The sequence below is a fragment of the Hipposideros armiger genome, unplaced genomic scaffold, assembly GCF_001890085.2.
Source record: "Hipposideros armiger isolate ML-2016 unplaced genomic scaffold, ASM189008v1 scaffold_178, whole genome shotgun sequence".
NCBI classification, from domain to species: domain Eukaryota; kingdom Metazoa; phylum Chordata; class Mammalia; order Chiroptera; family Hipposideridae; genus Hipposideros; species Hipposideros armiger.
Window position 1 is genome coordinate 848,564 of NW_017731528.1, and position 71,906 is coordinate 920,469.

Sequence of the window (71,906 nt, forward strand, 5' to 3'; positions counted from 1 at the left end):
ATTATGAACATTTATTAATAAAATTTTTGAAAATGAATAAATTGAAAAACTGGACCCTTGTCCTTCAGTTATGGCAAGTAGAAATTTCTTTGTGCTATAATTATTTTATGTCTTCTCCTTCTACATGACTTTCCACTCATTCACATTTACAAAAAGTGACTTATGTAAAGCTATGCAGATTTATTATCTGAATATGAATTATAGGAATTGGCAGTCATGCCACTGGTACCTGTTAAATGAGTTCATGACAAAAGTCCCCTCACGGCATTTTCTTCCACAGTCTCTGATGCCTCAAAGACACACCCACATCCTTGGAAGATTTTCAGCTAAGTTTAGAGACTTGAGGTGAATTCATGTTTTCTCAATCCTGCAGAGAAGCAGAGATGGTGGTTGGGAGTGTTGGAGCTTCAGACACACAACTCAAACCTCCCAGGCAGTCGCCAGCATGTACCACACAAACGCTGGTCCCTGTGGCTGCTGCAAGGGTGGCATCTGTGAATGGTTACTGTGGTTCTGGGGGCTGTGTTCTCATCCCACCCACAGTCATTTGAATCACTGTCTCCCCGACTTCTTATTACCATACAGGAGCAGATGAGATGATACAAACTAGAAAGTGATCATGAATAAATTGAGGTCAAATATCTTTTAAGTTTGGCCCATAATGAACGAGCGTTTTCACTGCAAACAGGGAGAGGGCCCTAAACACCCTGGCTTTCTTGGCACCCCCATCCTCAAGGCATACATCTTGAGGGAGACCAGCTGCGTGGGGCCACTGAGGTGGCCCCCGGGGCTGCACCACCCCACCCGGACAGAGCACCTGACAGCGGACAGCGGACAGCGGGTGCAGCAGGGCGGATGTTTACTGCCTGCTCTGCATTCTCCGTGATGAGCTGAACATGGTTTCCTTCCATGATGAAAAGAAACGGAACTGGTGGTAAGTAGGCCCAAGTCCACATCAATTCACCAAAGGACAATAGTCCTTTGATTTCTAGATTCTCAAGGCCACCCTCACTTTTAAAAATAGTTGTCGTTTTAACTGTGGAATGTGGTGCTTCATAGTCTGAGTAATCTGCACAGCTCTGTCCAGTGGAACTTCCTGGGAGGATGGAAATGTCCTGTCCGAGATGGTAGCCACCAGCCACACATAGCACTTGCAATGTGGCTACTGTGACTGAGGAACTGTATTCTAAATGTTATTTAATTTAGTTAGTTAACATTTAAACATCAAATCAAAAGAATGCCTGCTCAGCTGAGGAAATACGACTGTTCCTGTAGCAGCTCGTAAAAGCTGGTTTTCTCCTCAGTGTTGATCAGAACCACAAGCTCAGGTGAGGGACAGGGGCTGGTGGCCTCCTGGTTTCCCCCTAAATGACATGTGTGTCCTGCCATCCTCTGGAAATGTTGCTGATTCAAAGCTTTTCTGAGTGAAACAGTTACTCAAGACATTTGGAAAAACATAAAACAGGAAAAAGATCCACATTAAATACTACGTCATGGCTATATTTCTCAACCACTAAATGGAATCACACACCCTCCTAAAGAGGCCTGTTGGAGTGTTTACACATACCGTATTTGCCGGCGTATAAGACTACTGGGCGTATAAGACGACCCCCTAACATTTCCACTCAAAATACAGAGTTTGTTATATGGGCAGTCTATCTGAAGTGTACCTGGCGTATAAGACGACCCCCCACTTGGAGGCATATTTTTCAGGGCCAAAAAATCGTCTTATACGCCGGCAAATACGGTAAGCCATGAGAATGCCACAAATAGGCGAATCCAGAGCTGGGTGTCTCACCGGAAAGACTGTATCACAGAATGGTTACAATGTGGGCTTACGGTGGTATCTAAGTAACCCCTTATGTGTAAGTAAATAGGTGGTATACAACTGTTATTTTTTGCCACCCCTCCGTAAAGTGAGGACTGACGGCTGTGTAGACAGGCTCAGAGGTGCTCTCCATGTACTGATCTGATCGTACGCTGCTATTCTTAGGTTAGACACCTGGACACGGGTGAACCAGCCTTATTGAGACCTCTGATTGTCCATTCCCAGTGTTTTACCCATACCCTGTGTGCTCTGGGAGAGACCTTGCATAGTTAAGGGGTGGCCTGTCATTCAGGATGTCACTTGGACGCCGTCACAGAGCGTAAGGAGTAAATTAATAGTAAAGCATGAATGTTGTGCTAAATACCATGGCCTTTTAGGACCTGTCAGTCTTTACCTTATAAAAAATAGAGTACGTGCTATATATTCTGTTTCTAGGATATCAAGAGCTACACTTTACTCCACTGCAATACTAAATCCCAAACTTGTTTTTAAGGACTAGTCCAAGCTTACCCTCAGTATTTCCTATTGGAACTGTTGTGTAATGATTATGTTTAGAAGACATAGTCTGATGATGAAAGTGAGTTAAACATATTTTGGGATAGACTGCTGAACATTTGTATTTCACGGGAAAAACCTTCCCTACTTGGCAATTTGAAGGTGTGCATGCAAACCTTCACACATGCGTGTTTGCCTTGCCTGCCTTTTCGGAATGTTGTAGGTGGGGAATGAAGGGGAGTAGCAAGTAAAGCTGTATCCAGTGTTGAAACCTGTATGGACATTTAAATCGAATTTGTATTAGAGCCATTAGTTCTTAGCAATTTCTTGCTCTGCACATAAAACCTTCTTCTGAAAGGGCCCATGGTGCCTTCCATGAGTGAGTTACATGAGCACCCTTCCTGACCCTCTTGCAGTAAACAATGGAAAACATCGAAATAGGTTTTTAAACGTTGTTTCATACTAGTTTTTAGCCTTGGGATAGAAGAGTTGGGAAAAGGAACACTGCTTTTCAATTAAGTAAAATGAAAACATTTTGCCATCTTCCACTTGGAACTGCATTTTTAGGGCAACTGAGTGGTTCCCCTTGGTGGCCCCTTTCCAACAGCAGTTACAACAACCACCCTGTGCTGCTGACTGGTGGGTGGAAGCTGGAAAGGCCCACTCAGGGCCAGTGGGAGCTCATATCTGGAAACCCCCAGAACAAATGCCCTAGCAAGCACCCAGACCCCTTCTCCCCTCTCTGCCTCTTTTCTTTCCTCCACCATTTACCGATCACACACTAGATGGAGGGTAAAATGATGGTTAAGAGCAGACCCTGCCCTTCAGGAAATGGTGGTCTAATGAGGGAAGGAGGTAAGCAGGACTCCCACACCTCACCAGCTGTTGTGCAAAAGATGAGCCTGGGGAGGTGGCCGGGGCCCCTGTGCTCCCTGCTAGTCACATCTCGACTCCTCTTCCCACAGATGCTGTCAACACTGCCACACAGTCTTCCCGGATAGTCAGAGGACACCCTGTTACCACGGGTGCTCACTCATTTTTAACAGATTCCTTGGCTACAGAGCTGTAGACCACATGACCTTGCCCCCAAACAGCCCACTGTTTAGTGGAAAGCAGGTGATCGTAAGCCACCAGTAAGCACGGAAGCAGGTCAAGGGCAAAGTATTCTCAAAGCAAAGAGGTGAGTGGCTGAACTACATGCAGTGAGCTTGCTGGGGACACAGCACGTTGGAATACCTCATCAGACCCCTGAAAATTAAAGTAGGTAAAAGGGGGTCCCCAAAAAGTTCATTTCAATTTGAACCCTCTTTCAAAAAGAGAAACATCACCAACAGCAAAGAATCATCAGATAAAGGCTGTATTTATAAAACGATGTTTTTAATAGAATTTAGTGATGACCATAAGCATCTTGCTTCTTAGTAGTAACCATAGGAAAGTCATGGATTTGTGAGTTTTGTTTTGCTTTTTGGCTTTGTTTTGGAGGGATAGATAGGTTTTGCTTGTTTATTTATTTTTATTTTTTAAGAATAATCCATAACAGTTGACAACAGAAAATGTCAGTACTACTGTGCCACAGCAGTCAAGCTCTCAAATAACCTTCAGAAGTCCTCAAAAACTGAACACAAAAAGTACCTTCATTGGGGAAAAGAAGAGGGGAACAAAAAAAAAGAGCAACCACCAAGCCTCCACAGTTTTGCAAAAATCCAGCATTCAGGAGAGGCTTACTTGCCTGGCCTACATCTGCTGGTGGGTAATTTGTAATTCAGGTTAAAAACAAAACAGAAGTGGGCATTGTTTTGATACTTGCCCTGATAACATCCCAAGAAAACTCTAGAGCTGACAAGAGAGAAAAGCAGATAATGGTTCATGCTGTCATTTGAGTTTTAAAAGCACTGTGAGTTTTCTCTTAAAGGAACATCTTCAGTTTCCAAGCACACGGTTTCTAACTGCAGCTCAAAATTTTCCACTGGGCTTCCTCCCGAGAACAAACACTGCTCAATGGAGAGTGTGCAAGGCCACCACACTTGCCCACTGCCCCAGGGACACTACAGAACCACTGTCAGCTGCACCCTACATGGCAAACGCAGACCTCAGTTAGCAGAGGTTGGCTTTATCCGTTGCACTGCCACTTCCCTATAAGAATTATTTTCTGTTTCTCTTTTGCCTGTAAAATTAGGATGAATTCCTCAGACTGGCAGTCCAGATCTTTTATAATCACAACTTGCCCTTATAGGCTGATAATTTTTTTTTTAAAGATTTTATTGGGGAATTGGGGGAGGGGAACAGCGTTGGGGAATTGGGGAAGGAAAACAGACAAGTTGCTGTCTTTTTGTTCTTCAGTCTAGCTGTGGAGGACGCCGCTTCACTGGCCCATGTTGGTATTATCATTGTGCTCTTCCCAGGTGAGGCAGATCGGTCACCGGCCACTGGACAGCCATTCATGATGGCTCTTGGCAGCTCACGCCAGCTGCCAGCCACTTGCGGTAGCTTTATGGCAGCCCACTGCAGCCTCGCTGCAGCCTATGCCTTTGCCGACGACTCTCAGCAGCCTAGCTCCAGGTCGAGCTGTTGTTCACCAACTTAGCTGTAGAAGGCACAGTGTCACTGGCCCTAATGTGGGATCCGAACTGAGGTCCTGCTGCTCAGAGCTGGCGTCCCAAGCCAGCTCTTAACCAACACGCCACTCTACCAGCCCTAGGCTGATAATAATATTTTATTAAGTGCTTTAAAGATAACAAAATGCATATTCATCTAACATTATTTAATCCTCCAAATGGCGCTTTGAAGAAGTTATTGTCATCCCTGTGTTACAAGTGAAGCCCATTCTTGGAGAAATCGCTTGCCTAAGGTCATGTGGGTATGAGGAGCGGATCTTTGTACAGCCGGCCCCCACTCTAACCCTTCCTCGGTTCACCTGTAGCCAACATAAGGCCCTTCATCTGCTGCTTCTCCATATTGCCTGCACCTTCCCTAGCTCCCATTACTCACCCTACCTGGAGTTACACTTCCCACTCATCTCTGCCATCTTGCCCATTCTGAGCCTCTTCCTCCAAGCCTATTCTAGTCACCTGGCAGCCATGGTACCTTCTAGCACTGGCCCATATGTGGCGATGTGTGGCTTTGTCTCTTGGGTTTTGGTTATCGTGTGGTAGGGAGGGAAGGGAGCAGTCTTTGATTCAGACTGGGTTTCAAATCTTAGTCCTTCCCATTATGAACTGTGTGGGCTTGGGAAAGTTACTTAATTTTTCTGATTTTCGGTTTCATCATCTCTCAGAGTGTGGTCCCACCATTCTTACAGGGCACGTGAGCGCAGAGTTGGGCTTAGGCTGCACACCCTGCCATCCCTTGCACACTCAATAAAACTGTAGGATCAAGATAATAAGTTCATAAGATACATGTGCACACATTGAGACTTCTGGTTGATCGAGCCTAAACGTGTATATATCGCCACTCCCATCTTAAATGTCAATTCAATGACAGTGAAGAAAAAAGGTATAAACTCATAAGAACAAAGAACATGGGGAAGGAAAGGAGAAGACTGTGGAGGATGGCAAGACAGAACAAGTTTGGTGTCATATGAAGACTTTGTTGATACACAAGGACACAAAAATGTGTTCCCCCACCCCATGTTCCCTTTCTTAAAGGGACCTACTGGGAGATGTGCTTCAGCAAAATGAGGGTATAAACCAAGAAATAAGAAGACATGGAATCCAGAAAAGAGAAACAGTGACCAGAGTAAGACAAAGGATGCTCAGGGTGACAGCTGGCAGCCAGGCTATAGGACCCTGTCCAGGCTAGAGCAGCGGGAAGTGGGGAGATGCCAAGAATGAAATGGAACAGATAGTGTTCAGAACTAGGTCTGGGAGTTTAAAAAAAATTACTCCTGGGCATGTGACAGATTTGTTGGAAGAGTAGGAAAAAATTTGAACAATAGAGACATAGAAAACTAAGCAAATAGAAAGCACAGTCATTGTTTACTCCACGGGTGAGAGAAAGTTGTGAGAGAAAGAGACATAGAACACAGCTTGGTCTAGATGTGATTGTGTACATAGTTAGAATAATGTAAATAACCAATATTTATTTAACCCAAATATAAGCTATGATTAGATGTGTGGGTTGGGTAGGAGCAATAAGGATTAGATGAGAACTAAACCTTAAAATATCACAATAAAAAAGTCAACAAGTCTAAAGTCTGTAAAGAGCATAATAAGCACATTATTTAGAAATATGGAAGCAAACATCAGAAGAGTTATTAGAAATGAAAGGCGCTGGGTGTCTCTAGGGCAAAGGACTGGAATATTTAGAGGGGATGGGCAGAGGGCTGCAGTATTTCCTTAAAAGCCTTTGGTTCTACTTGAATGTTTAAACTGTGTCCAATTATTATTTTGATAAAAATTTTAAAATAGTCAATGTTTTAGTTAATATTTAGTTAAATCATGTGAAATACAATTAGATTGGGCAGCTTGGGGAACGTGCCTTCTGAGTAATGCAAAGCACAGGAGCTGGGAGAGGTGGTTTTCACCGGAACAATCAACTGAGACCCTCGGGAGGGAGGAGTGGCCAGTAGATTGGCTGGCAGCCCCACGGTAGCTCATCCCAAGATGGAGCAAAGACTTGGATCCTTACCGGTGCTGATTGTTTCTTCCCTGTGCCATCACTTCCTGTCACCCTGCCACTGATCTGTTGTGCAATTAGAAGAGAGACTGTCTACGTTAAAGTGGAGCCATGGTCAAGGCCACTAAAAACACTGTCATTGAACTAACCGCTGACTCTCAAACCTGCTGGCCTTCCTTTACTCCCCTGCCCCTGGCATTTCCAACGCTTGGTGGCATCCAATTGTCTGAAGTTGTCATTCCTGGTCATGGCTCCTAACACAGGCATAAAGAAAAGCAAACAGCTACTGTCCACGATATTTCTCCATCATCAGAAAACTCTGAGAAGCCCCAAGATGTCAGGCGATCGTTCCCCACCATTTCAGAACACAAAGCACTAAGTGTGGTGGGACTGCTTCTATCTTGTCACCACTGTAACTCAGTGATTGGGATGCAAGAAGAGCCTGACCAGTCTGTGTTATTGGTCCATGAACTTACTAAAAAATTCTCCTGAGTAGGCCACACACAGAAGCTGTCTAATCCCACACCAACCTCTATGCTGTGAAAAATGCATGGAACATGGTGAGGATGTGTTTTCAGATAACTCAAGAGTGAGAGGCTGAAATCAGCCACATGAAGGCATCGCTGTCACAAAATGATGGTGCAACCACGTGCAGGAAGTGAGGAGGAGAACACTGAGCAGGACATGGGCTGAAAACACCTCCATCTCCTGGAAGAAGCAGGCGCAGAGGTCACAGGGACCTGGGTCACACCGAGGGACATGACTTGCTTCCACTGCGGCGATGACAGAGGGTGGTTAGAGGAGCCGGGGACCAGGGGCAAGGGAGAAAGAAAGGAAAAACTGGAGATGTTCCTTTAAGGAGAACAAGATAAACGCCTTTCCTTTCAAAGCTTCCCCTTTCCCAGTATTTCCTTCAGTGGAGCTGGAAAAGCAAAATGACTGCAAACCAGCACAGTGTTTTGCACAGATCTAGCTGACAGATCTGGCTGGCCAGCTCCTCCAACCCAGAAGCCACCAGCAAACCTCCAGGCCCAGCACATTCAGAAGGGTGACATGCCCCCAGGACCACACTGGTGTCCCGTGTACACTCAGGACTCATTTGTGAGTCAGGCAAGAAAAGAAGTAACTGGGATCCTCTCACACTGGGCTGAATGGTGTTTACCCAGCTCAGCACTCCTGTGAGAGTCACCTTCTGACTTTCCAAACTCCAACCGCCTCCCGCTGGGCAAGGCTGGTCCCAGAGCAGGCAGCATAAGGAGCCCGGGGGCAGGAAAAGGTCCAGCCCCTCTCCCACAGCCCTTTCCTGCTTGGAGGTGTGGACTTCTCAGGGTGAGACTATAATTGCCCTGTGGGTCATGTTACATACTCGTGTGAATGAGCAATAACACCTGCTCATTAGGCAACGCCAGTGGACTAAGGATGGAGGCCCTGTCCCCTCAGCTTGACCGAGGACCGCCCTGGTGACTCGCTCAGATTCATAGAATGTGACAGAACTGATGGTGGGGCAGCTCTGGGCTTCCCCAGGGACCAGCTGGCATGTGAGAAACTTGGGCTACACTGCCAAGTGCAGAGAGGACAAGAAGGAAAGGAGGCCATCTTGAACGGTCTGGCCCAGCCCAGCTCCCAAAGGAAGGAAGCCACACAGGAGACCCCACCAACCCACAGAATCATGAAAAACAGTCAATCTTTGTTTTTTTTTTCAAGTCACTCAGTTTGGGAGCACTTTGCTACACAGTAACAGACAATGTAAATGATAACTCCAAAAGAAAAGTTGCAAAACAGTTTCCATTATTGACCAAATGCTGAAGGAGGCAGTTGGTGGTCCAGTGCCTAAGTGTTCCTTTGGGTTTATATTAATTAACAAGTCAGCCTTTTCTTAAAGAAGAAAAGAGAGAAAGAAAGGGCACTAGTGACCAATGAATGATTGGGCCCCAGGGGTTACTCAGATCTACTAACTTAACTGTGTCCCCACCCTCCCCCGGAGGTCCACAGACATTGACTTCCTATAAATACGAACTCAGATATTTACTCTTTTCTGTTTCTCCCATCTCAGTTCATCTTGCCCATTCAAATAGTCACACAACATAGTACAAAACAGGAGAGAGAAGGGCCCTGGAGATCCAAACTAAGCCTGTGTTAACCCCAAAGAAGCCAGTAAATTGTGTGTCCAGGGGCCATGTCCCCTTCCTCTGCCCGGGCTGCTGTCACACCCTCCTGTGGTACCACCTGGCTTAGAAAGGGTGAGCTCCTCCGACTTGCTCTGAACGTGTCACTCTTCTGCAGTTGGCCGTCCACCTCATGTGTCCTCCCATCTTAGGTCATCAGGTCCTCAATGTCATCTGCCTGAGAATGTTGGCAAAACGCTAGGAAGGGACAACTGTGTCGTAAAATGTAGGGTGCTTCTCTGGTTCTTGATGCTCAGTCAGGGGCAAGACAGAGCTGGTTCACTGAACAGTGCAGGGTGGCTACGAATGACAGATGCCTCAAAGAGACAGAGCTCAGAGATGGCTGCGTGTTTATGGTGCACGGTATGTTGCAGGAAGTATCATAAAGTGTCAGCTTTCCAAACAGGGGGACTACGATTTCCAAGTATAATAATACTCCAAAGGTCCAGCTTTTCATCCTTATTCTCGAACTTTGTGGTCCCATCACCTGTTTCTGGGTACATTCTGTATCAGGTGACAGAGAAGGCAGAAGAACCATAATTAGAAACATTTTATAATCAGCATCATAGAAGTCAATTGCTGGGGCAGAATTAGTCACATCTAAATGGAACCTGACACTGCATTTCAGAGACACCAAAAAGGTCAGAAAATGAAATCAGAAAGAGCTGGTCTTCTCCAGGAGTCTGTGCCGGGAGACACCATAGAAGTGAGTGGTAGTGGTGTGAGTGTCATTACACCTGCTCATCTGGGAAGCCAGGGGTCGCTTAGAGAACAGAGTTAATGTCACTGACACTTTCCCTAGGAAAATGCAGATGAGCACACATATACAAATTTTGAATACCATTTCTTGGAGCCCATGAATCAGGGGTCTACCCTTGTACCTTTGCTGGCAGACTATGGGTTCCAGATGAAGAACGCTTTGCACGGTGACAGGAGCCCAAGTCCTAGCTAACTGTCATGAGCCAGCTATGTATCTCAGGCACTTTAGTCATGCTCACCTGTAGAATGGGGACCACAGTACTTACATTCCAAGGAGAGCTGGGAAGCTTAAGATCAAGTTGAAAAGATACACTTGATAGCACAGGATTTGCACATCAAGAAATGCAAAAATAATGGCTGAATATGTGTGAAATTTTCCTGCAAGTCCTAAGAAAACGTTGACAGCAGCTAAAGGCATGTACAAGATATTTCTAACAGTCACTATTAACAATCGGCCATCACATCTATATTATAAATCTTTATCAATCAAACTGAGACAAATGTCATACTGGAAAGAACCAGGGTCCAGGGGACCACCCCAGCAGCTCACCCAGCTCTGTGGTGATGGTTGTGAAGGACAAAAAGGAAAGGTGGGTAAGTGGGCTTGTCATCCTTTCAGAAACACTCCTGGACTTGAGAGTGACATGGAATAATATCTTTGGTAACCTGATGTGAAAAACTGGAAAAAGGGCTAAGTCCATAGAACTGGGGTGTTTCATAGTGGCTTTTGCACAGGGGCAGTCAGACACATATTCAGTAGCCCTGTTCTTTTCCCGTCCCTTGTGAATGCCCTCCTCACTTCCAATTTGGTCCATCTCATTTTTTTAAGATTTTTAAAAATTGAAATACAGCTAACATACAATATTATATTAGTTTCAGATGTACATCATAGTTATTCCACAGTACCCATCTAGCTCTATACAGTGTTATTACCACATTATTGATTTTATTCCCTATTCTAAAGAAGTGATTACCATAAGTCCAGTAACCATCTGACACTGTACCACACTATTACAATATTATTGAGCTTCTCCCCCTTTATAAATTTTCAATTAGAGTTGACATTCAGTATTATTTTATATTAGTTCCAACTGTATAGCATAGTGGTTAGACATTTTTATAATTTTTATAATTTATAGACATAATGACCCCCCTGACTAGTACCACCTGGCACTATACATAGTTATTACCATGTTATTGATTATATCCCCTATACTTAATATCCCATGACTATTTTATAACTGCCAATTTGTATTTCTTAATCCCTTTACCTTCTTCACCCTGCCCCCAACCCCATTCCCACCTATCACCCTGAGAGATCTAATACCTATCTGGCACCATACCTAGTTATTACAATAGTATTGACTGTACTCCTTATGCTATAGCCTAGAGCCTTATGACCAATGTGTAACAACCAATTTGTACTTCTTAATCCCTTCCCCTTTTCACCTATTCCCAACCCCTGGAGCATCTTAAAGAAGTCCCTCTAAGAGTCCTTTGTAATATTGGTTTGGTGGTGATAAACTCCTTTAGTTTTTTCTTGTCTGGGAAGATTTTTATCTGTCCTTCGATTCTAAATGATAGCTTTGCTGGGTAGAGTAATCTTGGTTGTGGTCCTTGTTTTTCATCACTTTGAATATTTCTTGCCAATCCCTTCTGGCCTGCAAAGTTTCTCTTGGGAAATCAGCTAACAGTCATATGGGGGTTCCCTTGTAGCTAACTAACTGCTTTTCTCTTGCTGTCTTTAAGATTCTCTCTTTGTCTTTAACCTTTGGCATTTTAATTATGTGTCTTGGTGTGGGCCTTTTTGGGTTCATCTTGTTTGGGATTTTCTGTGTTTTCTGGGCTTGTATATCTATTTTCTTTGCCAGGTTAGGGAAGTTTTCTGTCATTATTTGTTCAAATAGGTTTTCAATTCCTTGCTCTCTCTCTTCTCCTTCTGGTACCCCTATAATGCAAATGTTGGTACACTTGATGTTGTCACAGAGGCCCTTTAACTCTCCTCAGTTTTTTGGAATCTTTTTTCTTTTTGCTGTCTGGTTGGGTGTTTTCTGCTACCTTATTTTCTGCATTGCTGGTTCAGTTCTCTGCTTCATCTAATCTACTATTGATTCCCTGTAATATATTCTTCATTTCCATTATTGTATCCTTTATTTCTGACTGGTTTTTTTTCATGTTTTCTATCTCCATTTTTACGTTTCCTACCTCTTTGTTAAAGTTCTCCCTGATATCAGTGAGCATCCTTGTAACCAGTGTTTGGGACTCTGCGTCTGGTAGATTGCTTATCTCCATTTTGTTTAGTTCTTTTTCTGGAGCTTTGTTCTGTTGTTTTATTTGGGACATGTTTCTTTGCCTCCCCATTTTGGCTGCCTTTCTGTGTTTGTTTCTATGTATCAGGTAGGGGTGCTATATCTTCTGGCCTTAGTAGAATGGCCTTATGTAGTAGGTGTGCTGTGGGATTCAGTGGCACAGTCTTTCTGGTCACTTGAGCCACACACTCCATGTGTGTACCTTGTGTGGGTTGTGTGTGCGTGCCTTTTGTAGTTGAGCCTTGGTTGATAATTGCACATCAATGGGAGGGACTGACCCTCAGGCTCACTGGTTGTGAGGACTGGCCTTGACTATAGTGGAAGAGTTTTTGTGCAGGGGCTGACCTTACAAAGCAGGATCTGCCTCAGCAGGACTCTGGCATCTCCCCAATTCGCCCCTTGGGTGTGTTGTTTTTGAAGGCAGTTGGGTGATGCCCCAGATGGTTTTGAAGCTGGCCACTGGGAGCGCCAGCCCCAGGACCACATTGGAAGGGATCTGCTGTAGGTCAAGTTCAGCCACAACCTATGCCCTACCCAGGGCCACCCGGCAGGAACCAGAAAGAAATCGTAGATGGCTGCTGCTTGTGCTCTGCTTGGAAGCACCTTGAGAGGCCAAGCCAAGAACGAAGGCCAGCTGACACTAGTGCTGAGCTTAGGGCTGCTCAGCCAGAGGTACAGGACACGCTCAAGCCAGATGCTGCTTGTCTGGGTTCTGCAAACCTTTGAGAGACCCGAGGAAAGTCTGTACCTTGAGTTAAGGAAGGCAGTTTGTACAAAAATGCCACTGGAAGCAGCTTGGGTGTGCCCAAAAGTTGGGCGGGGCGGGGTCTCTAACTGCCAGGGTGTGGAGAACAAATGTCAGAGACTCAGATATGGTGGTCACTGGGAAGGGGGAGGGTTCAACAAAGAAACAATGGCCTTCTACAGCTCCTCTGTCCAGGAGAAAGCTGCTTCTCCAGCCCCCATCCCAATACAGACAACTCAGTTCCCCACCATATGTTCCTGCCAACTTTCTAGCTGCTGCCCCGGCACTGGAGCTCAACGCAAGTGATTCCATTGGTGGATATGTCTGTGCATGGTCTCTTTAAGAGAAGTACCTGGGAGTGAAGCCACCCTTGGTCTCACTCAATCACAATCTCTGCTGGTTTTCACAACCAGAAATTATGGGGACTTCTCTCCCCGACAGTGTAACACTGGGCTGAGGTGGGGCTGGGACCCCTTGCTCCTCTTGGGGGTGGGGAACCTCCACAGCCGAAATATCCCTCCCGATCTCTAATGGTCCCACTTGGGTGTAGTACCAGCCTGTACCGCGTCTCTGCCCCTCCTATCAGTCTTGAGGTCGCTTCTTCTGCACGTCTCTAGTTGTAGGACTTCAGTTCAGCAAGATTTTAGGCAATTCTCAATAATGGTTGTTTTATAGTTTAATTGCAATTTTTATGTGGTCACGAGAGAAAGTAAGCACAGCATTTACTTACTGCAACATCTTGGTGTCTCCCCTGGTTCATCTCATTTTTGCTTTGTTTCACATTTTGTCTCCTCCTGGAAGACATTTCTCACTATTTAGTCCATATCCTCCTATAACATGAGGCCATCGTCATCCATCTAATGACTGTTTATGTTTGATCTCTTTGGCTTCCCAAATGACAATGTAATGGTCTTGAGGGTGGAAACTGTGTCTGATGTTTAACACACACCCCCAAGCCCTGTGTCCAGTGGCAGAGGCAGATCATCTCTGTGCACAACTGGTACTCATGGGATTTTATCTCCAAATGTCATAGTTATGTAGGAAACCACTTTGGTACAACTGGCTGTCCCACCTCAAGGAGCTTAAAACCCTGAATCACACTTACACCATAAGATCCTAGCCCCAGAATAAACTAGCTCATGGGCCATAAAGAGCTCAAAGCCACAATATACTCACTTGTCTGTTCAAAACTGATCATGAAAAGCTAAAGAAGAAACTAAGTTGGTAGAACTGTGACATGAGGAGGTGCCTCATCAGCCTCTGACTCTGGGCTCACTCAGACTATCTCCGTGTCCACAGAACTGCCCTGTGACTGGATTGCCTCACAGCTGTCCTCACTCCTTGCTGCTTCCTGGTTTACCCATCCTTAAGCCTGATTGAAAATGGTGTGTTCTTCACATCCTCTGCCACTTTTTAAAACCCTGCAGTCTTTTGTCTGTCTCCCTTTCGACCTTCTTTGTTGTCTGCATCATATAATCATGGGCTTTCTCATCTATTCACCCCTTTCTCCCCAACAATAATTCACAGCATTTGTTTAGCTGCATTGACTGCCCAGTAACCTCATGGTCCATTCTCCCCATTGACCCCGGTAGAGACTTGAGTTACGTTCAGTCATTGTAAGAGATGTACCTGACCAGAGTGACCCCAGTCAGGGCTTACCATCCCTGCCTAAGCTCTGGGTTTGAGTGAGAATGGGTAAGAAGCACCTCTCCCAGGTTAGCTTTGGGCGAGGGCCTGTTCCTGGGTGTGCCCCGCTGACACAGTACACTGTCACCACACTGAGTGGCCATCTGCATTGTCTTCTGACTGTTGAGCTCCCTGTGTGCTCTCACAAGACAGGTGCTCAGGCCACTGCAGCAGGATGATGGACAGCTCTGATGGCAGCCAGCTCTGTATCATTGAGCACCGCCACTTATATCACTCTAAAGAAAACAGGGTTTACCTCTCAAAACCGGGAACATGGGAGATATACCCTAACTCTAACTTAAGTAAGAATCGGGGGGGAGGGGAGTGTATGCAAAATCATAGCATTAACCGAAGTTTTCCTTTTAAACAGTTCAAATGCCTTCATGTGTCCATGTGACATTGCTGAGGTCTGATAAAAGGGGAAATGTTAATATCCAGGTCTTGATGGGGGCAGGGGCAAAGGATTAACAGAATCTCTCCCTATAAGAGTTTAGACTGTGATTAAATTCTGGGTTCTAATTCCCCCAGAAACAGATCAAGATGGAACATGTAACTATGTCATTAGGTAGCATCGCTGATGGTTGATACAACCTAACTGATAACTGTATCATAAGCACGTGAACACCTGACAGGAAGACACATCCTTGGCCTTAGAGCGTGACCCTGTGGGGACCCTGGAAGCTACATCGATGGCTCCTGTGGGGAAAAAGTCTCCTGAGTCAGGGAATCCCCTACACCCGCCAGTGAAGCTCATCTCTGCACCTGAGTTATTACCTGGGGCACACAGGCTGGCTCCTGGGGCCCGTGGGCAGACCTGTGGACCCCTGCCAAGAGGGAAGCTGCCACTGCCTGGCCCTACCCTGTACCCTTCTGACCAGGCTGACACCTTACGAGGCTGAGTGTTTATCCGGCTCCACGAAGACACCCTGGTGGTGCTGTGTGGTGAAATGTCTTGTAGCAAGGCATCAAACTTTCCAGTTTATGTCAAACAGGATCTCATGTACAACTCTCGGCTATTAACCCAGTGGGCCACCCAATAAAAAAAAAAGCAATTGTCCAGTAAACACAGACCAAATACGTCTAAGCAACTAAGCTCTCAAGGAGCTCAAACAGGTGTCTGGGCCTGGACACATGAAGAAATCCAACTCAGAAACATTCCGGGGCTCATGCTGAAGACTCGGTGTGTACTGGGAGCTTCAGAGAACGCGAGAGGCATTCAGAAGAGGCCTTTTATTTGATCTAGGTGGAGAGGGGAGGCATGATCTCGACCCCAGATATGTCATCTCTAATACCTAAAATTGACAGTTACTCCACCCACTCCCCACATTTCATTTCCACTGGCATTTATTGCAGTCACATGGGGTAGTGGAAAGAGCATGGGTGAGCAGTCAGAAGACTGGGTTCAAATATTAGTACATGCCTGGGCTTGTGCCTTACTTCCTGTGTCGGCCCAGCCACAGACAATAAATACTTGTTAAATGAAGAAATGAATGAACCTTGTGAACCCTTTGCGTCCTCCTCTGCAAAGTGAAAACATCTACCTCATCTACTTTTGAGAATTGTTTTCAGGTGAGATATGTGTGAAATATGTGTGAAAGCTCTTCACAAACTGTAGAGCACAGAACAATTAGTAGTATAGGGACATTGTCAGCTGCCTCGTCTTTGCGTTCCTGAGTAATATAACAAAGGTGCATCTGGAGACAGGTCTCACGACTAGAAGTCCGCATGTTTCTCCAGAAGGAAGGAGTTGGAGCTCACTGTCCATTACAACCACAGTGAGACCTGGGCTCAGGAAAACGCATTCTCTGCCTCAGTGTCACTTTTGCTTACTGAGTACATGAAGCTTATGTGGTTCACTTTTCAACTCCATCGTCCCAATTATGTCTGCATCATCAGGGCTTAACCTTGTTTACTCAGCACAAGTTTAGAAAACATTTCGGTGTCACCCCTTACACCACTAAATTACATGGACTTAGATGCTAGCTATTATAGGACATTAATTTTTAATTACATGCAAGAAAATTAGAGCAATATCACACCCATAGAGCTGTAATTTTGCAGAGATGATTTCTTAATAAAGGAAGAGTCTTCTTTAATTGGGCTAGGGAAGTGAGTGTTCATTCAGCTAAACAAAAATTCACTTATAACCTGCTGTGTATAAGGCAATTTTTGGGATGCTAGGTGCTGGTGGTAAGTACTGGGTGCTGGTGTTATGGTATTGAGTGCTGGTGTTATGGTGTTGAGTGCTGGTGCTAGGCACCGGGTGTGGGTACTGGGTGCTGAGTACTGGGTACTGGGTGCTGGGTGCTGGAAGAGGCAATGATGACGTTTTTATTTTCAAGGGTATTTTACCCTAAAGAATGCAAATAAACTCTCAGTATAATAACATATGTTGGAATGGTCTTGGTACAAAGTAATTGTATGAAGAACACATAGAACAGTCAGGGGAAAATTACTAATATTAATGAGAATCAAGAAAAGCAACCTCTAAGCTGAGCCCTGAAGAACAAGTATGAATTTTTAAGATGGAGAAAGCAAAATCCAAACCCAAGGAACGGCACGCAGAAAGACTCGGGGATGAAAAATGATGCGCCAAAGGTGCCATGTGTGACCGGGGCAGAGCTCCGATCAGGATGTGTGGGAGGTGACGGTGGAGAGTGAGTACACTGTCCAAGTCACACACCATGAGGTGTGGGGCTGTCCCCCTAACAGAGGCGCTCTGGTGTCAGGGGTGAGGGGCTGGCCAGGCTGCTTTTGAGAAATCCCTTCACCATCCAAAGCCCTCCCTATTAGGTCTCAAATGTCACAGTCTCCGGAAGTGCTCCTTGAACGCCACAGCCCAGTTCACTTGCTTCCAGCCCTTTTGTAACACTCAGCACACTTGTGTTCAACATCGCCCTTCTCTGCAAGGGTCCCACAACAGGTCCTGTGACAGAGGAACTACATCTGTCGGGCACACTTGTGTTTCCAGGGCTTTGCACACCGGTAGATGCTCAACCAACATTTGTTGACTGAATGAAAGAATCATCCAATGAGAAGGTGACAAGGGCCTGAATAAAGTCATCAAAAAGAGAGAGAGATACGAGGGCAATCAGAAGAAAGAATGTATGCTGGCAGCTGCCTGGGGATGGGGAAGGCAGCTAAGGACGATGAGGTTTGGAGCCAGTGACAGGGAGACTGACAGAGAACTCAAAAGGAAAGGTGGCTGTGGGGAAATTCTCAAACAACTTCTCTTACAGTCTTTACTCATCAGCATGCTTTTCCTTTCTCCTGTCCCTGCTTTACTTGCTCTAAAACAAAATGCAGCATTATAAATAATCATAAAACTTAAAAGTCTTTATTTCCCTGCTTTCCCATATCCTAGCTCTATTGGAAAATGAATACACAAGAGAAGAACAAAATCCAAGTTCTCACTGCCCATTGGTCACAGGATATTATTCAGCCTGTCCACGCAGGCAGTGATGGCTTCCAAGTTTATAATGACCTGTGAGAAAGGGCACTCCAGTTGGGTGCAACCCAGACACAAGGACATTAGCTGTGGAATGAGTGGTGCCAAACTGCTTTTCTGACACCAGCTGGGACAGAAACAGTTCAAGGACATAATCCATGTCATCAACGTCAGGACTAAGATGACATTGGCCCTTCCTGTTGCTGAGGTAAGATTATGTGGTGGACTGTTGAAGCTGTGCAATGCTTTTTGTTAAAGATTAAAAAGGAGGAAAGGACGCAATCTTGCTTCGTCAGTTAAGATAGAGAATTCCATCTGCCTGTGTTATTTGAACTATGGAGCTTTGATGCAGGAGCCTAACAGGACAACATAGCTTAGATGTTGGGTCAAAGTCTCATGGTTGGACCCAGACAGGCCAGACTACTGAACCAAAGGCTGAAGTTGGGTCAGATTCTGCAGATCTCCTGCCTTGGCTCTCAGATCTTTCCTTGAGTGAGGCTGTAACTGTTTAATGAATAAATGACTGTGCCCAAATCCTCCTTCCTCCTCAAAAAGCAATGCTTTGACAAACCCAGACCTGTGAATGGGGAGTATGACAACTGACAGAAAAGTTCTAAAATGCGCGATCTTGGGCTCTGCTTGCTTCCCCTTCTTTGTTGATTTGCTATACAAATCTAAAGCCCCTAAATCTTCTAACCCGTCATGACATAGAAATTGTCAATGAATAACCCTGTTTGTGGAGGCCAGAGCGGCCTTTGACAGAAAGATAAACGTGAGAGGAGGTAGAGCAGAGAAAAAGGCTGCTGAACGTCAAATGTACTGTAGCTCAATGCTTTCCAGCAGCACCCGTCTCATTCACGCAGTCACTCACTCACTCATTCATTCAATACAGGCCCTGCACTGTGTTAGGTCTGGAATACAGTGAGTGTTCAACTACTTGTGAAATAAATGAAAAGTAACTACAGGAAGCAATGTAACACAGACCACATTTATTAAGACAACAAACTGTTTAAACATTTTAAAGTTTTCTTTGTAAGTAAAAGCTGTTAGGTGGAGAGTTCTCTTCTGTTAATGCAAGACTTTAAGCCAAAGAGTCCAGGGCTTTTCTTTCTTTATTTTAATTAATAGACTTCATTTTTTAGAGGAGTTTTAGGTTTGCAGAAAAATTGAGCAGAAAGTCGAGATTTCTCATATATCATCTCCCTGCCACACACATTATGACCATCTTGTGTGAATGGGGGACATTTGTTACAGTTGATGAACCTACACTGACACATCATCATCACCCCAAGTTCACCTCCCACACATCCTGATCGGAGCTCTGCCCCGGTCACACATGGCACCTTTGGCGCATCATTTTTCATCCCCGAGTCTTTCTGCGTGCCATTCCTTGGGTTTGGATTTTGCTTTCTCCATCTTAAAAATTCATACTTGTTCTTCAGGGCTCAGCTTAGGGTTCACTCTTGATGTCGTACATTCTGTGGGTTTGCACAAATGTATAATGACATGTGTCCACCATTACAGTGTCACACAGACTAGTGTCACTGCCCTGAAAATCCTGTGCTCTACCTGTTCTTCCTTTCCTCCTCCTCAGATTCTGGGCAACCACTGATCTTTTTGCTGTCTCCATAGTTTTGCCTTTTCCAGAATGTCTAGAGTTCAAATCAGACAGTATGTAGCCCTTTCAGATTGGCTTCTTCCACTTAGTCATATGCATGTTAAGGTTACTCCATGTCTTTTCATGGCTGACAGCTCATTTCTTTTTAGCACTGAATAATACTCCACTGTCTGGATGGACCACAGTTTGTTTATCTATCACCTACTGAAGGACATCTGGTTGCTTCCAAGTTTTGACAGTAATGAAGAAAGCTGCTATAAACATCCATGTGCAGGTTTTTGTATAGACCTCAGTTTTCAACTCCTTTGGGTAAATACCAAGGAGTGTGATCACTGGACCATATGGTAAGACTATGTTTATCCTTATAAGAAAACACCAAACTGTCTTCCTATGTGGCTGCACCTCTTTGCATCCCCACCAGTAACAAGTGAAAGCTCCTGTTGCTCCATGTCCTGGGCTTTTCATTGTTTTGGATTTTGGCCATTTTAATAGGTGTGTAGTGGGGTCTCATTATTGTTTTAATTTGCATTTTCCTGAGGACATGTGATGTGGAGCATCTTTTCATGTGCTCACTTGCCATCTATATATCTTCTTTCATGAGGAGTCTTGTTCAGATCTTTTGCTCATTTTTTCAATTGGGTTGTTTGTTTTCTTATTGTTGAGTTTAAGAGTTCTTTGTATATTTTGGGTACAAGTCTTTTATCAGATATGTGTTTTGCAAATATTTTCTCCCAGTCTCTGGCTTGTCTTTTCATTTTCTTACCAGTGTTTTTTGCAGAACAGAAGTTTTAATTCTAATGTAGCCTGACTTATCAATATTTTCTCTCATGGATCATGCTTTCAGAGTTGTGTCTAAAAGGCATCACCAGCCTACAGTCACCTCTAGATTATCTTCTGTGCTCTCTTCTAAAAGTTTTAAAGTTTTGAATTTTACATCTAGATCCAGGAAGTCTGCTTTGTCTGAAACTAATGCAGCTATTTCAGCTTGGTTTTGGCTAGTGTTACATGGCATATTTTCTCCTCCTCTTTACTTTGGAAATTCAAAGTAAGTATCTATGTCTTTACATTTCAAGTGGTTTTTTTGTAGACACTTTGTTTTTTGATCCATTCTGATGGATCAAATGATCTCTGTCATTTAATTGGTATATTTAAACCATTCATATTTAAATTCATTGTTGATATAGTAGATTTAATATCTACCATATTTATAACTGTTTTCTATCCATAGCCCTATTTTGTTTTTTATCTTCCACTCTTTTTCTGCCTTCTGTGGTTTTAATTGAGCATTTTATATGATTCCATTTTTTCTCTTCTCTTAGCAGATTAATTATACTTCTTTTGTTACTTTATTTTGGTAATGGTTGCCCTTATGTCATGCCTTTCCTAATGCTCTTCCAAACTTCTAACCTATATCATTTTTCTTCTCTGGGAAGAATTCTACTTGTTTGTTTGTTTGTTTTAAAGATTTTATTGGGGACTCAGGGAAGGGGAACAGACAAGTTTGCTGTCCTTTTGTTCTTCAGTCTAGTTGTGGAGGACGTCGCTTCACTGGCCCATGTAGGTATTGTGATCATTGTCCTTTTCCCAGGTGAGGCAGTCGCTCGAGGGCCATTGGACGGCTGCTCACGGCGGCTCATGGCAGGTCACGCCAGCTCCCCACCACTCACGCTGGCTGCTGGCCACTCACGGTAGCTTACGTCAGCCCACTGCAGCTCCACTGCAGCCTATGCTGTTACCTGCGACTCACGGCATCCCAGCTTCAGGTCGAGCTGTTGTTCACCATCTTAGCTGTAGAGGGCGCAGTGTCACTGGCCCATGTGGGATCTGAACCAGTGGCCCTGCTTCTCAGCGCTCACGCTTGCAAGCCAACTCTTAACCAATGAGCCACTCGGCTGACCCAAGAATTTTATTTTTTAACATTTCTTACAAGGCAAGTCAACTGGTGACAAATTCCACCAATTTTTGTTTGTGTGAGAAAGAATTTATCTTTCTTTCATTTCTTGGTTTGTTTTTCTCCATTTTTTAATTTTTATTTTTTACTGTCAAAATATATCTAACACAAGATTTGCAGTTTCAACTGTTCTTAAGTGTACAATCCAGTCGCATTCAGTACATTCATATTGTTGCTCAACCACCACTGCCATCCATCTCCGGAACATTTTTTATCTTCCTAAACTGAAACTGTTAAACAAGTCCCCATCCTCTCCCGCAGATCCTCTACCCTCCACTTTCTGTCACTACAAATCTGACACTCTAGGGACTGCTTATAAGTGAAATCACATGGTATTTGTATTTTTCCTTCACTTAAAAATGAATAGTTTCACTGGATACAGAATTTCAAGTTGATAGGTTTGGTTTTTATTTGTTTGTTTTTTGGATTGGGTTTTTGTTTGTTTGTTTGTTTGTTTTCCCAACACTTTAAATGTCTTCTTTCACTCTCTTCTTGCATCATTCCTGAAGAGATGTCTGATGTGATCCTTAGTCTTACTCCTTTATAAGCAAGGTGAACTTCCACTGGTTTTAATAAAGGCTTTCTCTTTGTCTTTGATTTTCTGCAGTTTGAATATAACATGCCTAAGTGTAAAGTTTTTAGTATTTTTCCTGCTTCCTGTTCTCTAAGTTGCCTGGGTCTGTGGTTTAGGGTCCATCATTAATGTGGAGGAAATTCTCAGCCATTCTTGCTTCAGATATTTCTTTTATTCCTTTCTCTTTCTTTCCTTCTAGTATTCTTGTTACACATCTGATACACTTTCTGTAATTGTTCTACAGTTCTTAGCTAGCCTATTCTTTTATTTCTTTTTTTTCTCTTTGTTTTTCAGTTTGGGAAGCTTCTATTGACATTACTGATCCCTCCGATGTCCAGCCTACTAACGAGCTACCATAGGAGTTCTCTGTTTCTGATACAGTGCTGCTTTTCATCTCTAGAATCACCCTTTATTTCTTTTTTTCTGCTTACATTGCCCATCTGCTCTTGCATATTGACCACTTTGTCCATGACAGCCCTTAGCATATTAATCAGTTATTTAAATTCTTGGTCTGATAATTCCAAAATTTCTGCCATACCTGAGCCTGGTTCTGATACTTAGTAAATCACACTGGATTTTGTGTTTTTCAGGATGCCTTGCCATTTGTTGTCGCACCCCAAAAATTATGCATTGGGGGTAAGGGACAGTCCTGGCTCCAGCAGTGCTTCTGCTCTTGGTGACATGTGACTCTCTGTGTCTGCCTCTCTGTCCACTTTTAGAGGACTGGCTCCTCTGTGACTCCAATTCTCAAACAGGTCTGATTTCCATTTTGTTCAACTTTTTTTGTTGTTGCCAGGACAAGGGTGATGACTTGCAAGATCTCTACGACTTGGACCAGAAATTGGGAGTCTCCAAAGGGCTCTTAGGATGCCATTGAACCTTTTCTATATTTCATACATTTAATGAACATTTATGAAGCACTACTGCCTCAACCTGCCCTCCCCCCACCAAACGTCCAGCTTCCTCTTGACCTCTATGAGACTCACCTGTGTGAGACTGCCCATCTCTAGAGACTGTGTCTATGGGGTTGGTAGGGCAGGAGGAAACACAAGAAGTGGAATTCTCTAACCTACTTAGAGATGACCAACTTTCATAAAATTGTAACCACCCTCATGGATGTGGACAACAGGCTATCCAACAGTAGACATTTTCCAGTTTCCTTTGATCTTACTTTTCCCAAGTTTGTTTTTCCCAACTGTACCAGAGAGAGAAAGAAGAAGGACGCAGCACACGGGTTTGTATTTGCTTATAATCGTCTAACATCGAGTCAACTGAAAGCCTTTCTTTTCTGGTGACTGGATCTGAGACGAAAACAAGAGGCTGACTGGACACAGGAAGAACAGGTGGGGTCCACAATCTGGGGCTGCACAGGCAGTTCCATGCTGCCTGATACCAGGCACGGACTCATTGTCACCTCTCAGCAGGTGGCATTAGGAGAGAGCATACATAATAGAACATGATAGAATGCAGAAACATGGGCCATCCAGTACAGATACGAATACAGGACTGTGGGGTAAAGCCTCGTTAGTTCTGCCTTGCAGTAATTCACAATAACTTAAGTGACAGAGATTCCAAATAGATGAAAATGTTACTTTTTCACCACTTACAAAGAAAAGATCTGTTGAGTAAATTAACAATGTATCAAACTAGATAACAAACTTGTAAAATTTTTTAGAAGTATCTATTTGCATAGGAACAATTGCCATCGAAATGTCTGTATCAATTTTCCAAAAATTTCTATTGGGCAATACATGTTTAGTCCTATTTGGCAATATATTATTGGAAGCAATTGCTATATCTCTTTCTAAATACTTTAGAAACTTTTGGCTAATTAGGAATGGATGGGAAGAATTAGACTAAATTGATGAGGCTTTTCTATATATTTACATTAGGAGATGAGTGTCATTTCTAATAGTTTATAATACTTCAAAATAAAGTGACACAACAAAGACCCAACCAGGAACAGGCTGACTTTTCACCTACTTTCCCACAGGTGCTGCCCCTAGAAACTGCTCTATTCTTCTCTCAGCTTACTTCTCAAATGGAATTACTTTATTCCAAGTAGTAGAAGTAACAAGTAGCCAAACAAGATGAGTTGGGTAGGATTAACTGTGACAGGAGATGTTCTCCAGAATATTAAACCACCTAAACTTTAAGCTGACAGGTACGCAGTTTTAAGTCCAAATCTAAAAGAAATAAAAGGAACAAAGAGATTCTGAAAAACTGTGTTGCAATAACGAAGGCCAAAGAAGCTCATGGGACAGGTTCGAACCACAAGGCTTTGACTCCTGACTGCCCCTAGAGGTTTCTCAGCCTCTCCTTGCTGACCCCTCATGTGATGTTGCAAGGTCTCCCAGCACTGTCATCAGGCTCCAGCCCGGCACACTGAGAGCAGGGGTTGGAGCAGCCAGAGACCTGGCTCCAGGGCCTGGGAAAACAGTGCTACTAAATCTCAAACAAGCCCCACCCATGCTCAGACTGGACACTGTCTCCCCAAACTCACATCACGGCAGCAAATTACAGCCTGGCAAGACAAGAGAGAACAGGGCAAGGGAGAGGTTGGAGACACAAACATGGACTGTCATCTGCTGACTTTTTTTTTGTTGAGTGAGTGAGAAATGTCATATCAGAATGAAGTGGGGCAAAGACTGAGACTTTATATTATATTCCAGAGTCTGTGCCGGGCCTGCCAGACACATGGTCTTGTTTCAGATCCCAGCAGTTGTATGAGATGCATAAACATCCCCACTTTACCCAGGAGGAAACTGAGGAGGAAGGAGGAGGAGAGAGAGGAGGAAAGGGAGAGGTGGGCTTCCGTAAGCCTCTGCTGAGGTGCTTGGTCCTGCTAGGCCTTGAATGCATCATCACATTTCATCTTCACATCTTTAAGGTGGCAAGTTAACCTGACCAGGACTCATCAGCAAGTAGAAGCTAGGGCCATGGTTGTCATTAGGGATGGCACAGTCGAGATGGCAGAGAGTGCTCGGAGTCCTGGCTAACCCACTGACAGGTCATGGCACAGCTCACCCCACAGCTCACCCCAAGAGCAGAGGGGACATGAGGTCAACACTCATGAAGCAGTGACAGGCAGTGCTGAGTGAGAGGTACAAGTAGCAGGGAGCAGATGAGGCGTTGGCTCCGAGGAGTGGACATTCAGAGGTGATGGCCTGTGGGGAAATGGACAGATGCAGTCTGAATCTTAACTCTGGCACTGAGCAGCTGGGAGGTCTCTGAAGTCACACTCGCCTCCCTGGAAAATAGGGACACTATTACCTGCCCTTGTGGGACATTTGGAGAATAGAGGTAACACCTGACCCATGGTATTTATTAATAAATGATGAGAACATTATTATTATAGGTGGGTGGGTGAAATGGGTTAAGGTACAAACTTCCAGTTATGAAATAAATGAGTCCTGGGTAGTGTGCAGCGTGGTGAGTGTAACTGATACTGTGTTACATGTGTGAGAGCAGCTAGGAGTTAAAAGTTTACATCACAGGAAAATAAATTTGTAACTATATGTAGAGACAGACATTAAGTAGACATATTGTGCTGCCCATTTTGCAATATATACAATACCAAATCATGATGTGGCCCTCCTGACATGAATATGATGTCATTTGTCAGTTACACCTCAATAAAAAAGAACATTATTATTATTATTTCATCCTTGGAGTATGGTTATTTAGCCAGGAAGCAAAGGGAGAAGGCATTCCTGTTGTTGGAGCTTTTAGGGAAGCAGAAAGCCAAAGGGTCTGAAAACTCTTAGTCACCCAGCTCCCCCTCCCCCAGGTAGGGCCTTTTCCCCCACCATTTTCTCTATTGTCACTCAGCATTCAGAGCGTGCCATCTCTGAAACAATACACAAACTCAGCTGAAAATGTGTTGAGCCTTGGTGCAAGTTGAGTTAGGGACCCCAGAGCCAGGCGCTGCTCTCCCCAAGTGAACTGAACCTGTGTGGAAGAAACATGCTGCGGAGAGTTTAGGAGAAACCTCAAGTCAAGTGCCTTTTGCAGAGAAGAACCCTGACCTTGGTCATGGCCAGGAGAGGGTAAAGTAAGTCACTGGAAAAGTTCACCTGGAGACTGCTAGGGAGGGTCGGGGGTAGACTTCAAATACATTGTCTGTTTTGAATTTACTATCACAATTAATGGCAATTTACTCATGTTGCATTCTAATATTCTGTGCTAAATTTCTTAACTCCTATCTCCATGCCCTCAACCCAAAACACTCGCAGTGTTCTGTGTTCACTTCTGGCCCAGAAAACTTACATGGTAAATGCTCATGCAGAAACTGTCATATCATAAGACATACAAATTGGAGAAGGGTCAAGGGAAAAAGGAAGCAACCAAGCAAGATAAGAAGTCTTTTGATATAAAAGGGTACATTTGTGGTTAATTTGACACTTTAGCAATGGGTAAGCCCTTCTCTGAAGGGCACGATCATAGACCAAGCGCTCCAATATAGCATTCATTATTTTTAAAGAAAGGAAGAAGAAAGTCACACCCTCGAATATCCTTCATCTCTTACAGCTTATTTTTCATCTTTATTTTTCTTACAATAAGTGTACCACATATTCATTGGGGGAGGGGGGTCAAATTACTTATAAAATCACTTGAAATCGATAACAAGTAATTGTTACTATTTTGTGGCAGATGCTTTTTATTTGCACATCACATTCAAAATTAAAATCATAAGTCTCCCTTTACCCAGAATCCCTTACTTTGCTCCCATGTTTTTGGCCTATCTGCCTCTGGCCACCCTCCCACAGCCTTTATGGGTTCTGCACTTGCTGTGGACTGACTGGGTCCTCAGCACCACTGAAGCCCCTTGAAGGAAAAGTGGCCTGTCCACTGTGATGGCCCCAGAGCTTTGCACACAGTAGGGATCATCAACTAAGAAGAATGAACACCTGTCCTGGTTAATTTTATGTGTCAACTTGGCTAGGCTACAGTGCCCAGATGATTGGCCAAACACAGGTGTAAGCTGCTGTGAAGGTATTTTTTTTATGTGATTACCTGTTAAAACAGTGGACTCTGAGTAAAGCAGATTACCCTCCATAGTGTGGGTGGGCCTCATCCAATCAACTGAAGGACTTCAGAGCAAAGACTGATGTCCCCCAAGGAGAAGGGAGTTCTGCCAGCAGACTTGAGCTGCAACATTAGCTCTTCCATGGGTCTCCAGTCGGCTGGTGCCCTGCAGATTTTGGACTGGCAGCACCTCCACAATTGCATGAGCCAATTCCTTCAAGTAAATCTAGGTTTCTCATTCTCTACATATACACATACACATACACATACACATACATATACATATACATACACACAAACACACACATGCATGCATATACACATATGCATACACACGTCCTATTTGTCCTGTTTCTCTGGACACCCCTAGTACACCCTTCTGGAAGCTCTGTCCCCACCCAGTCAGCCATACTACCACTCTCTGCCTCTCTTCTGGAATAGCCTTCTCCCTCTCCATTTCCCTCTTTTCTCACCCATTACAGGCTCCCATTCTTCCTTTCTGCAAGGTTCAGTGTTCAGACTCCCACCCACTCCCTTCTCTCAGCCAGCAACTGTATACTGATTTAACCCCACTTTAAGTCAACTGCTTTACTAATCAATTATACAGAAGCAGGGAATATGGCTCGTGCATTAGGTGGGTGGTCCTAGGTGGGGGAAGGGGCAGTGATACAAAGATAACTAAGGTGTGAGTTCTGTCCTGAAATGTCTTAACAATTAAGGAAATAATTGCAAGAGAGGTAAAGTAAGTGCGTATATAGCTATAATGGGAGCAGCAAAGGGTGGGAGGAAGGTTACCAGGGAGGGCTCGTGGAGAAGCAAGTCCATGACAGGGCAGGACCTGGAAAACTCTGCAAAGATGGGAGTGAGGGGTGAATAGGCAGAGTCACACACAGACTGGATTCCCAGATTGAGAGTTCAACAGACATTCAATCATGTTCCAGCTGGAATGTTCTGCCAACAAACCACAGTCAGCGTCACCAAACATCACTGTTCCCCAAGTCGGCTTCCTTGACCAGCATCTCTTTTTGTCAGTGGAAGAGAAAGGTGAGTCTCTAGATCATTCAGGCTCAAAGCTGAACGTCTGCCTCAGCTTTTCCCCTCCCCAGTGATGACCATGTTATTGACGTTTCTCAGGGTTGGGAATCCGCTTAACAGTGCTTCAGTCTAACCCCTTCAAGACAGCACTTGGCTGAGGGTCATTCAGCCTCTAGTGAACTCTTCCCGATAAAAACGCACTGCCTGTTCTGACTGTGGCTTGTACGTGTTTACTGTAGAGAAACGTGACACAGGAGTTGTCAGCTTACCTAGGTGGGAACCAGCAGCCTAGAAAGGAGGGAAGAAGCATACGCCTCATAGAGACACCACACTTCTATCGATGGCACCCAGAATGACCGTGACTATGAGACATTCACATCACATTAGCTCGTAATAGACGTGGACTTGGTTAAACTTGCCAGATTGTGTTCCCCTAGTGGTGTCGTGTTCCCTCTCTTCATTTCACAGCCACTCTAAACTCCTCTTCCTGATTGACAGTTCCCCCACTTCAGCCCTACCCAACCACTCGGTCCATCTATGCCCCAGTGTCACATGCCTCAGAATTCATGATTAAGACGCAGAGGGAAGGGAGCAATCAAATGAGTTTCATGTCACGGATCACAACCAGGACCACAGAAGTGCCCACCAACAGATGAATGGATAACAAAATGGGGTGCAGACATGCCATTTTTTTATCCATTGAAAGGAAGGAAGCACTGATGCACGATACAACATGGATGAACTCTGAAAACCTCATGCTAAATAAAAGAAGCCAGACACAAAAGGCCACATAAGTGTGAACCCTTTTAGAGGAAATCATCAGAAGAGTCAAATCCATGGAGACAGAAAGCAGACGAGCAGTTAACTGGGACTGGAACACGGGGTGTGACTGCTAAATGGGTCCAGGTGTCCTTCTGCGGTGATGAAAAGTTCTAAACAGTGGTGATGGGTGCACAAGCCTAAACACCTCTGTGCATTATGCAATTTTAAATGGTTACAGAGGTGGGTTTATGTTACATGTATTTTACCATAATTAAACATTCAAAAGCAAAGAACACCCATAACTAACGTGTCCTAAGTAGGGTTCTCAAGCCAGCCACGTCAGCAGTGTGCATGGTACGTGGTGAAAGCAGAAATGGCTGAGCTTACCCGCGGGAGGCCCATGAACTCCATTCCCAGCATCCTGTGTATGTGTTGTGTTATCCCCTCAAAGCATCTCACATGACCTTTGCACACAGATTTGAAAATCAAACTAGAAAACTTGATACAGGAACTGTCTTCTTTATGTGCCTGGCCTAACATAGGCCTGCTCAATGCAGGCTTTTTTTGTTGAATGAATAGACAAATATTTGTTTTTATTTAAAGGGCACACACAGTTCTCTCTCTTTCCATGTGTCTAGAACTATGTCAGTTATAAGAAAGAGTCCCCATGCTATGTTTCCAGCTTGGACTGTGAAAGTCTGAGCAATCCATTGTAAGTCACTCTGTGAGTGTGTGTCCCCTCCAATGCGGGGCGGGGAAGGGGGGTCTCCTTCGTTCTTTATGTAAAGGCCCTGAGAATTTATAGATTTCCAAAAGAGCATCTCACTATCAAACCTCCTGGTGTGGCAAAGGGAAACCCATACTTTACACATTTTGACATTTTGTGCTGATTAAATGTATGGACTCAGAAATCATCCTTAAGATGCACAGGGAAGATGTCAGTCTAAGGAGTTTGATGTCATGGATCACAGCCAGGACTATGGAAGACTTGTCTTCAGACTGTGTTATATTGCAAGTGGACAGTAAGACTGGAACCGACCCCTGCAGATGCCTTTGGATGTCATTAGCATAAAATGTTTAATTAGCTAACTTTCCAGTTTTCAAATGAAGATCTCAATGCGTCCCTGAGTTTCACATAGTCCAGGTTTGTTCGCTGCCACAACAGGACCGTCTGATGAGAAATGAACACTGAATGATGGGGTTGAACGTTAAGAAACACATGACAAATAAACCCAGCACTGTGGGGCTAGCGTAGATAACCTGGATAGGAAAAGATATTTTTGCCGTATTGAGATGGTTCCATTTTTGGACACCTGAGCAAATGCAACACACACTCTCTGTGGCTTGTTTGGTTCAAAGTTCTTTCCTGGACAGGTTCAGCAAAAACTCCCATTGGTCCTGGATGTCAGCGCCCAGACAGTGTTGCATGGCATCAACTATAGGAGTGAGAACATGGGCAGTCCTCCTTCAGGGCAAAAGTTACCTCCAGGCTTATCTGCTCTGCTGGGTGGCTTTGCCAATCAGTATGCAAACACACATGGAGCAGCACCTACTATGTGCAAAGCACTGTACCTGATGCTGTAGAAATGCAAAGAAAGGCTTCGACAGTTTGTGATCCCCAAAGAAGTTTACAATCTACTTTTAAAATGGACTTACTTCACTATGCAAACAGATGTGCCTGGCTGGAGTGTCTGGGGAGAGTGATGGAGAGACGACAGGAAAGGTGTCACATTGTAGGGGTAGGGGAGGACCAGCCACACCGTGAAGGCTGGAGGAAAGTTTAAGGCAGAGGACACATGCAGGTGGCAGGTGTGCCTAATGAAAAACCCAAACAAGTTTTGGTATCTCTCCACCTCTACGTGCAAGGCTGTTCCAGGGGTCACCCCAAAGTATTCTGAACCGATCTGACCCAGGTACAATTCTCTGAAAACCTTGTCCTCTAGTAAAATATCTCGGAGGTGGATTTTTATGAAGTCTTGGTTTTTCTTTCGAGACCTTGAAGAGCTATCTTAACCACCACTAATCCTGTTGCATGAAGGAATATGACCTAACAAGTAGCATACTGTTTAGGTGGGGACATTTTTATTACCACCAACCAATTTTGTGAAAGAAGCAAGTCACACATCTCTTGTCTGGTGAAGGACAGGTCTGAACCTGTCAAGGCATGTCCCTAAATAGCTTCCAACATTTCCACCCCACCAGCCTGTGCCCGCCCTGGGCACCCCTAGCCCTGCCTAGCCCTGTCTGTGAAAGCGGCAAGACCAGGGTCTCCACATGGTGGCTGGACTCAGGGAGGAAAGCCCGCTCTACTTCCCCTGGAGGAGGCTTCAAAGGATGGAGGTAACCCATAAAAACAAAACAAAACAAAAAAAACCCTTTGGCTCCTCTAAGTAGTTGTTAATTGATAGAGAACACCAGCCATTGTACCTCCAGGCTGCTCTCTAGGAGAGAACCATGCAGGTACTGGGTGTGAGTGTGTGTGTGTGTGTGGGGGGAGACACTGGAAGAGGATGGCAGTGTCCAGATAGAAGGGGGATGTGTCCAGCCTGCCCCTAACACTGATCCCCACCGGTCCTGGATTGGAAGCATAGCCACCGGCGGGCGGCAGGCCCATTGACCCAGGCCCTCTCCCTATGGCGCTCGGGTTCTTGGCGAGTGGCCGCCCGCCCTCCAGGACCAGGCCGGGACCACCCACGTCCGGCGCTCCCCGAGCGAGGGCCCGCCCTGCACCCCAGGGCCCGCCCTGCACCCCTATGCCCCTGAGCCTTCGGCTTCAGCCCCGCGCCCCCGACGGACCGGAAGGCGAGGGTCGCGTCCTGCCCTTGGAGCGCTTCCCGGGCGTCCCCAACCCAGAGGCCCGCCCAGCATCCCCGCTCCCGCTCCTCCGGCCCCCGCGGGAGGCCTGTCCTGCGCCCCAAGCCCCGGGGCGGTCCCGCGCGGGTCACCGAACGCTGGCCTCCGGCTGCGCGCCCGGGAGCGTCAGGGCAGAGGCGGGGTGGGGCGCAGTTAAAAGGCACTGCAGGTGGGGGCCCCGCCGACTGCAGGCTCCAGACGCCGACTCGACTGCCCGCCTGGCTGCAGCGAGGGCGCTGCTGCGCGCCCAGAGCCCCGCGCCCGGACCCGCGCGGCCGCAGTGCCAGCCAAACAGGTAAGCGGGCGCCGGGCGGTGCAGGGCTCGGGGCGATCGCGGCTTCTCCGCGGAGGGCTGACCCGGAAAGCCTAGTTGGAGACCGCTGACAGGCGGGCCCCGTGGCCATAGGGGTGGGTGTCCGCGCGGGTTGCCCAGGGCGACCTTATCTGCCCGGGATCCGCATCTGCGTACGCCGGAGGAACCAGGACGGACTGGTTTGGCTTGTACCCCAGATGGTCGCCCTTGGCCTGCACACAGGTTTTGTAAATACATCACATCGCGTATCTAAGTGGCCGGTAGGGACCTGTACCCCTTCCCCCACTTCCTTTGCTGCGTTTGGCTTTTTGCGCTTTTATGGGTCACTGAGAAAGTGCCACAAGGATCTGGGAGAGAAGAAAACCAGAGCAAAGAATCAGTGTTTAAGCTCAGCCAAACTTTGCCGCGACCGGCAGCCACTCCATAAGTACCAGGCAAAACTGACCCGTGTGGCTGTGTGATGTGCACCCAGGGAACTTGTGAAACGCAAATGACAATAATATAATGACAGGACAATTGCTGGACAACAGTAATTAGGTGTCATAGGTGACACATCTCAGTTTGAAGGTGGAGGCACCAGAAGGCACTTCCTGCCTGGTGAAGGAGACAGGTCAGTCCCTGGTGTCCCTGTCATCGGGTGCTTTTTTGACTGAGCTGGCCCCCCTTCTTGGAGAACAAGACAGGGTCTGAGGTGAGTGTGGCCTGAACGCAGCTCTGGACGCCTGGAGGGGCTGGGACCTGCGGCTACTGCAGGTACCCTGTGTTCCCTAGGTGGACTCCTACTGTCCATTTAGTGCCTGCTTGAATTTGACCATTCCCTGCTGTTCCTTTCCTTCAGTAGACTTTGTGCTACAGAAGTATCCCCTTGCCCCAGTTCCAGCAGAATCTAACTAGTGTTTTAGGAGACAGCGTCCTGCCCAGTACAGTTCCCTTAGAATTTCAGGATGCTGCTCAAAACTGACCCTGAGGAGAGCTTTGTCTGTTGTTTGGACCAGGCGAGACTTTGAGGGTGTTGTCTGAACTCTGCCAAGGAGAGAGAAGGAGGTTAAGGAGCCAGAACATCAGCACTCCAGCCTGTGACACAGCTGGGGGAGTGGGAGAGGGTGGTGCAGGGCTCCCGCTGCCATGAGGGCAGCGACCAAGACCAGGAAGGCAGCACTCATTGCCTCATTGGTGTTTCTGGTTTAAAACAAAATCTGATCCAGGTAGTGGTGACTTGTTCTCTTTTCTTACTTTTTCTCTGCTGGATTATAAGAGCATTAGGAAGGAGAAGTATGGACGGTATGACTGAACAATTTACATAGGGTGACAGGAAAATTCTAACTTTCGAATCCTCACCACACGGCTTTGATGAAGTCTGAACAGTCCAGGAGCTGCGAGTCATTCATACACTTTCTTTAAAATGTTAAACAGGATAAAATTGTGGGGGAATAAAGTTCTACCCAAGCATCTTGGTCCTTGAGGATAAGAGCCTTCCAGTGGCGACATTATCATATGTAAAGGTTTCAGTTTTACTTGTTTGATCCATTAGAATGGAACTGGGTCCTCAGGTGGCCTTTTCCATTTTTATTCCCAGGGTCATTTAACTCGGGTTAGACTTAAATGTTTGGAAAGGATACAGGTTTACTTGAATGAACAGAGACTGCTTAATGGAAATTATTTTTTTAACTCTTTGATTTCTTACATGGGATAAGAAATACTTGTAATTCTATGAACTGTCCATTTTTATATTTAGACTGTAGACAGAAAAAGTCTTTTATTTTGAGTTACGTTTGAAGAAGTATTAAATCCTAACAGCATTTTATCACTGGTCTTTGCTTTGAAAGGACAGTTGATGAAGTTTTGAGTCATTAAATTTAAAAATCATCTATCAGGTTGTCCCTTGGCTGACCTGAGATTATAGAGACAAAAGATAGAGATTCTTCCTGATTAAGGAGAGAGTTTGAGTTTGTTTTTGTTTGACTACTGATTTGGAGGGTAAGGGAGCATATCCAGTTTCTCAAACTCCCTCCACTCCTTTTCTTTTAAATACTCAGTGAAGGAGCCTGAAATTGGTCTTATTATCATTATTTTCAAGGGAAAAGAATCAACACTACAGATTTTGTTCTGATTTGATTGTGGATTTGAACCATGGAGCATTAGGAAGGTGGCAGTAGTATCCATACTTTTCTCTTAACAGTTCTGTGGATGAAGAAAACTACCCACAAGAGATCATGCAGTAGACATGTGGGAGGAGTTACAGGACCATGGCCACAGCTGCTATCTTTTCCTAAGAGGCAACATCTTCGCTTACATCCAGAAGCTGCACAAAGATTTACATTCATGCCGTGATGGTGCCATGCTGGCCTCTAGGCTGTCACATGCTGGAGAAAGAGAAAGCCTGAGCCTTGAAGTGGGAGCCTTGCCCTGGTTCCCCTCCGGCCGATAGGCTGGGAGACCTGGGAGTCAGGCTCAGGTGTCAGGCTCAGGTGTGCTTACTTTGCTGTGACGTCAAGGCCTTTATCAAGTCAAATGCCTCAACTCTCCAAACGAACGTGGAAATTATGAGGAGTGTGTTCCATTCTCAGCCTATCAAATATTTGCTGACTGACTTTAAAAGGGTCATCTAAAGAGGACAGAACTATCCGGAAGGGTCTTTTCCACCTCAGCACTGAGTCTGACACTGATGTTTAGTGTTTTAATTTTGGTTCTGTCGTCAGTGAAACTAAAATGGCATCCTTAAGGAAACTAAATAAATTCTTAAATAAGAAATTTTAAAACAGTGAAGAACTTCCATTCCTGTGTGCAGAATGCTAATGGACTTAAATTATTTGAATTGTCAAAGGAACGGACAGTCTATCGTCATAATGCTGTGTGTACCATCAGAAGTAAGGTTTATTTGTTTGTAAAGCTAATATTTGGGACCAAAGCTTTAGTATCAAGAATGTGCCATGGAGGGTTAGATGTACCGCAAACCCAAATGCAAATTACCTCTGCATGTATGAGTGGAACCACATTCTTACACGGAAAAGACTACAGAAGGCGGGCATATCTCTTCTTTCCTCAAAAGACAGCCACAAAAGTGTCAGTTAAACCTCTCTGGTTTACAGAGAGGGTTAATATTTGACTTTTATTGAAAAAGCTCCCCCAGCATCTGTAGCCCGCTGGAAGCCTAAAAGGAGAGAGGTATTTTGTTCCCTGGTATTAATGGCAAAGGGTTTTCAAAGAGTACTCAGCCTTCAAATGCCCCATAACTACAGTGTTTAAGAAAGCCTACCCCGGGGTTATGTGTTCACAGGGGGAGAGGCCAAGGGCCAGGGGTATGCATTTGTTCCCAAGCCAGGGCAGGCCCCACCTGCCCAAGGGTCAGGTCAGGAAGGGCCAGTGAAGCCAGGCCTCCTGTCCAACCTTCTGCCATCTGCCAGCCCCGTCCTGGGTGGGAACAGTGTCCTGGGGCCACAGGCATTACCCGTGACTGCAGCAATGTGTCAAGAAGTTTGGGGCCATCCATGCCCTGGTACAGGTGACAGATCTCCTGCTCTTAGCGCTCGCTGGGAGACTGATGTGCAGAACAGAAGCCCCCAGGAGCCTGGGGGGCTACTCATGAGGATGGAAAGGAAAGCTTTCACTGTTGGAAACACCAGTGCACATTCACTGATTGAGTGTCCATTCCAAGGTGCATGGAGGGCATCTCTTCTGCTTCCTTTCCATTCATTTCTACCACCATAGATAATAGGACCTTTGTCACTTGTGCAGGAAGATACTGCCAATCAGATGATTTGTTCTCAGCCCAGTTAATTGTCTTGAGTGACCAGTAGGCTAGATACACTTGTATTTGGGCTTAATCACTCATTTTTCTTAGTGACCTGGGCATCTCATTTCTTTTTCTTCCTTTGAAGGTGCAGATAAATTGCTGATTTTTAGTTGAAGTCAATAAGTGTTGTAAAATAGATTTTTTTCTGTTGAGCTTTGCTAGAGAGAATGTTTTCAGAGTGGGTGATTTGAGGACCCATAGACGTCAAAAGAAAAAAGCTATTGCCATCACTATGGTCACTGATTTTTTAAGGAGAAGCCCAAAGGAGCAGAAGTCATAGAGAATCCTGCTTCTAGAAAGTGGGACCATATTCTTGTGGAGAAATTGTGACCTCCTGACCTCACCTCTCCAAACTCATTCAGGCACCTGGATGGGTTTGCTTCCTAGCAGGACAGGGAATAGGTGACTCTAGGTGTGCCATTGTTCAGGCAGCTGATAGAGAACTCAAACAGAAACAGCCTTTTTACCTGGAGGAGTCCGGGGCGGGGGAGGGGGGGGGTAAATTCTCTGCATTTTGGAAGGTTTGAAAAATTGTAAGCCTTTCTTTGATAAATCAGAGGCTTTCCCATGGGGCACTAATTAACCAAACTTCAGTGGGAGATATTTACTGGTTAATTAGAAAACATCTTTATTTTATAAGCAAACAGGACTGACCTCCTAGGGGAAAAGCCACTGTAAAGTGTGTTTAAACATCAAGATACATGTTTCTACTGTCCCACTGGTCACATCCTGAAAGAATTCCAGAACAAAATAGCAACAACTAGGAAAGTGTACTGTGATGACTATAATCAGAGACTAAAAATTAATTTTATAATTCATATTGTCTAAAATGAGTCTTTTAGATCAAAGATTAATTGACAGCCTCTTGGGCCCTGGGATAAGTGGTATGCGGAAGGCAGGTTTAATAATGGAGCCCTGAGCCTGCCCCTCCTGAGGGAGCCCTCTGTGTGACCCCTAAGCACGCTCACACGGCCTCTGATTCAGTGCGAGAAACCACAGCTCCAAAGAGTTTATGTTTAAAGAGCTGTACCTATTTCATTTTTCTCAGCTTGCTTGCTTTCTCTCTCTCTCTCTCTCTCTCTCTCTCTCTCTCTCTCTCTCTCTTTCTTTCTAAAAAAGCAAAAACCTGGTTTTCCGTTCATTCTACCCTTAGCTCCATCTTAGTCCTCGATCAACACAGGAGTCAAATCCTACCACTGCCACTGCCTCAGAGCCATCCTCCAGCTGAGCACCCCCTCCTGAGAGAGCCTTCCCAGCTCTGCCACCTGGCCGCATGCCGGCATACCAGCCTGCCAGTGTCTTTCTTTCTTTCTTTTTTGTTAATTCAAGTATGCATGTAAAAATTTTTTTATTAGTTTCAGGTGTACAAAACAATGTAATAGTTAGACATTTACCCCCCTCACAAAATGATAACCCCCTCCCCCAATCTACTACCCCTCTGACATCATGTATAGCTGCTACAATTCCATTGACTCTATTCCCTACGCTGTACTCCACACCCTGTGACTATATGTATATTAAATTATAGTTGACATTCAGTATTATGCAGCTTCAGGTGCCCAGTGTCTCTCTTGAGGTCACATGAACTCATCAGTTCAGATGTGGGCTCCCAGGTAGCAGGCATGCAAACTCCATTTCTAGCCTAAGCTTGAGTTTCTTTTAGGGAGCCTTGTTGTATGGCGTGAATATCTTCCTTGATGTATGGTGTGCTCCCTCCAAGGGATACGAATATTCATTAAGTAAAATGGTAGGGTGTAGTTATTAAATGAACTGTGGAAATACAGCGAACTTCCTGATGATATGAGAGGCATCCGTAAACATCATTTTCACACTAAGACACTATGTCTGTGCCACTGCTGTCATCATGGTAACTACCAACAAAATCATGGCAGGTGAGGGGTCAGTCTGGGAAAAAATCTGACCAGTGTGCCCCACGTGCATTCAAGGAAGTCTAAGATGGGTTGACAAAGGACATTGGTGACTCCCTCCTTCCCTAAAAGGGTGTGAGTGGGTTTTTCTGAGGAGAGGGTTTTTCACTTTCAGAAGATTCTCAGAGTGTTCTTTTTTTTTTTTTTTTTTTTTAAGGAGAATGCTGACCAATGTTAGTCTTGTGTTGCCAACATAGAAGGCATCTATTTGAATTGTAGCAAACGTTTCTGTAAAAGTCAAGAAATCATTTTCTCCCAGGACATTAAATCAGGGCTCTAACAGGGAGGGAGGCAGACTCCACCTTGCAGTGGGGTGAGGGGGGTGCAAGTTCTTAGTTTTGACTGAGTGGTGGTTCCAGCTGGGGAGCAAAGGCCACCCCTGGCCCAGTTACAATGGAGAACAAGAGGGCAGTTTTGGTGACAGCTGTGACCCTCTTAGGAAAGAGGATCTTTCTGTGGGTACCATGTTAAGTTTCCCAGAGCCCAAGATTACAGAAAATGTTATTCAAGCTAGAAATAAATATAAATATATTGTGTAAAATAACTTAGTATTTGATTTTTTATTTTCCCTTCTTAGTCTGCTGGGTAAACCAATTATGTCATTCTAATGAATTATTTTTTTTTCAGCCACCTATTATAGAATCTGAATTTAGTTGACTCAAGGTTATCTTAAACCTCCCCTCCCCCCCCAAAACAAAAATGTTATTTCTGGTCCAAGGCCTTAGAATGTCTTTAGAAAACCTCCTACCAGCAGTTTAGGGGCTGAAGCTATCACAGCACACTTTAAGCGAAATTTGCTTCAGTCTACAATATACAACTGTTTTATAAATTCAAAGGAGCTTTTCATTAATTTCCCTTTGCTGATCTTTGTCTGCCTAGGAATAAGCCAACACAATGGACTGGGGAACCCTGCACACATTCATCGGGGGAGTCAACAAACACTCCACCAGCATCGGGAAGGTGTGGATCACCGTCATCTTCATTTTTCGTGTCATGATCCTCGTTGTGGCCGCTCAAGAAGTGTGGGGTGATGAGCAGGAAGACTTCGTCTGCAACACTCTGCAGCCTGGATGCAAAAACGTGTGCTACGACCACTTTTTCCCTATCTCCCACATCCGGCTCTGGGCCCTGCAGCTCATCTTCGTGTCCACGCCGGCCCTGCTGGTGGCCATGCACGTGGCCTACCACAGACAGGAAGCCGCCCGCAAGTTTCGGCGAGGAGAGAAGAGAAATGAATTCAAGGATCTGGAAGACATTAAAAAGCAGAAGGTTCGGATCGAGGGGGCCCTGTGGTGGACATACACCTGCAGCATCTTTTTCCGAATCATCTTCGAAGCATCCTTTATGTACGTGTTTTACTTCCTGTACAATGGATACCACCTGCCCTGGGTGCTGAAATGTGGGATCGACCCCTGCCCCAATCTCGTCGACTGCTTCATCTCTAGACCTACGGAGAAAACCGTGTTCACCATTTTTATGATTTCCGCGTCTGTGATTTGCATGCTGCTTAATGTGGCTGAGCTGTGCTACCTGCTGCTGAAGGTGTGTTTCAGGAAGTCAAAGAGAGTGCAGACGCAAAGGAACCACCCTAGCCATGCCCCCAAGGAGAGCAAGCAAAACGAAATGAATGAGCTGATTTCAGATAGCGGCCCAAACGCAGTCACTGGTTTTCCAAGTTAGACATTTCAAAGTGCGAGGTAGCTGGCTCCTAACAGAACTGGTGGCCTCTCCTGGAGGCAGTGCCCACCACGAACCCCTCTCTAGGCTGGAGACTTGGTCTTTATAAATGGCTTTCATAAGACATAGACACTTGACTTAACGTTTTGTAGAATATCTGTGCCATTAATATACAACATAATCAAATGTGCATCCCATCGCTGAACACTGAGGCATGTTGACAACTGCCTTACGTTACTTTCCCATGTCTAAGTGGATCGTCTAACGTAGTGGATATTTCCTGAAAATTTAAGGATGTAGCTGTTGTTGATAAAGAACATTTATCTAGAAATTGATGCTTTTATTAGTAAAAGATATTTTTATAGAATTGAATGTTTTAGTTCTGACTTTGGATTTATATAAAGTATTTTTATAATAACTGGTCTTCCTTACCTGGAAAAACATACAATGTTAGTTTTAGAATTATACCATCAGTATCTAAATTTGGAACTTATGGTATCTTGTAAATATTGTTTTACATTATCTGTTGACACATTTATGAACTACCATGATACTCTTCAGGTGGAAGTGTTCATTGCACAGTATATTTTCACTGCTTTCTGAATGTAGACAGAGCTGTGTGGAAGCGGGAAGCTTTGTAAAACTGGCCTATTGGCATTCATTGTGAACAGCTCACCTCAATAAAGATGGGCCCCACTGCTTACACCTTCCTGTACATTCTGGGCTTCTGTTCCAAGCCGGCGCTATGCTGTCACCCCCAGGGGTATGAGCAGTGGGTGGGGTACTTTTGGCTGCCATTCGGTGGGTGCATTTGTCCCCAGTTCATCGGGGACTCTCACAGCTCACGGACAGAGGCCAAACTCCGCAGCCCATCCAGTCCTCCGCTTGGAGAGCTGGTAGCTGCCTTAGGACATGGAAGATGTCCTCCCTAGAGAGGAGGTTGGGGAAATCTCAGGTTGTCAGCAGCTCTCAAACAAAGCTTGCCTCTAAGGATTCATTTTCTGAGTCCTTTAGTCCATGGTGAAAAGCACCCAGCCATAGATGGGGAAACCTTCCTCCCCAGGGATTTCCAGGTTTAGCACAGATGCCTTTAGTGTGGGTGTTGGTGAGTCAGTGGCAGGCTGGTCCCTCTGGAGTAATAATAAACACCTGCAAATGACATACAAGGTCTGACAATTAAGTTCGCAATCTCCTCCTAGAAGTGCTACATACCTCACTGCTGAATATCACTACAGTCACCTTCGAAGTACTCCCCTTGGGAAGCTATGCACCGACACCAACACCTAGTCCACCCTTCAAAGCAATTTTGGAACTTTTTCTGGAATGGCCATCAGAGCTGTTGTCATATTACCCTTGATGTCCTGAACGTCATCAAAATGTCTTCCTTTCAATATTTCCTTTATCTTCGGGTAAAGAAAGAAGTGATTGGGGGCCAGATCAGGTGAGTAAGGAGGGTGTTCCAATACAGCTATTTGTTTACTGGCAAACACTCCCTCATAGATAGTGCCGTGTGAGCTGGTGCAATGTTGTGATGCAAGAGCCATGAATTATTGGCAAAAAGTTCAGGTTGTTTTCATCTAACTTTTTCACACAGCCTTTTCAGCTCTTCCAAATAGTAAACTTGGTTAACTGTTTGTCTAGTTGAATTTGTATCTGATATCAAAAAATGGTTAGCAACATGTTTTTGACACTTGATTTGGACTGACAGAACATTTTTGGTCATGGAGAATTGGCTGACTTCCATTGTGCACTTTGATGCTTTGTTTCAGGGTCATATCGGTAAACCCATGTTTCATCACCAGTGATAACATGGCCCAAAATATCATCTTGCCTCTCCTAAAGGTCTTGGCAAACTTCGACTCTCCTTTGCTTTTGTTCATTGGTGAGCTCCTTCGGGACCATTTTTGCACATTCCTTTCTCATGCCAAGATTTTCAGTTAAGATTTTCCTGTTTGTGAATGTTTACTTGGTCTGCTATGCTTGTCACAGTCAGCCAATTTTGACACACAATTCTACGAAGTTTTGCAATGTTTTCGTCAGTTCTGCTCCTTACTAGCTGCCCTGACCTCTCTTCATCAGTGATGCATTCTCTCTCCTCGGAAAAACATTTAATCCATTTGTACACTGCCGTTTTTTTAATGGCATTGTCCTCATAAACTTGGACTAACATGTCCCTGATTTCACTTCCACTTTTGCTAAGTTTAAGAAGAAATTTAATGTTTGTTCATTGCTCTAATTCAAGCTCAGACATTCTCATGATGGCACGCAAAAACACCCAACAACAATAATGAACGATACTCAGCAAGACACCGCCACACATCGACATGAACACAGCTGTGAGACACTGATATACTAAGGTTATGAAACCTTACCCAGCTGTTTGTACAGTGCTGCCAATATGAGTGCATGGTGGCAAGTTTGCAAAATTAATTGCTAGACCTCCTAGTTAGCATGCAGTATGCATAGGGATACCTAATAAATAATGAATATACATGAGGGCTTGACACAGCTCCATGACTCTCCAGAAAATCAAGTCATTCTCATTTTCTTCAGGGTCCAAAGCAAATTCCAGACATACCATTTCATCCATAGATATTTTAGTCTCGATCAATAAAAAGCAAGGGCTAACCTTTTAAAAGAAAACCACAATTCTATCACACTAAAAAGTCTAGTCAGCCCTGGTAATTCCCGATTGTTCTCTAATGTTTTTTCTTTTTAATTAGCTGTTTGAATGGGTATCGAATAAAGCCTGTCAACAGGGAGGAGGTGGCTATCAGGGCAGATAAAACAGCCTTGGTAGCAGCCCCAACAGTGCTCTAGGAACCTCCAGCCCCTCACGTCACCCCGGCTGGTTCCTCCTTTCTGCTCTTTAATCTCCCTAAGTGCTTCCCTCTGGAGCTCATTCTGCACCATCACTTCAAGGTCTGAAAGTATGGCCCCCAGCACCACCCGCACTCTCTCCCCAGCTGCTTCTCAGCTCCTTAAATTGGACCCACCCTCCCCACTGAACCCAAGCCATTACCAGCACAATGGCACCCTGAACACCAAGATTAATGGCTTCTTCTCAGTTGTCCTCCTCTTCTTAAAACTCTTTTTGAGATCTTTTTCTGGATTCTGAGACACTGCCCAAGCTCACCACCTCACCTTGGGTCTCCATCTCCATCAGCTCCTGGGGCTCCGGCACTGCCTTGTCTCCCTCCCTCATCCCCCCGGTGAAGACCTTCCCTTTTCTGACCAAACACTCTTCCTTATGAGACATCACCCCTATTTCACAGCTGAGAACACTGAGGCTCAGAGAGGTTAAGTAACTTGCCCAGGGTTCCATGGCTAATAAATAGCAGAGCCCAGATTCGAACAAGGTCCGACTCTCTCCAAAGTCATTGTGTTAACTAGCGTGATGCACCGACTCCCACAGCTCAGAGCTTGACCACATATGTAGTGCATAGTGTTAGGACACCGCATGCACCTCTCACCCAAAGACAAGAAGCATCTATTCATGCCTATCCCTAAGGACTCTCACTGCTTGCCCCAGTCTGGGTCACTCTGAAGCAAATCTCACACATTTACATCTGCAAATATTTCAATATGGGTCTTTTAAGAGTGCAGACTAGCCTTTTAAAACCAAAACACGATATCACTGTTCCACTAAAAAAACTCCAGTCAGTGTTCATAATTCCCCAATTGTCCTACAATTTTTTTTAATTAAACTGGTTATTTTTAGGTAATTATAGACTCACATCTAGGTGTAAGAAATAACACAGAGGTCCCATGTGCCTTTGGCACAGTGTCCCACAATGGTGACATCTGGCAAAACTCCTTGTACAGGATCTCAACCAGGATGCCAACACTGACATAGTCAAGATACAGAACTTTCCATCACCACAAGGACCATGTATGTTGCCCTTTTACAGCCACGCCCATTCCTGCCTTACCCTGCCCACCATGTCATCCCTCCTTAACTACCGGCAACCACTGATCTTCTCATCATTTCTATCACTTTATCATTTCAAGAATATTACATAAAAGGAATCATGCAATATTTATCTTTTGGGGACTGGATTTTTTTTCCCTAAAAATAATTCTCTGGAGATACATCCAGGTCGTTGCGTGCACCAACAGTTTGTTTCTTTTTAATTACTGAGTAGTATTCTGTAGTATGGATGTACCACAATTTGTTTATCTCTTCACTCATTGAAGGACATGGGGCTTACACAAAAAATATGAACATTCACACAATTTTTCTCTGTGGACACAAGTCTTCATTTCTCTGTAATAAATAGGAATCTAGTTTCTGGTTGTGTGGTGGTCGCACATTTCATTTTTTTAAGAAACTGCCAAATTGTTTTCCAGAGGAGCTGTACCATCGAACATTCCTGCCAGCAATGTCTGAGGGACCTAGTGTTTCCTCATTCTCGCCAACACTGGGTGTCTTCACTATTTGTTTTAGTCATCCTGATAGTTGCGCTTAACTTGCATTTCCCCAATGGCTAATGAAGTTAAATATCTTTCCATGTGTTTATTTGCCATCTTTATATCCTCTTTGCCCATTTGCTAATTGGGTTGTTTTTCTACTGTTGAGTTTTGAGAGTTCTTTATATATTCTAGATACTAGTCCTTGGACAGACATATCTGGTTTGTAAGTATTTCACACACACACACACACACACACACACACACACACACACACACACTATAGCTTTCCTTTTCATCTTCTTAACAGGGTCTTTTGCAAAGCAATAGTTTTTCATTTTAATGAAGTCCAATTTATCTTTTTTTCCCCTTTTATAAATTCTGCTTTTGGAATCAAGTCTAATAACTCTTTGTCTACCCCTAGATCCTGAAGATTTTTTTCTGAAATCTGTATAGTTTTACACTTTACACTTATGTCTGTGGTCCACTTTGTATTAATTTTTGTACAAGGTCTGAGACTTAAGTTGAGGTTCATTTTTTTTCCCTGTAGGTGTCCAGTTGCTCTAGCACCACTTAATAAAAATGCTGTATTCTCTCTTTTCTCCACTGAGTTGTTTTTGCACCTTTGTTTGGGGCCATTTCTGGGTTCTCAGTTTCTTTCCATTGATCGGCATGTCTATCCTCCAGCAATACTAAATAGCGTTGGTTAATGTACTATACAAATAAGTCTTGGAATCTGCTAGAGTGATTCCTCCCACTTTATTCTTCTTTTCCAAATTGTTTTAGCTGTTCTAGTTCCTTTGCCTTTTCATGTAAATTTGAGAATAATCTTGCCTATGTCTATAAAAAATCTTGCTGGGTTTTTTATAGGAATGGTATTAAATATATCAATTTGGGAAGAACTGACATATTTCCTATGTCAAATCTTCCTATCCATATACACAGTATGTCTATTTACTTACACCTTCTTTGATTTCTTTGATCAGCATTGTGTAGTTTTCAGTGTACAAGTCATAAAAACTTTTGTTAGACTTACTTCTAAGTACTTCATTTTCTCTGACTGATTGTAAATAATATTGCATTTTATTTCAGCTTCCACATGTTCATTGCTAGTATATACAAATAAATGTTATTTTTGTTTGTTTACTTGCTGGTATCTTGTGATCTTGCTGAACTCACTTATTAGTTCTAGATTTTTGTAGATTTCCTTGGGATTTTCTGCATGAACAATCATATCATCTGGAAATAGGGAGGGTTTTGTCTGTTTCTTTATGACCTACGTATCTTTTGTCTCCTTTTCTTGCCATGTTGCATTGGCTAGAACAGGGGTGGGCAAACTTTTGAGACAGAAGAGCCGCCAGGGGTCAGCAAACTGCGGCTCACGAGCTGCAGGCTTTGAGGTAAAATTGAAAATGAAAATAAAACTATCATAGTTTCATTTATAAAATTTTAAAAAGATATTATTCACATAATGGTGATTATGTAAAAATATATTTATGGCTCTCGAATAATTTTTAAATTGTTGTGAGGGCCAGGATTGGCTCTTCCAGAGGTCGGCAAACTTTTGAGACGGAACGTACCCAAAGAGCTGCATGTGGCTCAGGAGCTCAGTTTGCTGACCCCTGGACTAGAACTTGCAGCACTAAACTGTTGAATAGAAGTGGTAAAAGCAGAAATCCTCATCTTGTTCCTGATCCTAAAGGGAAAGAATTCAATCTCTCACCATTAAGTATAATGTTAACTATAGCATTTTTTTTTTTTTAGCTGAGTCATCCTGCTACCTGTTGGCAGCTCAGCGGCAACTCAGCTCGGGCCGGGTATCGAACCGCTGTTGCTCAGAGCTTGCACTCTTGCACAAGCTCTTAACCAACTGAGCCACTCGGCCGGCCCCAACTATAGCATTTTTGTAGATGCTCTTTATCAGTTTGAGGAAGGTCTCCTCTGTTTTTCTGAGCGTTTTCATCATGAATGGGTGTTGAATTTTGTGGGGGAAAAACTTTTGCATTAACTGATATGATCATGTGACTTTTCTTCTTTAGCCCATCAATATGGTAGGTTACACTGACTGATTTTCAAATATGGAAACAGCCTTGCATTCCTGGAATGAACCTCATGTCATCACGGCATATAATCCTGTATATATACTACTGAATTCTATTTGTTAATATTTTATTATGAATTTTTACATTTACATTCACAGGGGATATTGGTCTGTAGTTTTCTTTTTTGTATTGTCTTTGTCTGGTTTTGGTATCACGGTAATACCAGCATCACAAAATGAATTTGAAAGTGTTCTCAATTCTTCTATTTTCTTTTTTTAAATTAAATTTATTGGGGTAACATTGGTTGATAACATCATATAAATTTCGGGCATACAACATTATAATACAACATCTGTATACTTTATCGTCTGCTCAACACTCAAAGTCTAGTCTCCTTCTGTCACCATATATTTCACTCCCTTTATCCTCTTTGTCCTGCCCCCACTCCCATTCCCCTCTGGTAACCATCATTCTGTTGCCTGTGTCTATGAGTTTGGGTATTTGTTTGTTTTGTATTTTCTAGAAGAGATCATGTGGAATAGGTGGTAATCCTTCTTTAAACATTTGGTAGAATTCCTCCGTGAAACTATCTGGGCTCAAATGTTTCTTGAGAGTTTCCTTTTTAGAAATTCAATGTTTTTAATAGTTATAAGGCTATTCAAATTATCTTTCATATTGGGTGAGTTATGATAGCTTGTGTCTTTGGAGGAAGTGATCCATTTCATCTAAATTACAAAATTTGTTAAGTACAGAATTGTTCACAGTATTCCCTTGTTTTCCTTTGTTGTTGTTGTTGTTGTTTTAAAAGATTTTATTGGGGAATCAGGGAAGGGGAACAGACAGGTAGACAAATTGCCATTTTTGTTCTTCAGTTTAGTTGTGGAGGACGTTGCTTCACTGGCCCATATTGGTATGATCATTGTGCTCTTCCCGGGTGAGGCAATCTGTCGCTGGTCATTGGTCAGCCGCTCACAACAGCTCCCGGGAGCCGGCCAGTCACGCTGGCTGCCAGCAGCCCACTGCAGCCCCGCTGCAGCCTACGCCATCTCCGGTGACTCACAGCAGCCCAGCTCCAGGTTGAGCTGTTGTTCATCATCTTAGCTGTAGAGGGCGAGCGTCACTGGCCCTCAATGTGGGATCCGAACCATGGCCCTGATGCTCAGAGCTGGTGCTCCCAAGTGAGCTCTTGACCAGCTGAGCCACTCGGCCGGCCCTCCCTTGTTTTCCTTTGGATGTCTGCAGGGTCTGTAGTAATAGCTTTTGTTTGATTCCTGATATTGGTAATTTGTGTCTTCTCTCTCTCTTTTTTTCCCCTTTACCAGTCATCCTCCTAGAGATTTATCAATTTTTTTTATCACTTCAAAGAACCAGTTCATTTCATCTAGCTCCTCAATTCTTTTTCTTTTTATAGTTTAACTGGTTTCTGCTCTTTATTATTTCATTTCTTCTGTTGGCTTTGGGTTTATTTTGCACTTTGTTTTTTCTAGATTCTTGAAGGGAGAGCTTAGATTATTGATTTGAGTCTTTCCTCTTTTCTAATGTACACTCCCTATCAGCACACCTTTAGTTGTGTTCCACAAATTTTGATAAGTTGCATTTTTTTACTTTCATTCAATACAATGCTTTATTTAGAAGTGTGTTTTAGTCTCCAAGTGTTTGGAGATGATTTTTCTGTTATTGATTTCTACTTTGATTTTATTGTTGATCAGAGAACACACTCTGCTATTTCAATTATGTTAAATGTGTTGCGGTTTTCTTATGGCCCATGTATTAAGCATGACTTTTCTGCTGTGTTGACACCTGTGGTCTTACTAACCCTGGGGGGACTGCCCCTCTCGTGGATAATTCCTAGAGATAGCGAACAACTCCCGTGAGTGCTTTATTCATGTGCACACCAACCAATCCAAAATCCATACCCTAACCACCCTCTTTACCAGACTGTCACTCTAGGCCACAAACCCCTGACCTAATCACCCAAGCACCAGGTACCAGACAACTCACTGAAATGTTTCTAACTACCAGTGCTAAGCCTGTTTACCCTGCCTTGTCTAGTTTCTCCCAGAAACCACAAAAAGTGTTTTGTCCACACTATCCCCTCACTCCATCTGCCTCCTGACTGATGCTGGTGCTTCCCCATGTGGCCCTGCATGGCATGTTGTGCCTCCTTCTAGAGAACTGTAAGCAAAACTTCTTCCTTCATGAGTGTCGTGTCCATGCCTACACATCCTACCCTACCTGATTCAAACAAATTTTTGGTACTTTTTTTTAAAATTATTTTTTATTATGAAATACACATTTTTTAGAATTAGTTTCAGCTGTACAACACAGTGCAATAGTTATACTTTTTACCCCTTGAAGTGACAACCCCTCTCCCCCAATCCACTGCCCCACTTCCTCCCAATATCATACATATCTATTACAATTCCCTTGACTCCACTCCCACACTATACTCCACATTTGGGTACATTTTTAAACAGCCCAGAATGTGGTCTATCTTGGTATATGTTCCATGGACACTTGAAAAGAATATATATTCTGTTTGTTCATGTCATTGCTGACTCTGTGCCTAGTTATTCACATTGCTGAGGTTAAAGTTCCAACTCAACTTTGGATATGTTTGCTTCTCCTTTCAGTTTATCAGTTTTTGAATCATGTATTTTTCAGTTCTGTTGTTTAGTGCGTACACATTTAGGATTGCTATGTCTTCTTCTTATCATCATGATGTTTCTCTCTCTCTCTCTCTCTCTCTCTCTCATTTTCTTTGCTCCAAAGTCTACTTTATCTGATATTAATATAGCTATTACTGCTTTCCTTTGATTAATGTTTGCATAATACATCTTTTTCCATCCTTTTACTTTCAACCTGCCTGTATTATTATATTGGAAGTAAAGTTCTTATAGACCACATATAGTTCCTGTTTATAATCCATTCTGCCAATTTGTCCTTTAATTGGTGTTTTTAGACCATTTATATCTAACGTAATTCTTGATAGAGAACTTTCTTTAGCTACTTTTTAATGATAGGTCTCTCAGTGACAAATTTTCTCAATGTTCTTTCATCAGGGGATGCCTGGATTTCCCCTTCATGAAGGATGTTTTTGCTGGGAATAGAATTTTAGGTTGACTTAAAAAATATTGTGCCACTTCATGATGGAATCCATGATTTCTGATAAGAATATTTTGCCACTCCATGATGGAATCATGGAATCCATGATTTGTGATAAGAAATCCTGTATAATTTGGATGGTTTTTCCCTGTAGCTGAGGTGCTGTTTTCCTCTGGCTGCTTTCAAGATTTTTTCTTTGTCTTTAGTTCTCAGAAGTTTAATATAATGTGTCATGGAATAATTTATTTGGGTTTATCCTGTTTGGGGTTAACTTTTTAAATCTGTTGCTTTGTGTTTCTTGCTAAATTTGTAAAGTTTTCAGCCATTATTTCTTAGAGTATTTTTTTTTTAGTCCTGTACTTGTTCTCCTCTCCTTCTGGGACTCCAATGACACAAATATTTAAGATTTTGTTATAGTAATACAGGTCCCTGGGGCTCTGAGTTTTGTTGTTGTGGTTGTTGTTGTTCAGGCTATAGCAGCGGTTCTCAACCTGTGGGTCACAACCCCTTTGGGGGTCAAATGACCCTTTCACAGGGGTCGCCTAAGACCATCGGAAAACAAAAAGATATTTACATTACAATTCATAACAGTAGCAAAATTACAGTTATAGAGTAGCAACAAAAATAATTTTATGGTTGGGGGTCACCACAACATGAGGAACTGTATTAAGAGGTCGTGGCATTAGGAAGGTTGAGAACCACTGGTCTATAGTCTCTCTCTTGTTGAGGTCAAGTGGTTTTTATTGTTCCAGTCTACTGATTCTTTCCTCTCTCTCATGCATTTGATGTTGAGCCCACTCACTGAGCTTTTTGTTTTGGTTTCTGTATTTCTGAGTTCTAAGATTGCCATTTGATTCTTTTTTATATTTTCTATTTCTTGCTGAGACTATTTTTTTACTTGTTTCAAGCATGTTTGTGATTGCTCATTGAAGTACTTTTTATCATGACTCCTTTAAAATCTTTGTCAGATTATTTTAACATTCTGTCTTCTAGGCTTTAACATGCATTGATTTTTTTTTTCATTCCATTTGAAAGCTTCTTGGCATGACAAGTGGAACCTGGATAGTTTGGCTAGTATGTTATGAGATACTGGATCTCATGTAAGCCATCTGTTTTAGCTGATTTTCTCTGACACCACTCCAGAGGGGAAGAGGGTGGGCACCACTTCATTACTGTCAGGGGAGGTCAAAGTTCAGGGTTCTCACTTGGCCTTCATTGACACCTGAGGTGAGGAGGTCTCCGTGTGACTGCTGGGCAGGGATGGGAGTTCAGCTCCCAGTGAGGCCTCCACTGACACCTTGGTGGGTGGGGGTGGCCTCATTACCAGTGGGCAGTGGTGAAAGTCCTGACTATCCACCAGGCCTCCACTGACACCAACCCAGGGGAGGGGGAAGAGGTGCCTCATCACTGCTAGGTGGAGGTGGAATGCAGTCTCCCCACATGGTCTCCACTGACACTGTGGAGTGTGGAGGCTTTGTAACCATCCAATGGGATGAAAGTCCCAGCCTTCTCTGACACCACTTCACCATAGCATCACTAGGCTCTCTTTTTGGCCTTTGCTGGTGTGGGGTGGAGACACGGTTTTTTCTATGTTTGGCTGGCATAGTAGAACAGCTATTGTCTAAAACTTTCTGAGTTGCTAAGCTTCCCTTTTCCTGGTCGTTGGCTACAGACAGAAGGCTTTTCTTGGGCTGTGTGTGGTTTTTTGTTTTTGTTTTTCTTTGCACCCATCGGCGTTTTGGATTACTGGTTTCTTCGGCTTCAAGTTTGGTATTTATGAGGCAAAAGGAACAGGCAACCTGCTGCCTAAGGTCCCTACCTGGTCTGCCTCCTTCTCTTCATCTTTCATAGTCTTCTTGTGTTTGTTTTATATAATTTCCAGGATTTTGGTTGTACTTCACCAGAAATATAGGAAAAAAGTACATCAAGCATCTTCCCAGAAGCAAAAATTCCCTTTTTAAACAGTAGTTTGAATAGGAATCAATGAAATCCATATATTACAATTGGTTGATGATGTCTTTTTAATCTGTTGGTTCCCCTCTACCTCTTTTTATTTTCTCGCAACTTTTTAAATTTTTAAATCAGAATCTGGGTCACTTTTCTCCTAGAATTTCTCACAGCCTACATTTTGCTGATTGCATATTTGTGGTGTTACTTAATATGTTCTTCCATCCTTTGTATTTTTTATAAACTGATAATGTGACATCAAGTCCTCTGACATCAGTGCGTATTTCCAAGTTTCTCACTGTTTCCCAAGGGCTGCTCACTTACCTCCACCTCTGGGCTCTCTTCTACTTAGAATGTGCCCTCTGCTTGCCCCTCCTCCAGTCTGTTTTTCTAGACTAGTTCGAAGTCTTCATTCCCAAGACTCTGCCTGTGTCACCCCAGCCAGAACCTCTCTCTCTCCTCACCTCCTCCCAGGGTCACTCTGTGGGTGTTTGTGCTCTGATGATTTCCTCTCTTCTCCACTTGGGTGGAGGCTTCTGGACAGAGGAGGGCCAGTCTCTTTCACTTTGTCACCAAACATGTCCTTTCATATAGTGAGCACCCATAAATGTATGTTGAATTAATTGGGACCTTGAGTACTAACCTCTTTCCTCCCGGCTTTGTGGCATAGCTGTTGGGTTGGGAAGAAAGCTCATTAGCTTGCCATCCTGAGGGGGGCCTGATGGTAGCTTTCTGAAGCACTGCAAACAACTCCTCTAACTGCCAGCACTGCTGTTGCCATGGTTTGCCCCATCCACTGGCATACTTAAGTGAATGCTGATGGAAGAACTCAGTGCGGCCCGCCAAGGCCTTTTCAGGTCATTTTAAGAGAGAAAAAAGTTGAAGTGACAGAATGCCTTGAAGCCATTCAGATGTCAGAACACAGTGGGAAAATTTCACCAAGAAGAGAAATTAAATTAATGTGAAACTACAGCCAAGAATCTTTTCAAAGATAATACTCCAGACCTCAGAGACTCCATCATCCATCACCTCAGAAACGTGAAGATACTTGTTCACCTAAAACCTTCTGGAGGTTATTAATTAGAAAGGCACTAAAATAATTTATTTCTAGCTTTTCTATAACATAACTCTTATATTTATGGATTCAGAATGAATGTGTTATTTTAAATTACAGTTAGCACTAAGCTATAAGTAATTACTTCTTTATATGCCTTATTACTCTTACTCATCTCTTATGAACTAAAAGACTAGTATCCTATTCAGTACATAATAATAAGCTGAGACAGTGCTGGCTGACTGGTTATCAGCACCCAAATCTTCAATGCTCAGAAGACAGTAGGCATATGAGGTTAGACTATTAAGTTCGTGAACTCAACCTACAAAAAATGCTACATACCTCATTGCTGAATATCACTATGGTCACCTTCAAAGTACTCCCCTTGGGAAGCTATGCACCGATGCTAGTGCCTAGTCCACCCTTCAAAGCAATTTTGGAACTCTTTTTCTGGAATGACCATCAGACCTGTCATCGTATTACCCTTGATGTCCTGAATGTCACCAAAATGTCTTCCTTTCAATATTTCCTTTATCTTTGGGTAAAGAAAGAAGTCATTGGGGGCCAGATCAGGTGAGTAGGGAGGGTATTCTAATACAGTTATTTGTTTACTGGCTAAAAACTCTCTCACAGACAGTGCCATGTGAGCTGTTGCATTGTCGTGATACAAGAGCAATGAATTGTTGGTGGAAAACTCCAGTCATCTAACTGTTCACACATCTTTTCAGCACTTCCAAATAGTAAACTTGGTTAACTGTTTGTCCAGTTGGTGCAAATTCATAATGAATAGTCCCTCTGATATATAAAAAAAAAGATTAGAAACATTGTTGCAATAAGTTCGTGAACTTAGTTGTCAGATCGCGTAGTCCAGAGGGAGTTGATTGTTTCTGTCTTGTCTAGTGAACACCAGCCCTAAAAGAGACCTATGAATGGTCTATGCTGCTCCTAATAGGGGATGCCTGACATGGGTTTGAGCACTAAGACCAAAGAGATGTTCTAACCTGCCTACCACACACTTGGAACTTGAAATTCTGTCACAGTGTGCCTCCTCCCCGTCCAGCACACTTCTAACCCCAACAAAAGACAGACACCCCTTGGCTGGAGTTAACATTAATGGGGTCAACTTCTTGTTTCCCCTGAACCACATCTGCCAAAATAGTGCTAAGCCCAGTTACAAAATCGTAAGGACCAAATTAATACAGACTACGGACCATGGGTTCCCAGGCCTACTGGATCAGACTTCCTGCTTCCACAGCCCAGGAATCTATATTTTTAACAGATATCTACACTGGTGTTTATACAGCTAGCCCCGTTCCAGGTTCCCATGGAACGGGCAAACTTGTCAAATCTCAGCGTGCCTAAGAGTTGCCTGATGCAGTTGTTTTGAATGCTCTTCCCAAGGCCACTCCAGAGGGTTTAATTCAGTCAGCCCAGGGGTGGGGGAACTTGCATTCTGATGTTTCCTCCAGCTAGCTTCACACCGGCCTTCAGAAATACTCACAGATACCTGGCGCTTCAAGCAGACTCCTTGGAAATAGCTGTATCCTTATGAAATATTTCCACCGTGGAAACGCATCTGTAAAAGTTGTTCCATGTTCAGCTACAGGATGACAAAAACAGTTATATAAACACCATACATTGATTCACCTCTCTTCAGCCCCTATGACTCAAAACATTAGTTGGTCCTTTCAGCAACTTGTCCCACATGGGGAAGAGGCCAGGCTTAGTCACACCCTCTTGGTGGTTGCCCTGCCCTGCCTGCCCCTCATCTCTGCTGTCCACAGAGGGCGCCCTCCACGGTCCGTCAGCCTTGGCTCCAGACTTTGGAGAAGCAGTTCTCTGTAACAGCCTGCAGTTGCCCATCGCTCTCCTCACAAACAAAACCACATGAAAGACCTCTGATAAATTCTTTCAGGACCTGCTTTCCGTCTTTATCCTACTTAGCTTATCCATTTCTGCTTCCTCTGGTGCCACAGGCCTCACTTCTTTTCCTGCCAGCTTCTTTGCTTTGTCTTCCTGTGGCTATCTTCTTTCTTCTTTCTTTCAAAATGTTCTCCCTTATCTTCTCTGATACAGACAAAAGGTCAGGAGCCAAACCCATCACAAGGGGAGGACCCAGTGTCCCCATTTGCTCTGTCAGAGTGGCTGTCCCTCCTGGACTCACAGAGACACTTGGGCAGAGATACAAGGCAAGCCCAGGGAAGAGGACAGTAACTTCAGTGGAGAGAGTTGCTCAGACCCATCCTCCCTCTGAGCATGGAGATAGGTAGGCTTCTGGCTCCAGCTGTTCCTTCCCCAACTCTTACATCCTTCTTTCTGCAAAGTCAATCTCTTTGAATTAGAGACCCTAATTTCTGAAGCATCCACTCAAGCCAGGCATTGTCCATGGTGGGCGTGTTAAAACTTCTCTGACAGAAGAGAAAACAGACTCTGAGGATAAGAGCAAAGCCTCACTCACGTTCGGGTGTCATTGACCCTTTCCCTGTCACACTGCCTAGGACTGATGGGGAAATGAAAGGGTGTGGACACAAGCCTCATTTCTTCGTGTCAGCATTTTCCAAGTTGCTGCCTCATTTTCTGCCCTCAGACACTACACCTCCAGGCCCAGACCTGGCAGGAGGAAAGTGGGAGGAAGGTAAACAAAGGCTGAAAGTGACCTGTGTTTGACATGAACAAAAGCAGTGTCTTATTCTTCTTAGTAACATAACCACTCGATAAAAATGATGCTCAAAGGTCCTATCATTAAAAGTTGAAAGTACAACACATATTTCATCAAAATAATAATTATTTTTATTAAAGCTCATGATTCAGTAAGAGAAATTTTGCACTCATCACTGAGGAAAAAGAAGACTATCAGATACACAATAGATCATCTGAAGTAATAAAAATTTCTGAAATTGTATCAAATAATATTTATAAAAAACATTTAGGAAGTGTGGTCAGAATTTTTAACTCTATTTACTGTATAGTTTCAAGTAATCAAGCAGGTTATCTCTGGTTCAAGTAATAGTGAGCTAGTTTATCCAAGACAAACCCTGCTGCTCAGAACAGACAGAGAAGTTGGATGGTGTGAACACAGCATGTGTAAAAACATCACAGAGCAACCAAAGTAGTAAGGACTTCGAAGGACCACAATCCTAGACAGAACAGATGAGCAGAGAAATAAACCATTTTACTCAGAAGGCACTTGCCAACTTACAAAAATACGAAAAACAAGCAAAAAGATTGAGAGGCTAAGAAGCTGAGCAGAATTTCTGGCAATCTCATGGGACAGGACAATGAAAACTGAAGTTCAGGCCACCAGAGGACAGGCCTTCGCCAGCACCCACCCCTCCAGTTTGGATCTCCAAGGGCTTACCGGGAGTAAGAGTAATCTGGAGGTCAGCCATGCTTCAAATCAATTCAGTTTCTGATGGAACTGATGTTTCTGCACCTACCACAACTGTCTTCTAGAAGCAAAAATAAACGCTCTCCAGAGGATATTACCATCAGCCTGAGTCAGTCCCACGTTCAGGTTCATTGCCCCATTGGCCACTATGGATTCGTTCACAGTCACTGTGCCAAGCCTTAGCTCTCTCTCTTTATTTCTGGCACTTTGGAACCTTTCTGTCTTCATTTCTTTCATTTAGTTATCTGTCAAGATTTTTTAATGATATTTTGCTGAGAATTATTGTATTGGAAGTAGGAAGGGATAACTTCCAGAAAAGGTCCTACTGGCATGTTGCCAGACTTCAAAGTCACCTGGACATGTGCTTTAATTCAGTTTCCAAGTCTCTTTACATTTAAAATAAGCGTATTCTTAAAAGGTCTTTCTTAAGTTACTGAAGAGATGGTTATCAAGTACGTCCTTCTCTTTCTTCTTTACTTTTTCTGTATTGCTATTTCTTAATGTTTCTGTGTGAATAGGAATTCAGAACTACCAATTTTTCTACTTGTGAAAAGGTTTTACAAAACATCTGGAGGAAGAGATTAACAGTGATCTCTAACCCAGGGTTCAGGAAACTTCCCCCCACATATTTCTTTCCCACATCTTGATTCCCTTCTTTCATTCCTGAAAATTATGGGGTTTTTTTTCTTTTTTTTAAATTAATTTTGTTAGGAATTTTATGGACTGAATTGTATCCCCCCAAATTCATATGTTAAGTCCTCCCCACCAATGTGATGGTATTAGGAGGTGAGGCCTCTGAGAGATAATTAGGTTTAGATGAGGTGATAAGGGTGGGGTCCTCGTGATGGGATTAGTGTCCTTCTAAGAAGAAACACCAAACAGCTCGCTGTCTCTGCCATGTGAGGACACAGCAAAAAGGTGGCCATCTGCAGGCCAGGAAGAGAGTCCTCACCAGAACACAACCACAGTCCTGGACCCTGAGAAAATAAATGTCTGTTGTTTAAGCCACTCAGTCTATGGTATTTTGTTATGGCAGCCTGAGCTGATGAAGATAAGGAGTTTCTTGATTTTATTAATATTTTCAAAGAACTAAACTTTGGGCTTGCTTGACTTTCTCTATTATTTGTTTTCTAGTTCATTGATTTTTTTTTTATCTGTATCATTTCCTTCCTATACATATATTGAGTTTCACTTATTCTTTTTTTCAAGCTTTTTAAGGCAGAAATGTATATAATCAATTTTAAGCCTTTCTTTTATTCTAACATATATACTTAAAGCAAACATTTATCTCTTAGCACTGCTTCTGGTGCATCCCACAAGTTTTGATATTTCTATTTTTATTTTCATTAATTTTAAATATTTTAAATGCCTCTTAGGATTTTTTCTTTCACCTATGTTGTTTAATTTCCAAATATTTGGTATTTTCTAGATATATAATTAATTTAATTCTGCAAATTTCAAAGAATATACTCTGGTTTCTATTTGAAATTTATTGAGACTTCTTTCATAGGTCAGCATGTTTTCTCTTGGCAAACATTTTATTCACAACTAAAAATAATGTGTAGTTCACAGTTGCTGGACATAGTTTTCAATGAATGTTAATAAGGTCAAATTGGTTGATAGTATTGTTTTAATCTTCTATATCCTTACTGATTTTTATGTACATGTCCAATCAATTACTCAGCTGTCCTGTGAACACGGATTTGTCATTTCTCTTGTAGGTGCTTTCTATTTTGCATTCTACATTTTGGAGCTCTGTTATTTGTGCATAAACATTTAGGATTGATGTCTTCTGGATGAAATGACCCTTTTGCCATTTGACATATCTCCTTAATTCTCATAATCTCCTTGTTTTGAAGTATACTTTGTATGTTACAATCACACTAGCTTCCTTATGATTTAAGATTGCACAGCACATATTTTTTCCACCTTTTTACCTTTCAATCTACCTGTAAGTCTGCTTCTATTGACTGTTTAATTTCCTCCTGATTGTGGATCTTATCTTCCTGTTTCTTCATGTGCCTTATAATTTTTTATTCAGCATTGGACATTGCATATAAAAGAAGCTCCAGGGGTATTTTGTTTATTTTTGGCTTTTTTTTCCAGTGGGTACAAGTCTTTTTCTCTGATAGGTGACTAGAATGAGGACTTGATCATTCAGATTTCATCAAGAGCCAATTTGATCTGAGATTGATCTATAGGTTAATTAAATTAAGTGTATATCTGCTGTCTAGTGGAAATGAAGACATTCCACTTTGCTCTTCAGCTCAACCTCAGTTTCCCACACTTCCACTGTGGAATGGCTGGTCTCTTTGATCTTTTCAGTGTTTGAGCCAGGAGGAGGTTGAGACACTCCCAAACTCAAGTACTGTGAAATTGTGTAATTCTGTTTTCCAGCCTTGTCTACCTTGCCACTTTTGCAGTAAAATTGGGGGCAGCGGGTGATGAATGTTGAGCCAAACAATTCATTTTTGCATTTTATGAATTTCTAAATTCCAATCTATTTGGCAACCTACATTGTTATAAAAGTCATGGCTGATTCCTCCTCAACTCTACAAAGTCTGTTCATCTATAAGAGGCCTGCTTCTCCACCTTCCCACAAATCAGGTGCTTTCCCCGGATATGGAAGCAGATGTGGCTTTCTGATCACCATCATTCCCTGTAATTCAGTTCATCAAAGTTTACTCTGTCCACTGTTCTTTGATATTTGACAGAGAAAAGTATGGTTTTCATATTAGCAAGTTTTTGATATTGTTACCTGAAGAATAATGGTGTTCTGAAGTCTATATTCTATTTGGAAACAAAAGCCATAGTGTTGTTTGTAATAGCAAAAGATTGCAAACAATCCAAATGGTTATCAATAAAGGATTTCTAATTAAATTACATAATCATATAAAAGAATACTATGAAGTTGTGTAAAAAAACAAGGAAGATCCTTATTTACTTGCATAAAAATTTTCCCATGATATATTAAGTGAGAAAAGCAAAGTGTAGGACAATGTGTACAATGCTTTACCTTTTGTGTAAAAGAGAGAAGAAAAGTCTTCTGTGTTCATATAGATTCAAGTAACATATAAATTCATATCACATTTATATATAAATTCTGAAGACACCAAAGAAATTAGTAAAAATGATTACCTCATTGTTTCTTCTTGATTCTTAAGACTCAATTTCCACATCTATAGAATGATATTAAAAATACTTTTCTGATAGAGTTATGTGATAAAATAAACAAAGCATTTGGCAAATTTCAAGATATCAAGTTGTGGATAAATTATTAACAACACAGTGAACTTTGCATTGGGTTATACCTACTGATGCCTTCATTTATGTGTATGCTTTTTTGTGTGGCAGTTACACAATCTAAATTAGTCATCCAACTATGTTACATCTACAACAGTCTATATTTTCCTTTGGTAAATTGTAAATAGGGGTTGTGTCTTTCTAAAGCCCATCAACCCAATAACTTAGTATGCAATGTCATATAGCCTTTAAGAAAAAATGAATGCTTTCCATCAGATGGTGACTGAGACGATATACCGCCGCCCTCCAGATTGACCAGTATCATCTCCACTAACAGGGTACAACAGATACAAGAGCCCCATATTACCAAAGAGAATAGCTCAATATTCTAAATCCCATGCCATCACTTATTTATTTCAAAGGCAATAAAGAAACAATAAAGACATTATGTTTACTGCCCCCTCTTTCCCAGAATACAGTAGTCCAATCCATACACTTGACATTAGTTCTTTGTCTGATTCTTTAAATATCTAATCCATTAAAATGGCTGATCCATGACTTTTGAACATACTAGACATCAAAGCATTATATATGTCTTTTTTTAGACAAATAATTGTATTACTGTATTTTGCCGTGTATAATGTGCACTTTTTTGTTCAAATTGGTGAGGGAAAAAGAAAGATGCACATTATGCCTGGATAATATTAATTCCATATCTATATAAATGTTTTTAATTCTTTTACTTATGCTTAGGAGTTAAAAGTGTAACTCTAGAAATAAATAACAATATCTATATGCAAAATAGTATCCTGGAATATGATCATTGGTTTTGTTGAACTTACAATGAACTTGCAACGACGAAGAGTTCTTGGCCTCCTATGATGTGTAAATATTGTAAATTTGTTTCCGGTACATAAAATTTCTTCTGTCTTGTATCTATTCTTGTGCTTTGTAATTATTTGTTACACAAAATTTCTTGTACCGTAATATGTTAAAAAATTAATGCTAAAATTCCTATATAATACAAAAAACAAGTACATAACTATAAACAAATAAAAATTTGAATTAAAAAATTAAAATGAAAGACTTTTTCCCTGAAAGTTTGGGCCAAAAAAGGGGTGCACATTATACATGGGAGCACATTATACCCAGCAAAATGTGCTAAGTTAATAAAAGACCTAATCAAATGTTGCTATTGCTTCTGTTACAGCACTGGGGAACACGTCCAGTAGAAGGAGATCGTTCTCTGCCTGAACTAAGGTTCTTAAGCAGCCCAACCACCAATAAACCCCACCAGCTTGGAGTTTCTGGGGTCACTGGGTTGCAAGCTCAAAACAGGCACAGCACACTTCAGGGCTGCTCTTACAGCCTCAATGTCTCCACCGAGGCCATAGTGATATGTCTGTTGCTCTGTAAATGGAATACAGCAGTGGGTTTCTGACATTTTGGGACTGAGATACAGCAAGAAGTACATTTTACATTGGGTCCAGTGCACATGTGAGTATGAAAACACACATATTTCATAAAACATTACTTAACCCTTACTAAGAGAAATGCCTTCTAACATTGCGTATTCTATTTCATTTAATTTCAAAAAAAGGAAAGAAAGACATTTATTTATCAGCCTTCTAACGAGATCGGGACAAGCGGCACTAGAATAGAAGAAAAGTTTATTGTTTTTCTCCTACTGTGCTCCTAGGATGTGCATTTTACCAAAACCTCCTGACAAGTCTCCCCAGCGCCATCTACTGTACCCTCTGGGTATTGCAGGTGCCTTTTTTTCCTGGCACAGAGATTTTTTAAGGATGAGATTAAATCAGAAAACTCTACAAACCAATATGTGCCTCCTCCCCCAAAACAGAAACAGTTCTGAAATAGTTTAAGGAGAAGTTCAGATGAATAGCTAACACACAAACCCGGTTTTGAATTCTAAGACCAAACACTTGACACCCAAGTCTGAGAACATCCAGCTGACTGGAGCCTCAGGAGCAAAACTGGGAGTGTGATTGGTGGTTTTCAGACAGTGACAAATTTAAATTCAGGACATTCTAGACCAGTGCTTCATGAAAATCAGCGGTAATCTATCAAACACTACAGTTGGGGAACTACTGCTCTGTAGTCCTTTATCAAACCTATGTCTGCAATTGTTTTTTACTATAGTCCTTTATCAAACTTATGTCTGTAGTTGTTTTTTACTAAAGCAACTAGCAATAAGAGTGTTTACCATTCCCTAACTTACTCCAAAAGCTATTCAAGATGACACATAATATTATATTGTTGTAACACAAACTAAAATGTAGAAATCTCCTTTGTTATTTTGTGAATGATGCAGAATTCCCATTTTGACAAGTCATTATAGCTTATGGAATTTAATTTTTATGTTCAATAGAAGTGAATTTTCCCTACCAGCTTGCCTAGACAGTTATTACTTTGCATTTATATCTGGCTGGCATGTGCTTTTGATACAAATACATTTGGAAGAAATTCTGTAATTTCTCTAAGTCTGTTTAAATGGTTGAAAAAGACTATGTGCTCATCCAGTAAAGCCAAGGAAATTGACTTATTATTTTTACCCTTGGCTTGCTACTGAGACATGTCCAGCAACTCGAATTTCCCCAAAATATTTTATGTGTGAATATAAGAATAGAATGTGGGAAATGGAGAGATTTGTAACAGTTTCAGCCATAAGTCAAAAGTTGGAATTTTATGAGATGCTTTTAATTTGAAAGTTAAGAGAAGAACAATTAACTTATTGAAGTCTAAGATTTTTTTTTTACTTTATGAATGTAAACATTGGTTTTTTTCCCCCTAAATGATTTGACATTAACAGGATCCATAAGTGAGGATATGGGTCAAAGACACAGAGAGAAATCATAATGAGATGCTGTATTCCTGTAGAAACTGTCCCAAAAATTAAAAAGTATCACACTAGGGCTACTCCTGCTTTAAAATTATGTTATCATATATAAGTCATTATTAATTACCCAGAGATGCCTGGCGTTCGTTATATCTTCAGCTTTCAACTGCTAGTTTGAGGAGGGCTGAAATTTTTTTTTTTTGTCAATCATTAATCTGATTAATATTTCAACAACAAAGTCAAGAAAGGGGGTATAGACCAAGAGCTAATGGCTTTAATAACTGAGAGCAAAGCAACATTCAATGGACCTAACTTGCTCCCACACTGCCAAGTGTTAGGACAGGGGCTCCGCTCTCTCACAAGTCTCTTCTTGTCTTGAGACGTTTTCTGCACTCACCTGCATATGATTTGTGAGTCAGAAACTTAACTGAGACATGCTGAGCATCCTTCCTGGAGTAGAGCAAGGGGCTGTCCCATCAGGCACCTGGAAGGTCATCATTTATTAAAATATGTTTAAAAAAAGTAGTGTTTGTCTCACACTGACTTCTTGCCCCATTGCACCATCTTTTTGTTTTGGTTTGTTTCTAAAACAACAGTCAAATTAAAATACCAAATAGGGGCCAGCCAAGTGGCTCAGTTGGTTAAGAGCTCGCTCAAGTTTGAGCTCTGAGCAACAGCGGTTCAAGTCCCGGCCCAAGCTGAGCTGCCGCTGAACTGCCAACAGGTAGCAGGATGGCTCAGTTAAAAAACAACAGCAACAACAAAAAATAGCTTTAAACACTAACATTTCATCTTATAACCTGGCAACTGCATCACTTTAAATATCTGTATGAAAGTTTAGCTCAGTTATAAACACCTGGGGTTTACCCATTTGCTACTAAGCATGCCCATAAAAGTGTTAGTTATATGTACCTCTGACACTTTGAAGTGACAAGGTGTGATGTCACAGACGCTCTCGGTTATTCAATAGTTGCCCAACAAATGCCCCATCTTCCCTGGGAATTGCCCATCCTCTCTGTTGCCTTCATTCAAGACCTACCCAGAAGACAGCAGTGTGTTTTTTCCAAAAGGCCAGGTCAAAAATTCTCTCTATGTTGTTCAGTGTCTGCAAGTTAGTTAATGAGACAGCGGTGTGCCAATCAAGCAGCAGGCCCGACCAGAGCACCCAGGCTCTCTGGTGCCTGGAAGGCTGGAGGGAGCACAGAGCCAGGCTGGGCAGAGCTTTCTCTAGGGACCGGAATGTTAAAAGATGAAGACGTGAAAACAGGGTGACAAGGTTAAGGCTTATTCTCAATGTTTACATTTAATAAAATAATGCTTTTAACCAAAAAAAAAAATGCAACAATGTGATTGTGCTCTTCACAAAATAATTACAGGCTGTATAAAGATATTATTTCGTGGTGCAATTTTTTAAGTGTGTATATGTCTAAGCTTACATGAAGATAATTTCAAATTTCCAAACTTGAGACCCTTTTTCTATCTTACCCCTCCCTCTTTCCCTCTACTCTGGAGGACACTCAAAAATATATGTAAGATTTCCTGCCCTAGAGGAATCCAGGTCTGATTATCAAGAAAACACCAACATACACAAAAACAGCAGAAATCACACAAGACAGAGTAAAATCGAGTGCTGAGCTGTAGAGCTATAGATCCTAAAATACAGGGTGGCTGGGATACACAATTAGCCAACAACACATACTAATTATGCAAATCAGGAGACTAAGTAAGGGGAAACAAGGAAAAGGGAGTTGAACAGCACCCCGTAATCGTGATACACTAGAACTTAAGGTGAGATTTGTCAATTTGAAAGTGAGTCAACTTTCAATCTGCAAACTGTCTTTACCAGCCGACCAGGACTGCACAAAGCTCCAGAAGGTTGTCTTCAAAAGCTTACAGGGAGGGCCCACGGCCAGACTCCGCCGCCCACTGAGCCACCTCTCCCTGCGCCCCCAGGTGCGGCCAGACTCAGGGGTGCCTCTGTTCCACCTGGCTCGGCTTTGTCATTCCTAACCAGCCGAGTCAGCGCAACTTTCAAATGGGCCGAGCCAGGCTGGGTAGCTCTGGGGCTTTGTCTCTTCATGAGCAGACACAACTTAGACTAAGACTTAGAGCTAGAAGGTGGGGTGATGACCAAGGAACCAGGCTCCCGTGAGTTCGTACAAGACCTGCTGAAGTTGGCCCGTGACGATGAGGGCCAGTTTTACAAGGAAAAGTCAAAACCTCACACTCACTGTGGCAATCATGGAAATCCATTTCTGAGGCCAGATCTGACCCGTCAGGATGAATTATCATCAAAAAAATCTTTGCTTAACGTGGACCTGACCCAAGTAAAGGCGCGCACGAGAGCGAGAGCCCGCGCCTTCACTCCAGCTGCTGGGCGCAGAAACACTAGGCCGGGCGTTACGTCCCCACGCGGCCTGCTAGCGCAACGCCACTTATCCATCCACTTGCTTTGCGAATATCCACATTCCGTCACCTGCGTCTCAACACGTCAAACTACCCAACCCAATGTGAAGCATGAGACCTCATAATACGCGGTCAGACTTGCCGAGGAGAGCCGAGCTGCCGAGGCATCTTCTCCGGAAAGCCGGGCACTGCACCCCTTCCGTGGCGCGTGTGCAGTGGTCAGGAGGGTCGTAGGCTTCATTCGTACTCCTTCTTTCCTTTCCGAAAACTCTGAGCCTCCCTCACCCCAAGTGGAGTCACCTGCTTCCGATTTCTCCAGCGTGGAAGGAGGAAGAGGAGGGCAGGGCGCAGGCAGCAGGACCTGCACGTCCAGGGCCCTTGGCACAGCCAGGCTCGTCTCCCCTCCCTCCCCCGCCTCTCCCCCACCTCCGACCCTGCTCTCAGGGTATTGTTCAAAGTGATCGAATCAAATAGGGCATTCAAGGAGACGGTTGTTGAATTTTTCAGAGGGGGAAGAAGCAGGGACTTGGCCAGCACTGGTGGCGCCACCTCTTCACCCTCTTGCCCCCAGATTCCAAGGCTAGACCTGCCCTGGGCGACCGCGCTGTGGCAGAGCGCCTCGCTGAGGCCTGAACTTTAATCTTCAAATCGTTGCCTGTTTCTCTAACATTTATCTTTTCAAAACTAAAGCAGAGCTTCAAATACAATAATGCTCTTGAACGAGGTCAAGTAGAAATAACAGTAATAGCAACAACCTGTCCTTTAACCCCACCTACCCCCCCACCCCCACCCCCAAAAGCAGAGAGCCGAGGCCTGGGCTCTGCGTCCTCCTCAGACACTGACCCGAGCGCCGAGGAGGGGCTGTGCTGGGGAAGACGTCCTGGGGACACCCAGGGACCTGGGGACACTGGGGACCCTGATCTCCAGACCAGCGGGGAAAGCTCGGGGGATTCGGGGACCTGGGGGGAACTCTGGGGCTGGAGGCCGGGACACCCCGCCCGCAGCGCTGGGTGGCGGGCAGCGAGGAGCCGCCCCTCGGTGACTATCTGAGGAGCCCGGGGAGGGGGCGGGGTTGCCGCGCGGTTAAAAGCCGCCGCTGGAGCTGCAGGTGCCAGACCCAAACGCCCGCGTGTCGGCTCTCCAGGCCACGGCTCCCGGTCGGCAGCTAGCGCGGAAGCAGCCGGGTCAGGACCACTCGGAACCACCCAGGACCCCAGGGAAGTCCCCTGCGGACACCGCCACTCTCGCACGCTCCCTTCCGCTGCAGGTGAGGCTGCCAGGCCAGCTCTCCGGGTCATAGCCGTAAGGCCGGAGCCGGACTTTCGGCACCCTGGGACCGCCCGGGACTCTGGGGCCTAGGGGGAGGGGACTCAAGACTGCCTGGGGCTCTGGGACCCGGGGGTGGGGGGGTTGTGTGTGGAGGAGAGGGACCAGGCGCGGAAAGGGGACCCGGGACGGTCGGGGGCTGTGGAGATACCGATCGAGTTCCCCGGGTGGACCCCACACGCACTGAGGCTCCTGCCCAGTCCCTGTACCAGGCAGTCGCGACAGCTGACCTGGGGGGCGGACAGGGGGTGAGAGCGAACTTGTGGAGAGGAAGTTTCTTCCGCCAAGTTCTGAAATTAGAGTCAGGCTATTGAGAGGAGGGGACGTGGCGACACCAGCGCGGTGATCGATCAGGACACGCGCTCGAGGGAAGAGAGGGGACCCAGGACAAGTCTCCCGCAACGCGATTGATGATCGTCAATAATGTTCCTCCGGGAAGTTCTAATCTGCTGTCACCAGGAGTGTTTAATTGACCGAAGTCTCCGCTTAGAAGGAAAGCTGAATTCCGTTTAAGTAGGAGCCCTGCCTGGAGGAGGTGACCTTTGCAGAGCAAGTGATCGTGAAAGGGGAGCCGGAACTCCCTGCCCCAGGCGCCGGACACCGCAGCCTAAACCCGAGACACAGTTTTCGTTGCTGCTCTTTTTTCCTGAACAATCCTAAATCCTAGAGCGTTGGTTTCTAGGTGGTGTTTTTTAGCTGGAAGGACACTTGTTTACAGACGAGGTCCGTGGAGCTGAGAGAGGACACTTGCTCCCTCCTGGAGGGGACATCAGCCTAATCAGTGTGTGTTCTCCAGCATCTTATAGCTGGACACCTATGGCCATTTATTTGGAACTGTGTCTCAAGATGTGTGGCGACAGCCATGTCCCCATCTGCCCTCTGAGACCATTTCACAGCTCGAGTGCTAAGTCAGTCACAATTAGGCACCTGTCAGAGGGGTGGGGCGCTCTGTGGAGGCAGCTGGTCAAGGTTCGCCAATAAAAAAGGAAGGATTTGAGAAGTTAAGTGTGAAGAACTGTTTTTGCCTTCTCAGGAGCCGGGTGATTCACCCAGCGCCCTCCCTAAAGATCAAAACCAGCTCCTCACCCCGCCTCTGGCAGAGCTCCAAACAATGAATGGCAGGGGTGTGGGCCGGTTGGTAGGAGCCTGCCTGTGACCCACCTGCTCGGTCAGGAAGGGCAGGGAAGCAGCTCCAGGCTGATTCCTTCCTGCTTGGTTAGCCCATCTTGATCTGTTACCCCTATCGCATTTGCTGATTACATTTTAATTTGCTCTTCTTCCTGAAAGGGTCTATAAACAGCTCAATGGAAAGCTTTAAAAAGCAACAACAATAATATAGGGCTTTCTGTAGTTTTCTTTGCTGGTGATGATTGGACTCGTTTATGGAAGACTGTGGGGTCTGCATTTGGTACTTGGGAAGAAAGCAAAGGCATAAGCCCCCTCACCCCCTGATTTTTAGCCAAATGTACTATCCACAATTCATTTCAATAACTGTTCTGTTTCCACTTAGTAAGTTCCAGTGAAACAGTGGTTAAACTATGAATTTGGTTCTGCTGTTGGGGCAAGACTAGACTGAGATGAGGCCTTCATCAGGACACCCCTAGGTTCCCCTGAGGACCTCCAGACAGCCTGGATTTAAAGGGTCAGGGCTGAACCCCGACTAAACCACTGTTTTTTCCAGTGATGCTTCTCTATTTCAAGCCAAGTGAGGCAGCATGTTTCTCCTGTATATTTCAGTCTTACGTCACTTTCGTGTCCAGGACCCTTCTCCATGTGTGTGCTGCCCCCCGACCAAGGTGGCGTTGGATGGTTTCAGACAGACCTTGGTGGCCCCGCCTGAGATGAGGCTCGGTGATGAAAGACCAGCATCCCGAGCCTGCTGAGAAAGTCCACGGGGAACAGGACCCAACTTGCTCAAAATGAGGGGAGCATTATGCTTTTAAGTAAGAGAAGAAGAAGGATTCGACTGCCAGCTTAGAAGGGGTGGAGAACAGATTGCTCATCAGGATGTTGGAGAGGTGGAATCTTGTCTAGAAGAAGAGCTGATTGAGACAGATGGGTGTAACTCTGAATAAGTGAAGACAGTTCATATCCTGGGAGGAAGAGAAGGCCGCTGGCTCCTGGCAGACTGATCCACAGGCTTCAAATCCCTTTTCACTAAGTGGTGCGTTACCCCAGCAAGCTTCAGTTTCGGACTTTAATATTCAGCACAGTGACGTCACCTTGTGTGTGTGTGTGGGGGGGGGCGTCGCTGGGAAATTGCAGAGTGAAACTTTCTATTTATCATACTGTGCCTTTTTAGAAACACTTCTAAATTAAATTCATTGCCCACAATAAAAATGCACAGTTGCAACACTTATCCAAGCAAATAGCCCTGAGTACTAACCAACCAATCAGTCCAGCGTGAGTGAGGACCACCAGTCTGTACACAAGCCTTTCACAAAAATCTATGCGCACGGCAGCTTTTCTCCACGGACAGAATGTTTCCAACCTGCTCCTTTTCATACAGAAAAAGGAAGTGAGGCCCTTTGTGAAATTTTAACTTGGAGTGCCTTGGGTGACAAGCACTTCAATGCCACACCCTACATCAGTGACAAGTCACTGAAATAGTTTAAGGAAGGTGGCTCTGCAGGGAGATGGGGCCTGTTGGCCTTCACAGCAAGGTTGGCCCAGCTAGTCTCAGTCCCATTGCTGCTGTCCGAAACGTAAGGCTAACAAGCACGTGAACTTGACCTTCTGAATGCCCTTGGTCCACTGCTGAGTGGCCTGTGCCATGACGGGAAGACCCAGGGAGTGTCTGCAAGGGGTCAGTAACTCAACTAACTCATGCCTGCAACTCAGGAGCGCTTTTGCTTGTCATCCCGTCCCCACCCCTCCACCTCCCAGTTTTTATTATGTGCTAAAAGTTGGGTGAATCACTCAGATAATATTACTGCTCGTTGTTGGAGAATGCATAAACACAGGTTCAAGGCCGATTGGGAACTATCCTCTTAATCCTATCGCAAGCGAAGTTGTTTTCACCTTTTTGGTGAGGTTGGGTAAGAGCTGGTGTTTGCTCAGGAAGAGATTGAAGAGTGCTTACTTACTGAGACCAGAGAAATCTCCTGGATTCTGTCCTGATTAGTCAGTCACTCCTCTATTGTGTTCCTTCTGTCTTTCCCAGTGCAAACCGCCCAGAGGAGAAGATGGACTGGAGCACTTTGCAGACTATTCTGGGGGGTGTCAATAAACACTCCACCAGTATTGGGAAAATCTGGCTCACCGTCCTCTTCATTTTCCGCATTATGATCCTTGTTGTAGCTGCGAAGGAAGTGTGGGGCGACGAGCAGGCTGACTTCATCTGCAACACTCTGCAGCCTGGATGCAAAAACGTGTGCTACGACCACTTTTTCCCTATCTCCCACATCCGGCTCTGGGCCCTGCAGCTCATCTTCGTGTCCACGCCGGCCCTGCTGGTGGCCATGCACGTGGCCTACCACAGACATGAGAAGAAAAGGAAGTTCATTAGGGGAGAGATAAAGAGTGAATATAAAGACATCGAGGAGATCAAAAGCCAGAAGGTCCGTATCGAAGGGTCACTGTGGTGGACCTACACCAGCAGCATCTTCTTCCGAGTCGTCTTTGAAGCTGTCTTCATGTATGTGTTCTATATCATGTATGACGGGTTTGCCATGCAGCGTCTGGTGAAGTGCAACGCGTGGCCTTGTCCCAACACAGTGGACTGCTTCGTTTCCAGGCCCACGGAGAAGACTGTCTTTACAGTGTTCATGATCGCAGTGTCTGGAATTTGCATACTGCTAAATGTCACTGAGCTGTGTTATTTGCTAATCAGATATTGTTCTGGAAAGTCAAAAAAACCAGTTTAACACATCACCCAGCTCTTAGATAAAAGATAGAACGCATGAAAAGGATGAGGCAACCTGCACTTAGCTGTCAAAGCAGAGTCACCAGTATTTCCCAAGACCAAGATTCTCACCTTAGACACAATCATTTAAAACTCCTGTAGCTCTCACATGAAACACCAAATGCTTCAGGTGGAGCCCTTCTCTTCAAAAGTGAACAAACAAAGGCTTGCGCCTGTGCCATGATGGTTTTAACTCAGATCGGTGCCAATGAAGCCCCGTGCTGGTAGCGGTTATTGGTGCCTGGTAATTCCATGTTTTGAAGAAAGGATATCGGCATTTGTTTCTCTTTCTTTGAGGAAAGGAGATAAATGCCAGGTTCTAAAGAGGACACCAAGAATGTCTAGTTGCTCCTCTTAGGGTCCCCTTTGCCATTTCCCCCCTAATTAAAGGTAAACATAGAGAATCTTGGCTCTTTTATTCACTTTGGAAGTTTTAGTCTCTAATGATGGACCAGATCACCTAATGCTTCAAACTCTGTTATACTTTTGTTAAGTGAATGCTTTTAAAATAAGTTCTTTTGATCTCCAAGACATTCTAAAAACCATTGTATGTTCCTCCTATTTCAAAGGCTCAGATTGTGATATGCAAATGGCCTGTAGTTTGATACTGTCATTGAATTTAAATACGGCCTCTCAGTTATGAATACTCCACAGGGCCCCTGTAGAAACTGCTGTATGTAGCACACAAGCGCATCACCACCTCTATCCCGTGAGTAAGCTAGAAGTTCTTAGCCAAGGCTTCTGACAGCCAATGGCCTCATGTCACAACTTTGGGTGTAACTTTGCAGAAGTACAGACTGGCTTTGCCACCAACTGCCACCAACTACAGGCTGACTCGAGACACCCTGTGTCCCCTTTCAGCGATTGCCTTTTCCATGACTGTGGTAAAGGGTAGGAACACTGATTTAAAGAGTTTGCTCGGGAATATTTTGTTGCCACAGTTCAATTTAATGATGCAGAACAAAAGGGAGGGTGGTGTAGTTACTATTTTTAAAGAACAGATGGAAAGACTGGATTCTAAATTCTGTGATTAAAAATGAGTTTCATCTACTTCAAAGTTTGTTTGTTTCTCTCTTCAGCTTCCCATTTTTTTAAGTGCAAATAGAATTAATAGACATTTTTTAAAAATAGAAACTAAGGTTTAGGTAAATATTTAGCAGTACTATAGGACAAATTGAACCCTAATATTATCATTATGCCTGACATGTTTCCCCAAATTTGTTACTGGCATACTTCAATGGGGGTGGATGTTTTTCTTTTGCCAAGAATAGCATTGTAAAAACATTTTGTAACAATAAATAGCTTTAATTACATGCCTGTAACTAAAATAATTTTGTAATGTCTCAAAGTCATTTAAAATATTGAAATGTTACTTCATATAATACTTATTTAAAATCTATCAGTTTTCAATAGCAGATTTTGTATGAGGAGGTTAATATTTTAAACATCACAACACCAAAGGGGTAAGTTTCCAGGGTGATTGTCTACTAACCTGGGACTCTTCTGCCCAGTTACAAAAACGCTTCTGTCACCACAGTATGATGGGGGAAGGGAGAAAGAAAGCTGATTTCCACACAACCCCACGCTCACCTTAGGTTTCTGACAAACACACACATAGTGTGGTGTGCTGATGGGGTATGTAGCTGAGAGGGAGCTGAGCTGGGGTCACGTGGCCAGTTTGGCCCCTAGAAGAATCATGGATGCTGACACTTTAAAATGATGTCCATGGTGAAGCTGAGCTGAGGCATGAGAGAAATCCTGTAAGGTGTCTTTTCTATGGGATTGTCTTTCTATGTATTTGTATATAACCAAAGCTGGTCTTAGGAGACCGCTTTTTACTCCTTAGTGCCCCTTTCATGGGAAATAAGCCTGGTGGTTCAGCTGTCCCTGTGTGGGTGACCGCGTGCTGCCACCTGCAGGCTGGCTGGCCTTGGGCTCTCCCCAGACAGCCAGCCAGCACTGTCCTTCACAGTAGGAGCCTCCAGTCCCAGGCTTTCATGGTGTTTGATACCCATAACTATGAGTGTTTTTATGGAGAACATATGCTTTTTACATTAAAAGGACCCAAACCAGCCAACTTCCATCCAGGTGATAGAAAAGAAATGAGAAACAGTCCCTACCTCCCAACATGCTCTGAACACAGCCTGTTACACAACACATGGATGAAAATAGATGTGTTCACTCTTACAAGCCATGAAGATTGTTACTCTCAAGGTATTAAAAGCCTGGGTCAAAATAATTACAGACTACTTCTGACCACTTTTACGAACTTAAAGAGAGGTCTGGCCACGGGCCTACAAATTAGACCTTGAACTCTGAAAATGATAATCCTGAATCCACATCTCGAATCATCCATTTGCAGTTTGCAGTAGGTAAGGAAAAGCTCTGCTGTTTGTTTTTTAAGATTCCGCCAAATGACACGGGCTGGCCTGCAGGAGAGCTCAGGACGTGGGTGCAGCCCCGCTGGTAATCCCACCGTGATCAAGGTGTGTTAATAAGCTGGGAATCATGGTGTCAGGTCTTCCATAGATGTCACCTGTCAAGTGGTGGGTCGCAATCGGTATGAGTGGATCAGGCTTGGCTCAGGAGGACAATGTGATGTCCGCCAGGGTGGCCCAGGCCTCGCTGGCTGTCATTGCTATC

The 71,906-nt window shown here is 43.8% G+C and overlaps 2 protein-coding genes across 6 annotated transcripts; both read left to right on the plus strand.

Annotated features, from left to right (window-relative positions):
• The first annotated feature begins 31,881 nt into the window (after nt 1-31,881).
• On the plus strand, nt 31,882-40,286 carry GJB6 (gap junction protein beta 6). 3 transcript variants are annotated; one of them, XM_019652310.1, is made up of 3 exons: nt 31,882-32,165; nt 34,363-35,050; nt 38,784-40,286. In XM_019652310.1, the coding sequence occupies exon 3, from the start codon at nt 38,799-38,801 to the stop codon at nt 39,582-39,584; it is 786 nt and encodes a 261-aa protein (XP_019507855.1). In that variant the 5' UTR covers nt 31,882-32,165; nt 34,363-35,050; nt 38,784-38,798; the 3' UTR covers nt 39,585-40,286. The 3 variants fall into 3 exon arrangements, with proteins under 3 accessions (XP_019507855.1, XP_019507854.1, XP_019507856.1); XM_019652309.1 differs by lacking the exon at nt 34,363-35,050 and having other exon boundaries at nt 31,884-32,165; XM_019652311.1 differs by lacking the exons at nt 31,882-32,165; nt 34,363-35,050 and adding an exon at nt 35,330-35,348.
• A 24,847-nt stretch (nt 40,287-65,133) lies between these two features.
• Nucleotides 65,134-70,591, plus strand: GJB2 (gap junction protein beta 2). 3 transcript variants are annotated; one of them, XM_019652301.1, is made up of 3 exons: nt 65,134-65,300; nt 67,097-67,523; nt 68,523-70,591. In XM_019652301.1, exon 3 carries the CDS (start codon nt 68,545-68,547, stop codon nt 69,223-69,225), a length of 681 nt encoding a protein of 226 aa, XP_019507846.1. In that variant the 5' UTR covers nt 65,134-65,300; nt 67,097-67,523; nt 68,523-68,544; the 3' UTR covers nt 69,226-70,591. The 3 variants fall into 3 exon arrangements, with proteins under 3 accessions (XP_019507846.1, XP_019507847.1, XP_019507845.1); XM_019652302.1 differs by having other exon boundaries at nt 67,120-67,523; XM_019652300.1 differs by lacking the exon at nt 67,097-67,523.
• Nucleotides 70,592-71,906: the final 1,315 nt, after the last annotated feature.

Coding starts and splice junctions, on each gene's coding strand:
- GJB6 (XM_019652310.1), top strand. CDS start 38,799: ATGGACTGGGGAACCCTGCACACATTCATCGGGGGAGTCAACAAACAC.
- GJB2 (XM_019652301.1), top strand. CDS start 68,545: ATGGACTGGAGCACTTTGCAGACTATTCTGGGGGGTGTCAATAAACAC.